Source organism: Pleurodeles waltl, chromosome 8 (genome assembly GCF_031143425.1).
Source record: "Pleurodeles waltl isolate 20211129_DDA chromosome 8, aPleWal1.hap1.20221129, whole genome shotgun sequence".
Taxonomy (NCBI): domain Eukaryota; kingdom Metazoa; phylum Chordata; class Amphibia; order Caudata; family Salamandridae; genus Pleurodeles; species Pleurodeles waltl.
This window is the reverse complement of record NC_090447.1, coordinates 294,154,636-294,226,724: the sequence shown is the minus strand read 5'-3', so window position 1 is coordinate 294,226,724 and position 72,089 is coordinate 294,154,636.

The window sequence follows — 72,089 nt, the reverse complement described above, 5'->3', positions numbered from 1 at the left end:
ACATATAAAATGATGCAACTACTTCTATTTTTATATTTACATTAATATTCTTTTTAGATTTTTCACTTTGTTTTGCAGCTTTTTATTTCGGGGAGTTGTATTGTGGAGCAAGTGCTTTCTCTACTATCAAGGAAAAAAGTGTCAGTTTCATTTAAATGCTTATTTGTTGGTAGCTTGCAGAGGTTCAGGTAATTAGATTTTTTTACTTACTATTGGGTTGAGTTTGGTTTTTGAAAGCTGTTTTTTTCGGGAGGGTTATTACTTTTCAATTTCCTAGTGGTTTTTTTTAGGAAGTACAGGTAACTAGTTCTTTGCTGTTTTACATTTTTAAATAAGTTTGAGATTTAGTTTAAATACAAGTTTTATTTAGTTGGTTAGGTAGTTGTTGAGATGTATATATTTCTTTTTTTAGGGTAGGGTCAGAAAGTTGTTTCCTCATCTTGCAGCAGTTGTAATATTTAGCGTGCCTTTTATAGTGTTAATGTAATTGTTTGTTTGATTTTATTGCTTAAAGTTTCCTATAATTTATTGATTTTATTTGTTTGTTTGCTTTTATTATTTTATTTTTTTCAGTTGTATCTTTCTTTGGTAAATGGCAATTTAGGTTTTATCTATAATGTTTGACATATTATTTTGATAGTTTTTAATATATATATATGTACATATATATATTTATATATATATATATATATATATATATATATATGTGCATTTATATAGTTTTTTTTCTGAGATTGTTGAGTAAAAGTTTTCAGTTAATGCAAATTATTTTGGAGTTATAATGTTATGAATTAGATTTAATTTATATTATGGTTTATGTTTTGACTGTCCCTGTCAGTCAGTCAGTCAAAGATCTTTATTCGGCAATTGCCATAAAAGTACAAATTAAAATCACATATCCAAGTAAACAAACAAACAAAAAAGGATTAAAACACAGCTCATAAGATCATATCTTACATGTATTAAAAAAAAAGAGGGCAAAGTAATCTAGTCCAAGTTCCTCTTTCGCAGATATTCCAATATTCTGATCAGAACATTAACTAATGTCATGCAAAATAAAACCAAAAACTTTTTAGCTACCCTAAAATATAGTAAAAGCCTTTCTCCCTATGGGAAGATCTATCCTATACCAAATATGAAGTCTAAAGTTTTAAAACAGAAATAAGTTTTAAAAGTCAGCATAAATAGATTAATAAATTGCAATAGCAATAGATGATCTAATAAAATGTAATACCAGAAAACAAATTTTGCCATTTGATAATTCCTGAAGATATATCGGATCGGTCTTAATGTACGTAAAATAGGTAAGATAAAAGCCTTCCTCGGGGTGGCGTAAAGGGAACAAAAAAGAAAAAAGTGGGAAGTACTTTGCTTTGAACTAGCATCACAGGGACAAGGTGGTAAGTCTTTTTGCCAGATACACTGATATGGAAAGGCCACCTTAAAATGAATCAATTTCAGTCTAAAAAAGGTTAACAGAGAGTATATTTTTGGGCATGAAAACCAGGTCAAATAGGGTTCTATATGTAAGGCCGTAAAAATCTGGGTATAAGAATCTAAAGATTTCAATTTCAAACAACTATGAAGTCTTATGTCAAAGGTATGCTCAGAGTGTTGTGATTTCAGCAGGGACCTAGCAGTTGTGGTTAGCAGTTGTGGTTCTTCAAACATGTACTTAAGCCCCAGCTTATCGAAAGATGATCGCAAATATGAGAGCCAGGGAATCCTGTTCGAGTTGGCCAACTGTATGCATTCAGTAATACATTCCTGTACAAGACTTGCCGCTGGATTAGTCCAACATCTAATCCACAACAAAAGAGGGGAGATAGAGACTGTGTCCTCTAAAAAGCATTGACCCACCTCCTCGTGGATAATGATGTTTGCTATACACTTGGGTACCATCAATAGTCTGCGCATAAATTTATTCTCAATACATCAGACAGTAGGTACTTTAATTTGGCCCCAGACACCAGCCCCGTATAGGGCTGCTGAGGCACACTTGGAGTTATATAGCGTCATAATCTGAGAGGACCGTCTATGACCAGGTTTACGGGCAAATCGAGAAATCGCTTCCATGTTCCTTGCCATTTGTTGGGTCTTAAATTTAAGATGGGTATTCCAAAGCATGGAAGAACTTAAATGCATACCTAGTTAGCAGAAATCTCTCACCTTATTAATATTATTGTCCCCCATAGTAAATTGTTTCAATTTTGTATTTCGGGGGCCACATATCATAACAAATGTCTTAGAATAGTTGTCAAATCAAGGTCCAACATGAAGTTCAAAAAGAGGTCCAAAGGCCTTGTAAACCATTTTCAGTGCGTGCAATAATTACAGCATCATCTGCATATAATAAAACTGGAAGCAATCTCTGACCCATCTTTGGCACATCCTTCCCATTTTTTATCAAAAAGTCATAGAACCCATTTATATACATAAAAAAAAGAAAGGGGGCCAAAACACATCCCTGTATTACTCCCTTAAAAGAGGGAATGGGGGCAGTTCTCTGTCCCGATGGGCCAAACTGAACTGAAACCTTTAAATCCATATGAAGGCGCTTTATAAGTTCCAATAGAGTCACGTCACATCCCAAGGTTTCCATGATTTGCCACAACTTCTCCCTATTTACCAAGTCAAATGCACTGGATAAGTCAATAAAAGCCGTATGAATTGACTCCCTTTTGGCAGTTACATATTTGCTAAGAATAAGATTCAAGTTTAATACTTGCTCAACTGTGCCCAAACCGGGTCTAAAACCAAATTGAATTGGAGATAAAATCTGTGTCTGTAGCACCCAATCCTCCAGGCAGGATAAAATCACACTGCCCAAAATCTTGGCCGTGGAATCAATCAAAGATATTGGTCTGTAACAGGAAGGATCTTGTCTATTGCCCTTTTTAAAAATAGGAATGATAATTGCCAGTTTCCAGGAAGGGGGTATGTTTCCTTTAACAACACTTCTCAGGACATTTGTAACTAAGGGGCCCCAAAGATTAGGCATAGATTAAAAAATATGGATGGGAACCCATCAGGGCCAGGAGCCTTCCCTTGTTTTGAACAATTAATGGCTCCCAGAAACTCATGTAGATGAAAAGAAATATCAAGGGCATTTATGTTGGGGTCTGTGCTGATCCTGTTGGTAATATTTTCCTCCCTAGTCAGAAAGTCATTATCTGGATCAAAAACTTCCCTAAAGTGGTTCACCCAAACTTCTTCTGTGATAAGGTAATCGTCAACCTTAGTGTTACTGTCCAAAAAATAAGAATGATTAACCACCTTCCAAAATTTTGAAGTATCCTTTAGATCGGACGCAACCTGTAGCTCTTCCCACGCCTTAGACCTTATCTCTGATTTCCTTTTTTCCAAGGTGGCCATATACTCAGCCCTAGCTGATTTAATTAAGTAACGGGAAGTAGGAACTGATTTAAGGGCATCTTTTAGTTTTTTATGAGCAGTTGAACACGCAGAATCAAACCATCTGTGTGTGGACAAACCCATAGTAGGCCTGTCCACCACAAGGGCATGCAAAATAGCATTACTTAATAGTTCAAACTCTTGAACTATATGTTCATGGTCAGACTGCTGAGATAAACATATGTTAATGGAGTCAAACCTAGATCTTATAAATTCTTGATTGAATGTCGTTGGGTTTATTTTGTCCCACTTCAAACGTAGGCCGGAGTTTATATGAAAAGTGATGTTTCTTCTCAATCCCTTATCCCTAGATACCTGATTTATATTTAAGTCTAGGTTAATACACAAGGGATTGTGGTCACTGGCACAGTGAGGAATTATCTTAAAATCACAGATTAAATGATAATCTGGGGAGCCAATAAGAACAAAATCAATGGTACTCCCCTTCGCATTCCCTGTGAAAGTTGGAACATTTAAAGAGTCTGGTGCCACTTTCTCCCTAACATGAACCAAATCAAAATTACATAGAAAGGAGTTCAGAGCTTCGCCTTCAGGTGAATGAGTAAAGTAGATTAACAACTCTCTACCTTCATTGGGAATAGCACACAATTCTAAGTTTTCCTGACAGCATAGGGATGTATTAAAATCACCGACCCATAACTGTCCCTGTCATTTTGTTGGGATCTAGTGCTCCTATTGAGGGGATCTACAGGGCTCCTACTGGGGAGCAGATACAAGACTCCAAACACCAGCCATAGTCTGTGACAAAATTAGGCTTCTTACACTGTTCCCTGACGAGGAGGGTGCTGCTACAGGGGATGCATGGAAGGCATAGCTGAGGGCACTGCAGAGCACTGAGTAGTGCGGAAAGGAGCGAGGCCACAAGGAGTGAGGCCGGTGAGGAGACATCAGCTTCAGTGAGAGACAAAACGCACAAAGAACTTCAGTGGGAATGGGAGACCCAGTGTCATAAGCCTTGTCGGAAGCCCTGAGTAGTGCGCCAGCTACCACAACTGTTTAGCGAAGTAGTGAGTGGTGGTGCAGTTTGTTGGCTCAGTTTGGTGGACCTGTTGTCACTCGCCATGGCATGCTGGACGAGCGCCGGAGCCTCAAGGAGCCTGAAGGAGCTGAGTGGCTTTTACTCCACCAGCAATAGGGGTCATGACAAGGAGGGTACAACATCCATACCTGCCGTATTTAGAGAAGATAAAGGCAAGGGCAGGGCTAAGACCATGGTAGCAAGAACCAGCATATGAGCCACTAAGTAAGCAGCAGTAAGTCAGAAAACCTGAGTCAGGGCAGTAAAACAAGTCCAAAGTGGGGTCCCACTACTACTGGCTATCATACTTTTTACCTAGTTGCCATTGGTTGCTTAGAATCACAACCACCTGCCCAGCCTGTCCAGTCTGCCCTATGGACCTGATTAGGTTTGGGGATTCAAGGGGAGATAAAGGAGTGAAACGTGAAGGGTGAAGCTGGCTGGGGTAAAAAGCCAGTCCCTCTTGCCGCCTGCATTCCTCTCCGTATCATTTGCTACCAGATTCCTGCCACCTGGAACCTGCTATCTGCTGTTGTGCTGACCTTTTAAACTTTTAAATTATCTCTTCTCTCAAAACATTTGTTTGCCTGGGCACTGACGACTGCTGCACAGGGTGATTCTGACAAGGTGCTTGCTATCTGAGGGTTCTTGCTGGAGGGTGCACTTTGTGTGCCTTCCTGCTTGTGAAGAAATCTCGAAGGGCTTGTCCAGAGCTTGCCTCCTGTTTTTTGCAGTCTCAGGTCCATCAAACACTTCTTCTGCCAGCCCCTGGACTCTCTTCTGAGATTCCTGCCCTGCCAAGTGGTGGCCTATCCAGTTCCTGGAACCTTGGAAGGTGAAGCTGGCAGACCAAGACTCAAAATCCACATACAGTCCGCTCTGTGGGGAAAATATTGCTGCACCTTCTGCTTCGCAGCAGAAATCGACACTCCACTGGCATCGTGGCTGGAGAATCGACACATGGAGCCCGAAGAAATACGTGCAACACTCGCTGAGGGAGGCTGTTAAAGTCGCAACCCACATTGTGCGGTTTTGCTGATACCGTGCAGCAGGATTTTTGACACAAACCTGGCTGGGCGAGGAAAAACAACACAACACCTGCCTGGACCCGAGTGCTGCCCGGAATTGCGCATTGCTCCCATGCGGGAGGAAAAACGATGCACGACGACCCGACCAGAGAAGGAGAAACAACGCACTGTCTTGCTTGCAGGTGAGAAATCGATGCACCACTTACCTTTTTTGTTGCACACTCGCCCATGTGTGTTAATTTGATGCCACCCAGGTACTTTTCAATGCTAACCGTGTTTTACCTGTTTTCTCAAGGATTTAAGACTCTTTTTGCTTTTTAGTTAATAACTGGACTTGTGTATGTTGGATTTTTGTCATTTTGTCTTGTTTTGTTTAGATAAATATTTTATATTTTTCTAAACCTGTGCTGTGTCATTTTGTAGTGTTTTCATTAAGTTACTGTGTGTGTTGGTACAAATACTTTACACCGAGCACTCTGAAGTTAAGCCTCCCTGCTCATGCCAAGCTACCAAGGGGGTGAGCGGGGGTTAGCTGAGGGTGATTCTCCTTTTGCCTGACTAGACTGAGGGTCCTTGCTTGGACAGGGGGTAACCTGACTGCAAACCAAAGACCCCATTTCTAACACTGGTGATCAGCCATTGGGATTGGACTTGTATTTGTACTTGACATACAGTGATTAAGTGTACCTTACTGTTTTCAGTTCAGACCAATACGTGACCACATACTACTTGTCTTGTGATTTTTGCTTTTTCTCTTGTGGACTTCTTTTTGTTCTACTTCCATGTTTTTGCTGATCCCTGGATTGACTTTTCTTTGAACTTCATAGGGAACTTGTTCTCTGCCTTTGGAACTTTGCACTTGTTCGTCATCATGTCTCAATCTGAAGATGCACCTGCTGGAGCTGTTTTTGAATTAAGGAAACTGGAAAATTAATCAGTTCCTCAGTTGAAACTGTTCTGTGAAGATCTTGCCTGTCCCATTCAGAGCTCCACCAGGAAGTGAGTGCTGCAAAAGGCACTGAGGGCCTGGGTGACAGCCAAGGAGGCGGGGGGCACATAGAGGAGGAGGATGTGGATAGGGAAGTGCAGAGGGTATATGGTGGTGTAGTGGAGGTACCTGTTACACCTGGGGGAGGGTCCCCAGGAGGGGTAGCAGGGTGCCATCCAAGGGTCTGACTCCTGAAGAGTTACAGGACAGACAGGCTGAGAGGGCTCACCAGTTGAAGGGAGAGGAGTTGAGGATGCAAATGGAGAAGGAAATATAAGAGATGAGGAGAGCCTTAGAGGTGAAAAAGATGATCTTAGCTTATGAGCTAAAACTGAAAGTCCTGGAAGTCATGAGGGCTGAGTCCAGCCAGAATGGTGGCAGCAACAATTCTGACCCGACTAGAGAAGGAGAAATCGATGCACTGCTTACCTTTTTCGATGCACACTCACCCATGTGTGTTATTTTGACGCTACCCAGGTACTTTTCAACGCTAACAATGTTTTACCTGTTTTCTCAAAGATTTAAGACTGTTTTGCTTTTTAGTTAATTACTGGAATTGTATATGTTGGATTTTTGTCGTTTTGGTCTTGTTTTGTTTAGATAAATATTTTATATTTTTCTAAACCTATGTTCTGTCATTTTGTAGTGTTTTCATTAAGTTAATGTGTGTGTTGGTACAAATACTTTACATCTAGCACTCTGAAGTTAGGCCTGCGTGCTCGTACCAAACTACCAAGGGGGTAAGCGGGGGGCTAGCTGAGGGTGATTTTCCTTCATCCTGACTAGAGCCAGGGTCCCTGCTTGGACAGGGGGTAACCTGACTGCCAACCATGACCCAATTTCTAACAGATTATAGCATCAGACTCCAAGGTCAATGATTCATCTTGTCTAAGCTTGATTGAAGATCATGTTTCTTTACAGATAGGAGTACTGGTTTAGAAACTACGTGGAGCCTCTTGAGGCAACACATATCATTAGGGGTTGCAACATCCCTGGTGATAGAAAATGGGTGATGATCAAAGGAATGAACATTTTAAAGAGCTGACATGATGAGGCTAAGAGGATTGTGATCCCTTTCTAATTGCTCCTCAACAAACATGTTCACAACCAATGACCAGAGTCTGTGGTACATAATCAATGCAGCTTGCATGTTACAGTCTGTTGTATGTATGAGCCCCTATAGCATCGGAATTGGTTCGACCATTAACTGCTTGAACCCCCGACACTGTAGAAAGGGCCTTGAGCTGCAATGCAGCCTGGGTCCACTTTTCAAAGGCGTGCTATGTCCAGTGAAGGAATCGCCCACCTCACATCCTCCTCATCGGTTAACCAAATGTCAGTCTGATCCAGAGGCTAGAAAGTATTATTCAAAGTCGCCTAAGAGGATTAGATGAGATTGGGTCACGCTTGTGTCAAGATGATCCTCAAGGAATTCAATGGTTTTAGAAGAATTACTTCTCTTTTCAGCACTAGCATAGATGCTGAAAACATCTACCCAGCTGACTTATCAAATGTGATAGTAATAGTTAAAATATCAGAGCAATCAATGCTTAATTGATGAAATTCATAATTTAGAGTGGCTTTTAGCCATATTGTCAATCCCCTAGATGGTCTCCCTACATGGTTGGAAATTGATGGAACATGGAAATGTGAACATCCAGCTTTAAAGATTGGTTCAATGCTCCCGGTTTCTTGGAGTATGCAGATCTCAAAATTGTCCATATACTCACATCAATGTGGCAGTGTTATTTTCAACTTGAGGCCAGCCACATTTCAGGGATGATTCTAGTCAGCAAGTGGTATGGTACTCTTATGTTCGTGGCAAAAGCGGTAGCCTGTAATCTCGGTGGTGTGCCAAGACTAGCTGGCACATCATTCATTGGTGGAAGCAGTACATCAAAAGGCTGAATATTAATGAAATGAGTAGCCCGGGTATGAATAGTTTCCACGTGGCACTTACGTGATTGGCGAGGACTTTGATCTGACCATTTTTCACTGGGAATAACAAGTGGAGAATTCAAGCATTGAGGACATAAAGAACTATTGAGAAGTGGTAGTCATTCCACCCCACGCACAGGAGATCTGAGTAGCATATGGTCAGAAGTGGGCATGAGATTAAAGTGGCACTCGGTTGGACGATGATCTTTTAGTTGTATATTTGTGGTATAAAGAAAGGAAGATCCCAAGTCAAGTGACACCAAATTGTCAACAAGATCTCTACTTCTCAATAGTAAGTCTATGATGTCAAAATTTTGATTTCTAAGTGTGTGTCTCTTTGCGTGAAGGATGTCGTCTCTGATGACTGCACGGCATCCTTTTGTGTGCCGAACCCCAAAACATTGCTTTATTTATCAATGAGTCCTCATCTTCAAACCGCTTGTAGGAAAAATGTTTTAGGAAGAACATGGATTAAGGAGGCATCTACCACTAAAGGTTGAGCCACTCAATTTGCTTACACTATATACTTGCTTACCTGAGTGCAAATTTCCTTGAGGAACTGAACTTTCAAAGTTAGCACCTTGATTAGATTATTGAATGGATCCTGAGAGTCTCAACCGCTTTTTCAATACAATGGGCTCGATCTGGTTGGGAACCCGGGACAGTCCGCGCTTGTGGGAACCATGGGCAACTTGAGAAGGGTCCAAATTGGAAAGAGTCAGCTCTACATCTAGCATACGTTTTGAAAGAAAATGTGCAGAGTTTTTCTGGATGTTGGCATCTTTTTGTGAAATAAATTGATTCAAAGCATTATTTAAGCAAGTTATCAGTTGTTTTAGAAAGCCTACCTCAGACTTCAATTCAATTATTTGTGCAATACTATTAAGAGAAGGTCTGCTGCCTGTACTCATTTACCTAGTTCCATGCTTTATTCAATTTTTTTCATTTTCATTGATTTCAGCATAACTGGCTTTTTAGTAGGGATGTATTATTTGAAAGTGTTGTTATTGCTTTCCTTGTACAACAGTTCACCTTGTTCCTCTGCCCAAGGCTGCCCATGGACTGTACATGATAATCTATCTAGTGTTGTCGCACCAGAATATGCAGCCAGGCCTGACACTCAGACTCATGATCACATCAGACTTGTTTCTCAGAACACTAAGGCCCTCATTATGACCCTGGTGGTCGGTGACCGCCAGGGCTATTGTGGCAATAGTACCGCCAACAGGCTGGCAGTACTGCCTGCCTCATTACGACAGTGGCGCTTCCACCACTGTAATACCGCCGGGCCGGTGGTATACCGCCATGGGGGTCCCAGCGGTCGTAATCTGCCAGGGCAGCGCTGCAAGCAGCACTGCCCTGGGAATTTCAACTCCCCTTACCGCCAGCCTGTCCATGGTGGAAACACCAACATGGAAAGGCTAGCGGTAAGGGGACTCGGGTGCCCCTGGGGGCCCCTGCACTGCCCTTGCACTTGGCTTGGGCAGTGCAGGGGACCCTGGGCACAGCCCCATCACGCATTTCACTGCCTGAATTTCTGGCAGTGAAATGTGCGACAGGAGCTACTGCACCCGCTGCACATCAGCATTGCCACCGGCTCCATTACGAGTCGGCAGCAATGTTGATGTGACTTTTCCGCTGGGCCAGCGGACGGTAACACTGTTACCATCCGCTGGCCCAGCCGAAAAGTCATAATAGGGAGCCAGAACTGCCGCCAGCACTGGCGGTATTCTGGCGCCCACAGCCTCGGTGGTCTTCTTTGAAGACGTCTGAGGTTTTACTGAGGGCCTAAATGTTTTATTGTAAAAAAATCAAACAGGCCAAAGAAGGTTAGAGAGGTCATTCCAGCAGAGGATCCATCCCATGCTGTGTTCCTTTTATTGTCACTTTGCTGACCTCAGCCCTGTCTCTACAGCCAACCGAAGAACCAGCGGGCAGACGCTACTTTTCAGGTACAGTGGAGGGTGTTCCTTCCCTGGACTAAGTGAGGGCAGAGAGAAAGGATAATGCTGACATGCTCTTGCATAGAGTTAGGAAGTGTGGGAAGGAATTTTTAAGCACACATGCTGGGAGTGTTTATCTGCTTTTCACTCTTGGTAACAATTCTGATTGTGCTATGTTTCATCTTTCTAGTAATCATAGCTCATGCATTTTATCATAGATTGCAGACTTTTCAAGAAATGCATTGAAAACTGTCCTTCTTCTCTCTGTTGGCCATTGTGTGTGTGAGACCTGTGCTTATGAGAGCATAGAGCAGGATCTGTCAACCACAACTTCTCTGAGGAGTCACAGTGTCTTGTGTCACAAATCACCTTTATGTCTAGGTTTTAGTGAGGTGCTGCTAGCCAGTCCAATGGGTTAGGCCAACAGCTACCTGATAGTGATGGATTGACTAAGTATGCCACACATGGTGAAAAATGGTTGCTAAACTGTCTGTTGGCTATAAAGGGCAGGGAAGAGGATTGCAGGACAACATCATGCTCACTCGTTTTGGTAGTAGCTGCTTTCATAGGTATGGGAGGAGCCTTGGGTGCTTTTTTCCTTAAAACTTGGCCTTTAAAATAGATGGGAACAGTACGGGTGTTTTTGATAGCACCTGATGTAGCTTCTTGAGGCTCCGAATTACCCACTATGATGGTCTCTACCTCTTCAGTGAGAGGAACAATCTAATTCAAAATGCAATTGTTTGGAGGTTTGAAAGCTTTAATGTGCTTTGCTAGCCTTTGCACAGGGTCAGAGGCCTTACATTTACCCATAATGATACCAAGATCTAAAGTAGTCATAATGGAAAACATAAAAATGACACAACAATAACCGATGTAATACTGCAAATGAAACAATACACTAACACAAGCATGGAAAACATATACTAAATGATTGACCCATCATCCCCCTACAGCCAAATGCAAAAATCCTTAGACTAGCCCAGGCCTTAGCAGCAAAGGTGCATTCAACAAGCGGCCACAAAGAAGTCAGGAATTGTTGTCATGCACAAGTTACAGCTGGAGGCAAAGTATGGTGCTAAAACAATTGAGAGGTGTTGATAATGGCAGAAGGGATTGAATAACAGTACCGGTAACAGTGAAATACAAAGCAGTCAAGGGAGATGGTACAGCTCAGGCCTGCCCCCTCCAGTCATTGATGGGTGCAAGACAGGCCTGTCATTGGCCCAGACTTCACTCAGGCGTGGTCCGCACATATCCCATGCTACAGGATTGCACAGTACTTTTGGAGCTCATCCGTCTCCTTGAAATAAAAGCTGCACATGTGCCTCCTAGTGCAATGTTGGAGGGGGGAATGAGTCACCTGATATCTCTTGGGTCCATAGGGGCAGTGTACCCCCAAAAGAATTCTTACACATCCTGTGCTGTGGGGTTACAGAGTGATTTTTGAGCTGGTGTTGGGAGGCCCTGCCCCCCTGAAACAAAGGCTGCACCTGTACCTCCTGACATGGTGTTGGAGGGGGGAGTGAGATCCCTGAGGTTTCCTGGGTCCAGAGGGGAACTGTACCCCGAAACGTACTCTTAACACGTCCCACAATGCGGGATTGCAGAGCTCTAGTTTAGCCGTCGTTGGGAGGCCCTGCCCCCTTGAAACAAAGGCTGCACCTGGGCCTCACAACATGATGTTGGATGGGGGAATGAGTATCCTGAGTACTCCTAGATCCATAGAGGCAGTGTAGCCCCAAAGGAACTATTATTTTTGTCTCAGCAAACGATTTACTGATAAAATCACAACATTGCCTTTTTGCAAACTATTTTATTGATCTTCAAAAAGTCAACTGGCATATGTTTTCTCCTGCAAAAAGATTGATATGATTTTTTACAAGGTCTTAGACTGTGGTTCTTATAGTTTGACTTGACAGGATTCATGTCCAACTTTTCCAGTAGACACCAGATTAGCTGATGTTAAGTACAAACAACACAACCTTTTTTACAATCTTAACCCTTTATTACAAATATGGCCACGATCTTGCCTCATCTTACTTTTTACCACCTATCTTTATGTACACGTCTACCTTCCTCTATACACTGTACATTATAGATGTAAATTTCTAAATACTCCAATATGACTTTTGGAATTGCCCTTGAAACTTCCAATTCCCTATAAGTAAACATCAACATAGGATACAGTTGTTTCCAGTTGTACTAATTTTATCTGAAAATTCCATGTTATTTCCATTGCTAGATGATTTGGAGCTCATTCAGAAAGGCATGTAAGAGTACTCTCATAGGAGTCATTAGTACTTACTGATTTCAACGCAGGGCAGGCAGCATCACAGGCCCAATAGACACCTATGGAGAGAGAAGAAAATTTAGAACAGAGAAAGCAGAAAGAGACATGCAAGTAGGTTGAGAGCGGGAGTCACAGAAGCAAAAAATGACAAGAGGAGAGGAAAGTAAAGGAAGGAATAATGGAACCCCCAAAAGGAAAGGAGGAGTCGGTCTGGGAATCTGCCACTGTCCCTATGGTGGTAGCGCAGGAGAACTGATGAGCGACCTCAGGCGGAAGAATGCACAAAACAGAAGGAGAATGCAGAGACCATCCAAGAAGATCAGGAGGAGAAGTAGACCAAGGACTAGTGGTTGCCTGCTTCACTATTGGGGCTTGAATTCCTGACAGTGCAGTGTTGGGCTGTGGCTTGCTCAGGTGAGTCTCAGGAATCAGCCTTGGGAGTGGGGTGAACAAGCTTGCTACATTGAAGAGTGAGGAAGAGGTGACAGTGGGTTGGATTGCCCAGCTGGGACCACAGGAAATAACCATGGCAAGAGGGTGGGAGTATTACAAATGAAACACTCCACCCCAATTGCCCCTGTGATGCAAAATAAAAGAAATCACCTAAAAGGGAGCTTAGAAATATATTTCTTACATAAAATATGAGTCTGAGGTCAGAGAAAATGAAAATACATGATTGATACTTGTTTCTTTTCTTGTTTAAACATCTTCATATAATGACTTACCTGCTGCTTTTTGGAGTGACATCTGAGAAGCCACTGTGGAAGCCAGGATGCAAAACCCTACCAATCATCCAGGAACTAAAACAATTTAATGAATTAGATTATGGCAATATCCTAAATGTTGTTACATCATCATAGAAATCTTACCTGAAGCCCTCTTATTTGATGAACCCAGAACCTACCCACATAACAATTACATAAAGGAGTACTAAAGGCATACTACTTTACATATTCCAAAGCAGACGCCAGTGACACATCACTCCTACATCCCCATGTATCAGGTTCTGATTCTCAATGCTTTCTCTAATGCTTCTCTCCACTGGATTGAATTATATTAGTGAACCAAGTCCTGGTGTTCTTCCTGCTGCTGCCTTTCAAAGCTGGTGGACCGATATGGGCAAAGGACCCATAAAAATATGACAAAAATAAATAGTTATGAGCCGGCACTCCAAACAACCACGATGTTTATTCAGAGCTTAAATCAACTTTCACTAGGATGACTTGTAATGGTGACGTGTTTCAACCCTGATGGTCTTCTTCTTTGGCCCAAGTCATTACAGAGGCCTCCCCCCATGTGTTAAATACCATTCGTCATCATAAACATAAAAGAAATCTTCAGAAAATGTTGACGGTAAATTTGAGCTACCCCAATTTTGCATAATTCAGCAAACACATTTTAAATACATGTACAGAAAATTCCATCTTCAATCTTTTAAAAAATGAGGACAATTATGCCCAACTAAGAAACAATTAATATTAACCAATAATAATCAGTTATTGCTGTTGTTTGGAGTGCCGGCTCAGAATTGTATTTATTTTTGTCATATATATATATACATATTGATAATTTGTTAAGAGAGAAAGCCTGTGGTTAGACAAGAAATGTTAGGGGAGTATGTAAGGCACAAACTGAGTTTCAGTCACAAGGGAGTAATAAGGGTCTGATTTAGGGCCTGATTTAGATGTTGGCGGTAACTGTCCCAACATCGACTTTTCTACTGAAAACCTGTCTACCACTTCAATGTCCACCTGCTGTACTTAGATGTTGGCGGTCCCACAGATGACAGCCTGCATTTGAACCTCCATCGCTGTCAAGAAAGACTGCCTGCATCAATGCTGCAACAGAGTAAAGTGGCTGACAGAGGAACCCCACACAATCTTCCCACCATGCAGATTTGGATGTGCCTTACCACCAAGAAAAAAGTGGGGTCCGACCTCCATGATTGAGTTGGCAAGTTGGACAACACCTACCATCATTGCTGCCACCGACCCATGGAGAAAACACAACCCCTTGTTGCCAGACTCCAAAGTAGGGATGCTGCATTGCCAAGGTATGTCGGGTGGGCGCTGCCCAGAAGGTCGGGCCTCTACAGACTATACATGCTCAATCATTTTTTTAAATTACTGTGACATGCATATGTGGGGTACGCAGTGGTATCACACATGGCTGGGGACACACTGGCACAACACATATATTGCACACATACACAACTGTCATTGTGGCAACATCTTTCATTGCAAAATAAATGCTTGCACCACAATGACAGTACACTCACACTAGACAATGTTGTCCACATGTTCATATTGATAGAGGACCTTCAGGGGTAGATTTGTTCTATATTTTGGGTCTATGAGTCAGTATGTGTGCGTGCATGTGTGTGTGAGTGTGTGTGTGTGTGTGTGTGTGTGGACTGGCTGTTTGAGATAGAGTGAGCTGGAGGGGGTGGTGTGGTTGTGTCTGTAGGTGTGTCACTTGCATGTGGGACTGATGTTGTTGTGTATGTTGAGTTGCCTTGGGACACATTCAGGTGAGTGTTGGTGTGTGGCTGTTGGTAGTTTGGCTTGTGAGTGAATGTTTTTGGGTACCTAAGTGCGTAGTTGTATTATTTGTTTTGGTTATGTAATGTTTGGTGTGTAGTGTAAATGATGTGTGTCTTGTTGTGTCATGGATGTATGTCAATGTTTGTTTTCGCATGTACGGGTTGTGTCGTTTTGGAATGGCAATGGGTAATTGTGTGTATATTGAGTGTGACGTAGTGTGTAGTGCAGGGGTACATGCATGGTTAAGGGACAGTATGTGTGTTTGTCTCTTAACCACGCTCCCATAGCCCCTGTAATTGTATGAAGTCCATTGGGTTCCACAGCCGTCTCCTTCCTTCAGCAATCCATCACCATTCAATACGCTTTCAGAACTGTAACATCTAAAGACGGTGGGCAGAGCACAGTTGGCTAGATGCTCTTTTTGGATCTGCCTTTGGCACAGCTAGGTGGTGCTACCGCCAAGATGTAAATCAGGCCCTTAGATTATGGTGGTCGCCAAGTCGTGTCTTTGGCGGGCCCAGATGTGGGTCCCGTGCTCACTGTGCCATTGGATTCAAGTCAGCCTGGCTGATGAGAGGTGATACCCCAAAACCGGTCCCAAGATGCTTGTTTCCAGTCCAGGGTGGACCTGGCCAGGCAGTTCAGGCTGAACTGCTCACATGGGAACCACGGTCAAGACTGATTTCATATGAGTGGGTCCAAACTGGGTTGGCATGGTGAGCAAGAAAATGATTGATTAAACCTAGATCAGGGACTGGGAGTGAATGTTTACATTTATCAGCATTCCGTCCATCGTCTGTTCTCTTTACATATTTATCAACAACTGTCACATTCCCAGTGAGATTATCCTAGGATGCTCTTCTCTGCAGATGCAGCAGTTGGACTTCTCCTTCTTGGATAGACAGTTCCTGCAAAGCAAGTTTGTTTTTTCCTCTCCTCTCCCCTCTGAGCAGGTTGGCAGACTCTATGATAGACAGATTCAGACCTCAGTACTATGATGTACAAACTTCAGATGATGGCCAGTAACTTCCAGAAGGCTGACTGTAAGCAGTACAAACACTTCTTCAAGTGGAGTACCCCGCCCTTGGTCAGTGAAGAAGCTTAGAATGCAAACGAAGTGTAAAAGCTTGAGTAACATGAGCACAATAAAGGTGAAGTTTTGCACCTGATTGTCATCAGCCTTCCTGTATGAGCCATTCAAGGAGAAGATAAAAGGATCAGGTTCTGGCAAAAAACTTCACTCCAGTTAACAATTGACTATACTGACTTACCCCTATGCCTGTACCATCAACCAAATGACAGTGATCAGGAAGTGCTATGCAACAACCTATTGCAAAGAAAGTTACTGAAGAATTTCTGAAGTTAACTCTGCATCAATCCCTCCACACGTCAGTGTCTATAGCTACACCTTCCATCTCAGAAATGAAGGAAATGCGCTTCCACTGCCTGTGGAAACTCCATCAAAACCTCCATGTGCATCATATCAATGTGTCATGTCAAAATGGGTGCAATGGAAAATGCGTTCAGCAGTCACACATTTGCAAACAACATGTAGTTCTGCTAGCATTTAACATACATACACACCCACTTGACATAAATGCTGAAATGTCAGCATAGGCTTGTAGGAGGTTTTTTCTCACTTTGAAAAGGTAAAAATAGAACTGAAAAATAATATGCTACAAATTACATATGGCACACAAAAATAGACGCTTCTTCTGACCTCAGAATCAGGGTCTTAGGCTCTAGTTAATTCTGGGCCAAGACCTCAACAGATATGCAGGAAATTGTATGTGCTGGGGCCAATAAAAAATCAAGAAAACAGTTTGACATGCAGTTGGATCACTCAAGGTAGTAGTGCATGTCAGTTTATAAAAGCCGGTGACATTGCTGTCCCTATAATTCTTTTTAGATAAAAATTCATCCTTTTCTTGATGTTTGAAAGCTTATAGTTTTTGGTAGTTTTTAATGCTATTCTCCACCGTTTTCAGTTTATGAGCATAATAAGAAAGGTAGTGTTAGAATGTGGATTATTATCTAGGGTGGGTGACTGCCCACCTCAAGGAATAATAACACTTCTCCTCAGGGTAAACCCTCAAAGTCACTAAATGAACCTGAGCTCAACCTTTGGTACCTATGAGACAGATCAAACAGGTGCAACTTAGAGCACTATGTAAAGTATTTTTGCAGTGCCAATGCAGTACTAAAGTCAAAACACTGAGCAGTGAAAATCCCAAATGGATCTAGGAATATAAAGTAACATTTTGTAAACAAAATGATATATAAACTTCAAAAATCCAGTTTGGAGAGACATAAGCATTAAAAGTTTTAAGTGATATAAATAAATTAGGAAAAAAGCATAAAACACCACTTTTAGTCAATGTTCAGGTGAGACAAGGTCCTAGGTGTGATTTGAAGCTGACTGATGCAGCATGGATCAGATATTCCAAGGGGATTGGTCCCTATGATTTGACACATGCTTTATTCAATCAGTCGATCATCAAAGCGAATATACAATAGTGATAGAAAAATAAAACCAGTAAAAATAATAGTAATTATAATAATATATAACATTTAAAACATAAATACCTGAAAACATGATTCAGTTAAAATTCTCAGTACTCATAATACGACTGCGACCCCCCTCCTGCAATTCTTGTAAGGAGTAAAAATGTAGGGCACTTAGTTAAAACACAGTCCTAGCAATGGAATTGCGTATATGCCATGCTACTAATAAATATTTACTAACAACATGTATTAAAACCGTGGAGTGGTGGCTTTTTACAATCCTCAAAGCAGAGGCACAATCTCTTATCCCCATTTCGCGACAGATGTTACGGATCCACTTAGACCTGGGAAGGGAGTAAGCAGGGCAAAAGAACATAAAATGTTCGTCTGTTTCGGATTTTGCACCATAAGCTGGACATGTATCTGTATCTGTTTTTGTACCCCATCTACACACCAGTGACTTCAGCGGCAACGACCCAAAACGGAATCTGGCGTATAAGCTTTTGCCTAGAATGTCAGGAATATTGTCTAGGTATGGTTCGAATTGTGGATACCACTTAAAATCTGTAAAGTGATTTGTTATGGTGCCGTATGTTCTGTGGGTGATATAATCGTTGCATACATAAGACCAGTATATACGTTTCAGTACGTTGGAGTGAGCCTTTTCTAGTTTATGTGGTTTCTCCCAAAAATGGCCGAGGCCTAATTTATTGAACCATCTGGATACATGTTTAACCCAGGGAATAGTGGTTGAGTTGGGACACTTTAACAGGTCTCCACATGGGGAGATCCACACCTGTGCACCGAGTCATTTGCCATATTTATTATATCGTTTGAGAGGGGATAGGTAACAGGTGTGTTGTTAATAGGGTTGCGCCACTGTTGGTCGAAACTGGATCCAAACCTTGATCCTTTGTCCTTTTCCTAAAGTAATCTTGTATCTTCCCAGGGTGAGCTAGAGCATTTTTTGCGAGGGAGGCACCGTTGTGATTTGGTGAACAATTTAGTATCGCCTCAACCTCTTCAAACAACAGGTCTATCTCCTCGAAAGGTTTTTTAGGCTTAGTGACCAATTTAGCAGTGTGCTTCCTCTGCTTTTTACGGTCGGACAAAGGGTCTAGAGGATGGGCAGCTTTCCTTTTCCCCATGGAGTCGGTAGCGTAAGGTTGTAAAATGCCGATAAATTATATAGGTTAAGGCTTACTTGGTGTTTTAGACAGCAAGTGGAAGAGAGTAGGCCCAGCCTCATCCGGACGAAGACGGGCCCGTCTTCGCCCGGTCTTCGCGGGACGTGCGCGCACCCGCGCACGTCCCGCGATGGGCGCGCCTTTTATAGTTAGCTGGAAGCAGGTGTGGCCAATGAGGGGGAAGCGTCCCTGTCCCCCGGCAATCGAGTCTCTCAGCGTCCCATGAGGGGCGCGCCTTTTATAGTTATCTGGAAGCAGGTGTGGCCAATGAGGGGGAAGCGTCCCAGTCCCCCGGCAACCGAGTCTGGTCCCTGTAAAAGCCTTGATGTTGCAAAGTTTGAAAAAGTTTCTACATACTACATAAGGAAGGGACATTGTCATTTTCTTGAAGAAAACATGAAAATGTCCCTACAGAATGGAACTTTCTCACTTTGTGAGCAGAAAAATCCTACCCACATGGAACACTGCTGCATTTGTAGTCACCTCCGGGCAATACCTTAAGCAGGCTGGTCCACTGGAGCTCTTGAACTTTAGAGTGTTTTTGCTAATACTTTTCTAAGTATTAACATAAATTGGGACTTTGCCAATTTTTGGAGATGAATTCCAATCTAACACTGTGGAACTGCAGTCACATACTTTTATCACCGGAATGCACTGAATCTCTGGTATTCTGTAGGAAATGTTTTTTACTGGTGCCCAAGCAACCATATACATGCCCTTTTAAGCCCCCCAGGACTTGAGTTGAAGATATATAGAGACTCCAGGGTGCTAAGCAGATGCCAACAGTCTAGGTCCAGTTGTGTGGTACTTTAAATTTCGGAACCACACTGGAGGCATGGCCCTATCATGCCGATTTTAGTATCAGAGAGCCGCAAATTGCAAATACGATACGTACAAGTGTTTTTATCGCGTTTCATCAATGGAATGACCTTGTATATGATACTGCATATTGATCCCATTTTAGAACGATAGCCATTTATGTGGTTGCCCTCACATAGGCTGCACTAAGGCCATGCTCATGCTTTAGGACACGTACAGTTTCTTATGACTTCTTCGTGACCTGTGCAAAGTGACTCCGCTGCCCGAGGTCAATCCTGTCCCACCAGTTCCTTTTACTACGGCCACACGGGATTAGCATCAGGGCCTGACACACCATAAAGTCATTCATCCCACGCAAACCCTGACTAATCTCTTTCACACCTGACTCTGTTTCCTGCTTTATGGCTTGCTTTACGAGGAGGAGGCGCCCGGTTTTATTGGGGTCTGCTGATATCTGAACCCTCGTGGGTAAATAATTGGAGGCTGTCCTAGCTGAAGTGTGGGAACATCATCATGGCTCTGTTTTTGTCATTTGTAGTGAAATATGTGAATGGTCAACTGTAATCCTGTTAAAACCCCAAAGGCTACTCACATGTTGCCTCTCTAGCTTTTCTCATTTGTTTAGGAATGTGACTGGTACAGCCCCTTGCATGCCTAGGGCATAATAAATGATATAAAAGGTCTGAGCTAAGACCATTTCGAGAGACTGCCTCTTTCAGTTGCTATAGGTCAGCTTCTGGGAGACGTAGTCTCACTCATTTGAGTTTAATAAAGATGTCTTTTCATATTTCAGCTTCTTTGCCAAGTTCTTTGTTATATTACCCTGAGAATGAAAATCTCTAGTACTTCATATGGCGCAGCCAACGCGGGGCTCATCAGAGAAGTGACTTTCTGTGGGAGTGATCTTGTCAGGAGACTGAAATCTACTGAGGAGGACAGAACAGGATTCTACCAAGAAGGTACTCTGTGCGCAGGGATTCTGGAGATTCTTTGATTATGCAACCCAGTATATTTCTGATCTTCCTGATTTTCATCCTCCACATGATGTCACTCCTGACTGAGAACCTTTTTGGCGTAAGTAAAAAAAAAAAAAAGACTGTTAGGTCATTTAGAACTCGGCAATTAGAATTTGGACAACTATTTGTTTGGTACAGCTTTGATAGGTTTGTATAGGTTTGTATACGCAAATTGCAATTTGTGTCGGCAGGTAATGAAGAGACTTTTTCTCCATCTGCTTTAGTTGAAGTATAAGTGGGTCGCTCCCAGTCCTTAGTTCTTTGGTCCTTTGGTTCTTAGTTTTTGGTTCTTGGTTCTTAGTATTGGTCCTTAGTTTTATTTGAAGATTGCAATTTTCAAAAACCGAGGGTCTCGTACATTTGCGAGTGTATCGATAGAGATAGCCCCTTGAAGTTTGATGCTCGGTTAGTGAGCGAAGATGCCTAATCATGGCAAATTTGGTACTTGGTTTGGTTTTTGGTGGCAACAGGGATTCCCGATTGGAGGATTCATGTCTGATACCTCCGATTGGAACTCCAACTTATGAGTTCTGTTTTAAACACGGCGTGGGCCCCATCACGTTTAATAAAGTATGGGTCCGCTATTCTTGGAAATAAATGTCTGTGAGGCTGTTTTTGCAGTTTTTTGGAACACTATTGAGAAAAGTTTTCTTTTCTCTTGTAAATATGACTTACAACTAGGATCTGCAAACGGTTCTGTAAGTAAATTGCGACTGCGCTATTTATGAAAAATGGCTAAAGCGCGCTGTATTGTGTGTCCTAAGTGTTTTCTGTTTATATCTGAAATGAGCTCAATGTGTGTTTGTGGGTCTTCTTGATGTTTTCAGTTTGTTAAGTAAAATGTTGGTTAATTAATATTAAGTAGAAACTTAGAAAAAATCCAGAAATGAACCATGTAATGTGCTAACATAGCTATATGTTGCTCTTTAATTTATAGAATGAGCAATTGTTCACATATACAAAACTGCCGTTAAATGCTTAATAAATTAGAAAACACATTCAATAGATATAAATAGGGCCCCCCAAAAAAACCCGAAATGATCTATTTTTGAAAAAAAATAATAATAATTTACAGCATTTTTCTTAGATGCATTGTATTAGATGTTCACAGGCAAACTTTTCAGCTGCAGTATATTTGATAGGAATGTTCAATTCAGCCAGCACTTTCCCAGTTAAACACGGGTGGCATTTTGCATAACCTTCCTTTTAAATGAAAGTGGCGCAAAAATGTGACGCATTTCAAGTTAGGCTTATGCGCTTAGGCTTGTGAGTTAATGTATCCCAAATAATAGGCAAGGGATGCAGCTTGCTTTTATATGTGGAATTATCACAAAAAAAAGAATAATTATTTTTTTTTTTTAAAGAAAATTATTAATTATGGAAAAATTATTAAAAAAAATAAGTGCCTTTCAAAATCGTTTTTTTATATTTATAAAGCTTAATACCTATACTATGACCTCCTAGCATTAAAATTTAATTTAAGTTATGTTGCACTGCTAAAATGACATTTGTATGTGCAATTTTCCCTTGGCGCAGGAGCAAACAAGCTCATTTCTATAAAGTATAAGTTAATATTTTCAATGGCTGACTCATGGATTGTGTAATAGACATTCTGGTAATGCATATTATGCAAGAAAATTGTAGGATATAGATTTTTTAATGCCTAAAATATCAAAGTAGATTTTGGGCAAAAGCACTGTTTAAACTGCATTTTCTTTCATTCAGAGTACTTTTTAAAGTGTCTCAGGCTTCAGTAAATGCATACATTTAGGTTTGATATATATTTGCAGGTTGTGCCTTCTTATGATTCAATGAGTCAATGTGCCAGTACAAAGGCTTGTTTTAATATCAAGGTTGAAGGTTCTAACTTCAGCTGGGCCTACTGAGACGTTCATTCATTCGAGGTTGATGAAATATGTACCATTGCATGGGATTGCAACAAGCATTTATTCTAACAACTGGTATGTGTGTTATTAAGGTTTGTGAATTATTCACAGTAAATGTACAGTAGTTTAATAATCTGGAAATAGGGATAATTTTTTTTAGCGCCTAAAAAGGAAAATTTATTTTTTTAAATAGAGTGAATTATTGCAGGTTAGAAGGAAAATAGGAAGGCCTACTGTCTTTGACAGATTCAGAGTGGCAGAAGCTAGGAGAGCTACAGAGGCTGGCTCAAGTCACGCTGCTGAGATGCTATCTTTAGTTTTCCCATAAACAATGGAGGAGGCTGTCATGTTGACACTTGTGACCTTTTAAATTAGGGCCTTGTCTCTGTGAAATGCAGAATGACCCTATGGGCCTCTAAAAGTGGGATTTCTGGTTTCTCCAGAAGAACATCAATACAATTAAAGAACTTAATTCCAAAGGGAGAATATAAAAAAAGGGGTTTCTTCGAAGGTCCCAACATCATGTTAAATTCTCTGCAGAACTGATACATTTGTGTCTCCACTCTAAAAAAATAAAATGATGCCTGCTAGTTGCTTTTATTTGACAGAAAACGAAGTGTTGCATTAAGTCTTAGACAGAAAATAAGATGCAGCCCTTTTTCTAAAATTTTGAAGGCTACATGCCTTAATGAGAACGATTTGCCAATTAAGACTTATTTTTCACAGTGGAAATTGTAGGTGCCAAATTAATATGGAGTGTCAGTGTAACAATTTTTACTTTTAGAAAGGTAAAACTAAGGTGGCTTAATGTTGCGAAGTAACTGACAAGAGGGTAACAGTTAAGTAATGGAAATTTATTTTCGTGTATTTGGTCCTATCATGAATTGTTCTTGCTGGTCCTGTATGTTAGAAGAGAAACAGTAAAGTTATATTTGACAGCAGATTTCCATTGCCTGGTGATCTACTGTCAAAAGGAGGGTAAGGATTTTAAACCTGACAAATTAAACAGGCCCAAATATTGGGTTTTGGGCTGCAGGTTTACAGTGCATAAAGTACATGACATGGTGTTGTGTGTCACCGCTTATTCACACATGCTATTGTTTTGTCTATGCTTTTTGTGCTTGATACACAGCAAGTATATCTGATGGCTTGACGTTTTGTGCGTTTTTATTATTTTTTATTTGTTTTTTGCATGTTTGTTGCTGCTTTTGATACTATTACAAGCTCCCCTGTGTTGTGAGGGGATGGTTATGACGATGCCCATCGCTACGCAACAGTTGGTTGAACTTGTTCTGGTTACTAAATTCCACAGATAATGATATTTCATGCTGTGAACATAAGAGACAACACTTCACCAGTGCATGTCTATTTGGCTATAATGGTATTGAAGGAAAATAAAAAGAGATATACAGGATCAAAGTGTGTCACCTGCAGTTAGTCACGTTACTGCCCCTTCCCTTAAAGGAACAGGCAGCCCTACATTTATGTAGCCTTGATTGGACCTAAGGATGAAATTATAGATCTGTGACTCAAGGTGGCCTAATTTCTATATTACATTATTTAATGATGTTCTGTTTCCTAAGTAGCATATGGCTTTTGTTCCTTAAAAGAAAACCAGGTTTTCATTTTTTCCTGAAGAAGGAACTGAAACATTAGCTAGGAGTACCGTATATGGTGTAGTCGCCAACGGTAGAGTTAAAATTTGTGTAACTTTGGCCTTTGTGTATCACCCGTGCTCTCGGTGTTGTGTCACATGCCTGACTATCACCCAAATAATTTTTTGTTCTTCCTATAGATTTTTTTTCTTTTGTTACTTCCCCTGACCAATGTCGCATCATGCTTAGTTATTGAGATTTTAGCTATGTCCTAGTCCCATTTCTCTTGTTCGAATTCCTTTCACCAGTCAGCCCTTTTATTATTATTGATGTATTGTTCAGGTTCACATTTCCAGACTGCAGTGATGTACCAGGGACCCCCATGTTATGTATAATTCCCTTTGGTATGACCAGACTGGTTTTCAAGAATTTGCCTTAGGCCTGCTTCAATGTTTTCCAGACTGACTGTCAGGGTAGCGATAGACTGGTTAACTGACTCAATATTATAGTAAGACAAGTTTTCCATCTCAATAGGAGATATCTTATGTTTACCTTTTTGAACATGACAAATTTTCAATGTCTATTTTAATTTGGTTTTCGGTTCCCTTCTGTTCCTGTTACTTTAATTGTTGGTGGGATCAGATGTGTCCTAATCATGCAAATGTCAGGACCCTCTAGTTCTTGTCTTTTTGTTTGCACATTTGACTATTAGCCTGTGTATTGCATAGTGCACCTGATGCACAGTTTTTAAAGGAAGGTTTCTACATGTCCCTGATAATCGGTATCATGTGATTTCTCTATTGAGATGTTCTAAGATAAGGATTAACACCTAGACTTAATCATTGAGGAAAATATGTGTTTACCCCATTAGACAATGCCACTGTGTGAGGAAATCCATTCAGATAGAATTCTCATGTAGCTATAGATGGCAGAGAATAATGGAAAGAACCCAATTAAAGATGCTAGAGACCCTGTTTTGCCATTCTGCCTTTGTCTTTGTATTTTATGCCCATGGTGTATGGCTACTCCTTTGAAGATTGCAGACCACCTGCTTGCAGTCCCCTTGTTAAAAACCATGAACTGTTTTTGTACTAAATTGAAGGAAACTAACAACTGTGGCACATTTCCTACGTCACTAGATTATGCGGGTATCAAGTCATAATAACCTGCAGGACATTGATTTAAGCCTAATTCCCATCAGTGACAGCTACAGATGAAAGACGGACGTCTTGGCCCTACAGTCTCAGCACCCAGAAAGTAGCAAAGCTGGACAGCGATCGCCAGCGCATGGTATCGTACTTGCTCCATCAGACGGCGTTGGACATCACAAAACCAAAGTTTCAGTGTAAAAGAGCTAAAGAGAAGGATTCCTGTTGTTGATGGCAGAGCTGTTTTGAGGTTTCATTTCTCTACCTGTCATGTGCTGCTAACCTCTGACAGTGTGCAATCCCTTGAGCCCCTTGGCCTGAGTTTTGGCCACACCCCCCCTTTTCTTTGCTCCAACGGAAGAAGGGCAGTGCACCGGAGATTTCAAATTTGGAAAAAGGCAGTATATTGTGGTGCCCATGAAAGAGCAGCTTGAGCGTCCTCTGACACTAAATAATGAGTGTTGGAGTCTGAAAGTGCTGCTGAGCTTGAGCTATTTCCCAATTAATGGTGCTTGGGTCTGCACGAGATGATTTGTGCCCTTGATCAATGAAGAGCACATTGTTTGTAGTGTCTGCCACAGAGGAGAGACACTGGTGCATTGCTTTAAGACATTGGGACTTTCGAGTGAGCTGTGGGTGTTTGCCAGGAGGGCACTCCAACTAAGCAGTACTTTTCTCACGAAGAGGCCTGAATTGAGAGGCCCATGCGAAAGAAAACAACAAAAGAAAATTTGATGGACAATAGAAGCCTGCCAGAGAGGTTTTTTTGAACGGACTCTGGGCATAGTTGGTTTCACAAGAGGTTTCCGTGTGATTGTATAGACTAGGTGTTAGGAGACTGATTGTTTTGCTGGCATTGTTTTAAAGTACTATTCTGTTTAGTAAACGCAGAATAAAGTCCATTTTCTGTGGAAAGAGTACCCCCTTTTCACCTTAGAGCATTGATGAGAGTCACCACTGTTCCACCTGAACATACAAAAATTACTGAAATGCAGAGGAGCCCTAAAAATGTTACTAGATAATTTTAGGATTTGCTTTTTGGTTAGGGTTGTGAAAAATTATTAATTCATTTGTAATAGTGGTCACTACTTTTTCCCGTTGTCTATATGTTCTTAATAACGTGTTTTCTAGTGTCTTTTAAACATGACGTTGTCATTTATGGGTGGGATTGTTTTTCTCTACTCAATTGACTTCTGCACCCACTTCCCAACCTATGTCTTTTCCTACTATTGTTTCTTTGCACTCTTTTCACCCTTTTCCTGAACATGAGCAGGTTAGAAGATCAGAATTCGTAAGCAATTCTTTTGTACAGCTTCTGCATCAACACTAGTTAGTAGTTAACATCACTAATTGTTGGGTGTGTGATCTTATGCCACCTACTGCAGATAGAGGTATTCCTTATTTTGTCCTGCCATATGTGGCCTTTTGTGCTACTTCATGTTCGAGGAGACCTGTCCAGAGAGAGTTACCAAGTACTAGAATTTTGCTCCAGCAACATCTCCATGGCCTTATGAATATAGACCCGGACTCAGATTAGTATGAGTATAGTTGTTGCCTATGTAAGGGCAAAAGGAGGGTCTGTGGTACTTTAAATTTCGGAACCACACTGGAGGCATGGCCCTATCATGCCGATTTTAGTATCAGAGAGCCGCAAATGGCAAATACGATATGTACGAGTGTTTTTATCGCGTTTCATCAATGGAATGACCTTGTATATGATACTGCATATTGATCCCATTTTAGAACGATAGCCATTTATGTGGTTGCCCTCACATAGGCTGCACTAAGGCCATGCTCATGCTTTAGGACACGTACAGTTTCTTATGACTTCTTCGTGACCTGTGCAAAGTGACTCCGCTGCCCGAGGTCAATCCTGTCCCACCAGTTCCTTTTACTACGGCCACACGGGATTAGCATCAGGGCCTGACACACCATAAAGTCATTCATCCCACGCAAACCCTGACTAATCTCTTTCACACCTGACTCTGTTTCCTGCTTTATGGCTTGCTTTACGAGGAGGAGGCGCCCGGTTTTATTGGGGTCTGCTGATATCTGAACCCTCGTGGGTAAATAATTGGAGGCTGTCCTAGCTGAAGTGTGGGAACATCATCATGGCTCTGTTTTTGTGTTTGTAGTGAAATATGTGAATGGTCAACTGTAATCCTGTTAAAACCCCAAAGGCTACTCACATGTTGCCTCTCTAGCTTTTCTCATTTGTTTAGGAATGTGACTGGTACAGCCCCTTGCATGCCTAGGGCATAATAAATGATATAAAAGGTCTGAGCTAAGACCATTTCGAGAGACTGCCTCTTTCAGTTGCTATAGGTCAGCTTCTGGGAGACGTAGTCTCACTCATATGAGTTTAATAAAGATGTCTTTTCATATTTCAGCTTCTTTGCCATGTTCTTTGTTATATTACCCTGAGAATGAAAATCTCTAGTACTTCAGTTGCCACTGGTCTTTTTTACATTTCATGAAAAAGGCATGTTACAGCTTGTTATGTTCCTGTAGCCACACAAGAGGTCAGCTTTATAAACCTTGACATCCACTTCTTTTTCCTAGGTACAAGAGGGAGTGTGCTCAGTCATTCAGGGTTCCTCTCAGGTCAAAGATAACATGTGAAGTCGTCTTCTGATCTTGTGCAGGTTCAGTCACTGTTTTGAGAATGGTTTCTGTGAGTACCACAATTATGGTTGGCAGTGGCAAGTGGATGACAGTGACCTCTGGCCTACCTGTGTTTCCAGAAATGCCTGTTTGCCTTACTGTAAGCAGGCCCAAATGCCATGTGTCAGGACATTTCTGAGATGAGCAAAATATTCAACCATAGGCACAAAAGTGTAACTAGTGTTGTGCCAACAAGACAGATGGCAGCCCCCACCACGAATCTCCAGCTGAGCTCTGAGGAGTTGTTCTTGATTATTCACGTTAAACTTTCAATCAGAGAGGTCTATAATGTGAGTGTGGAAGGAATTTCACACTTCATTAAAGGCTAAGTACATGCTGGGTAACTGCTGGATAGCTGAAACAAATTAGCATCCAGGAGTTTCAGGCATAGTAACGGCACCTTTTGAAAGGTTATTTTTCCCTAATACTAATTACAATCTAACTTCACAATTGAATTTCATTTTTAAAACTATTAAAAAAAGCAGTTTTATTTTTTTTCAAGCTGGCCCCAACACTGAGATAGCAACATTAAGGATTTAGGTCCAGATGTATCAAGCAATTTTGCATTCGCAAACGGTGCAAATCACAAAATGTGGCCGTTTACGAATGCAAAAATGCCTTTCAAGATGTATGAAAGGCATTCGCAGTGTAATTTTAGGGAATCGCAAAATAGCAATGGCTCAAAAACCATGGTGGAAGGCTGCGCCGGTGACAGGGAATTCCTTTCCTGCCACCGGTAGGTGGCTCCCCCACCTCCAACACTCACTTGATGCCCCCTCCATCCAAACACATCCCCCACCCACCCGATACACATACTAACCCCTCTCTGATCCACTCATTCACCACCCATACATGCACATACCACACAACTGACCCCAACCCCACAGCCACACACGCGCACATCACCTTCCTCTCCCGCCTCAGTACAGTCACAGCGCACCTCACCCCAAACCCCCCTCCGCATACACGCACACAGACACCCACACGCACCAGGCATAGACCCATTCACTTACACTGACATACACGCATTCATTCACACTTACTTCCAGACATGCTCACACACATTGTTACAAACAATCATACTGACATGCAGACACACACTCACTTCACCATTCTTACACGCATTCACTTACATGCATACACCCATGCAAACAACACACATAGACGTATTCACAAACACAATCTGACATTCATGCACTCTCTCAGACACACCACACAACACCCTTCAACATCCCACCCCTGTCAGAAGCCCGACTTACCTTGGGTGAGGAGGTCTTAAGGCACGGAACGGGAAGGGGCACTGCTACCACCAGCAGAACACCGCCAGGCCCAATTACTTGTCATAATACATCTGGCAGCGTTCTACTGGTGTGGTGGTGCTGGTGTTAGCAGCGCCATCTTACCACTGTCCATCACCATGAGCACTACCCGATTTCTGTCCTTATTGTGGATGGAAGTCAGGCAGTACTCATAATATGGTGGACAGATGGTAGCCGCGGTGGCAGTATGTTGATGGCCATCACCGCAATGGTAGGCAGTATGTACTGTTGATGTTAAAATTAGGGCAATAGTGTCTTTCTCGGAGATGTGTATACTGTCCAGAAAATGTGACAGGTCTGCTGAAAATGAGAAGTTTTGGGACTTTCCATCAAAGCAATAGGATTCATCTTGCAAAGCTTGATATTGTCCATGAAAAACAGCAGTTGCCCACATAAATTAAAAGTGATGGGGTGGGCGGAGGGGGTCTGGGAGGAGCGTGGGGGGCACAGGTGGGGGAACATGAGGGGGGAGCATGGAAGGTTGATGAAAAAACCACTTACCTGGTGCTGTGAGCTACCTCACGCTCCTCTGATTCCTGGTCTCAGCATCAAAGACTCCCCGTGCAATACCTGTGCTGCTCTCAGGCTAGTACCTAGCCTGAGAGCAGCACAGGAATTGACTTGAGCAGGCTGATTTGCTGCTCACTCAGGCACACAGAGCCTTTGCTGTTTCTCCAACCTGGCTGTCAAATACAGCTGGATTGGAAAAACCTAACTGTGCATGTCTGTTTGGCTGGCCTAGAACAGCCAGCCAGACAGCACACTCCACTCCCTCCTCCTCCCTCCCCGCTTCTATGGCCTGGCCCCTCCCTGCACAGTCTGGCTCAGCCAGCAGCAGCATAATAAAACAATATGGATATATTGTTTATTTTTTCTGCTGCTGGCTCTGAGCGAGCAGGGCGATACTCCTCCACCATTGCAGAGGAGCCACTGCTGATGAAAAATATGGCATTGCTGCTTAGAAGTGCCTCACTCTCATTGTATAGCAATTGTAGTGTAAAATGCCTATAATGTCCCATAAAAAGCATTGGAGACATGCTGGAATGTGTTCGTAGGTCACAATATGAGTATTATCAGAGCCATGACTAAATTGAGCATGCAAGGTTTAGCAGCTCCTCTGAAAAATGTTTGCCTGTCCTAATTAAGGTTTGGTATGCCTCAATGAAATATGATGCTTATAATATTGGCACTCTTTTACTGTTAAGGCCTCTAATTCTGTGAACCAGGTGCATGATATATAACAATGCATAACAAAATAAACAAACAAACAAATAAATACATACATAAATAAATAAATAAATAAATACAATTTGCAATGACACAATAGCTTGCTAAGGTAAATTTCCTCTACAAAGTCATTCACAAGGCAAATGCAAACATGTTACATCCTCAACCAAATAGCTACTCATGTTCTCCTGTTCTTCTGCCCTCTGTTGGTGATGGTGAGTCTCAAGACTGATTTTCATTACTGGCAGAACTGTGTCATAATGAAACTTGTGGGGCCCCCATGCAGAGTACATCAGGGGCCCTATCTGACCTAGTCAGGAGCTCTCAGGCAGGAGCCTACCACCTGTGCACAGTTTAATGTGCTGAGGGGCCCCTTGTAGTTCAGGGACCACTTCGTACCACAGGGATTTCTGGGGGCTATTGTTACGTCATTGTAGCAGAAAATGTAATGCCTGCAATTCATCATTTGTCCCGCATTTTTCCAAACTGTCTTGTCAGAGAAACCCTAAAGCCTATCTCTACTTTGTGCTGTTTCCTTCACCAATGTTACTGTCCCAGTATCTTTAGAAACACACCAAGCACCCTTATTTGTAAAGTGAACATTTGAGGAGACCATATGTTATTTTGTCAAACTATATCAAGTTTTCATCAATGTTGCACCCCTTACATGCCTTAAAAGCAAGATTTGCAAAGAATTGCACAGGCATTCTATGTGAGAGAATCCCCACAATCCCTACAAACTCTGTCTAGTTTTATCACTATGCCAGTCCCAATGTGCTTTGAACTGCATGACACTGACATCCTGGGTGGCTACAGGAGTTAACACAAAAGCTTTCTCTAGTACTGGAGACAATTGGGACTTGTTACCTTTTTGCACCTAATGAAGACTTGACGATGAGGCTTGCACAGTGTGGGTGCACTCAAGACAGTGAAAAAAATTAAAATGCTCTGAGCCAGTGGTTCCCAACCTGTGGTCCGGGGACCCCTGGGGGTCCGCACAGCCTCCTCAGGGGGTCCGCGAGGATTAACAGATTAGGTCCCCAGCTCTCAGTAATCACTCAGTGGGGGGTTACTGTATTCCAATGAAGATTCAGTGGGAGTCCTTGGGCTCCATGATTGTTAAAGTGGGGGTGCACAGAACTCAAAAGGCTGGGAACCACTGCTCTGAGCTTTTTCCTACCCTGAAAAGGGGTCCAGATGAGCCTCATGTTGAAGGAATAGTACCTCTTGCATCTATGTAAGGTTGCAACCTCCTGACTTGCCCTGTGGAGGATTTAGAAAACCAAAAAAAGGTTAAATCTTGCTATGGGATAAGGCAGCAAATTCATCTCAGTGACAAAGCAACCTTGGCAGCAAGGAAATCCAGCTTTGTCCCACTTAGAACTTTTGGTGCCAAAGCCAAGGCTTTAGTGGGAGCACAGTTCGAATGTAATAATGATGCACCCAGCATGCAAGAATACCCACTTGTTAAAGCCTTAGATTTTGCTTCAATGGAGACATTTACTTCAGAAAAATAGGCTAAGGACCTTATTTAGAGTGCTGGCAGATATTCCGTCCTCTGTATTACAAGAGCAATGTGCTATAATGCAAATGTGGTAAAGCGGGAGAGAGATCAGCCATGTTTGTGATGAAGTATCCTATCTGGCAAACTCTAAGTAGGACAACTGTTAGTGAGAGGTAAACACTTTGACAACCTGCTTGGTGTATCCAACCTCCATTGAATCATGACTTGTCTGAATTCATGTCTAGGTGGTTTTACTTTTTCTAGACAGACTTTGCCTCAAAATTAAAAATAATTATATCTCCATTTATACTTAAGTTCTTTTAACCGTGTTGACATTTTTTGCTCAGTACAGTTTACTTGCTTTTTCTCAATTGATTCTTGACTTACTGTTGTTGATACTGCTTGAACTTCTTAACCCACATTACTCTGAGAGATTACTTGCTGCATGTGTCAAAGCTAGCACTGGGTAAGAAGAGTTTCACTGAGACAGCCATTGAGACTTAAAAAGGGCAACAGTTTATTGAATTGTAAATACCCCCCCACCCCACTTCTTTCCAAAAGAGTAGCTCACTTTCTGGCATATAGGATATTTTCTTTGAGTAGTGAGAGACTTTCAAATTGTTTCCAATTAATAGATTGTTCTAAGTCCACCACACACTATGGAGATCAGTCACCCTAAACTGGGTATCTACTGTCCCACCTTGGCCTATTAGATGACAGAAATGAAAGAATCTCTGCAAGCAGCATGTGGGCTCCTACTTGCCTTAACTAATTACAACACAGTGAGATATCCAAATATTTTTGCAGAACGTGGATTATACCATCCTCAGGTATCACAAGCCAATCTATCAATTTTGCGGTGAGACATATAAAGCTATTCATGAAAGGTTCTGAGGGGACGAAATCTGGCTAAAGGTTAGAGTGTGTATATTTTCTCTCCCTGGCGTGTTCGGTGATTAAATGTATCAGTTGTACTGCGAAAGCCCTCACCCACGAAATGGATGGCAGGACTCATAATAGGGCTCCTCCAAACATTGGTCATGTTGTGCACCAATGTTGGCTACTACCCTCCTGAAATAGGAGTTCTTTCTGTCCCTATGTGTGTATATTCCAATGCTAAAGTGTCAAATGGAGGAAAACAAAGGTGAGAAGAGAAGTGATTAAGACCATCTACTGGTTGACAAATGACGTTCATGTGTTATTGGTATGTAGAGTATAAAAAGTGCAGTGGAATTGTTCAATCCTATTTAAGAGACTGCATGTTTCAGTCCTGTGTCAACTTCCCCTATTTACTTCAAAGGCTCTGTAGCGTGTAAAAGACCTTTTAGAGAAAGCTAGAAGTGGATTGAAGAAACACTGTTGTGAAAGAAAATATCACTTCAGTGCCTAGAGCGTTCCATTGCCACAAGCAAATGACTTGAATAACTGCATTCATAATCGATATCTCACAGTAACATACCTGGTGAATCTCATTTAAACATATGGCTGTCACAAAGAGACATTAGCATGAACATCAGATTCTAATTCCAGTTATTCACTGCTATGACAGCGCAACAGTAGAAGACAAAAAAGGGTCCACATTATTGATACATCATAATAGTAAGTGATTGTTTTCTCCTTAGTCCCTAGAGACTGAGTAAGGTGGTGGTCCCACCCACATGCTTTTGTCTACCTCTCAGGTCTCTAAGGTCTCCACAACTGTTAGAAGGTGGAAGAATATAGGACACATATTAAACCTGGTGTCTCGCCAGACACCACTACCACACACTGGATGCCCCTTCTTCCCACTAAATTATTTTTTATTAACTTCTTATGGAATATGTAAAACATGGATAATTTTCAACACATCGTAGTTGAGGGAAAGAACTATCTTACATGAACATCATGACCAACCCAATTTGTCTTACCTGGACTGAAAAAAAATCAACAAGTCATTTGAGAGAAATAAACTTTAAAATGACCCCTTGGAAAAAGATTTTGTGCAAACATAGTTTACTAATGTCTGTACACCATAATATTTTCAACCATGTTTTTGCATAACACATTCTATAAAATTTAGTATGAAAAAAAAGTGCAATATTACAGTACAGTACCATGTTGAGCACATGGTATATCTCCTACCCACATTTATTCCTTCTATTCATTCTGCCAACAATCTGCCAGGAATATGACAAATATTGTTTAAAGCATCTCCAGGGCCGATATCATAGATCCTCCAGAGCACAGGTGTTACAGTAGCTTCTGTAGCCCCCCACAGTGTGGGGGGCCACCAGGCTCCAAAGGGGGCTCTCAGCACGGTAAACTGTGCATGGTTGGTGGGCCCCTACCTAAGAACTATTGCATGGATCGGGGTGGCTCAATGTACTTTGCAGGGGTGCCCCCTAAAATGTCATTACATTACTGCTCCAGAGCCGAAGGTCTTTGTCTTCATCCATGTTTTTGCCAGCGTGCTTTTAAGATTCACCCAAATTATCAATGAAATACATAGCTAACACAAAATTATCACTTGCTGACCAGACTAGATTTGAAGGATGCTTCTCACTTTTTGCCTTAAAGGTTTGCATCATATTAATAATGGAAATATGATTCTGCTAGCAGAACAAAATTAAACATATTATTACAGGTGTAACTAGTAGATGTCATTCTTGAGCACCTCCGAAATGCAGTAGCTTCACCATACTTCATAAACATTCTGTTGATGCATTTGTATACCAGGTCTGTGCGAGTCTGATTTAAAATTAGCAAACTGCGCTTGATCAAACCAAACCAGTCAATCAGGTTTATTAGCCTGATTCCAAACAATGACAAGATATTTATGTGCTAATTAAATAGCTGTCAGAATTTACTGTACTGATGAAACAGCCTGGTTCTGAAGGGTGCTTTAATAACTGTGTTTTAGAATTTTTGCTTCATTAAACTGTGTGGAACATCACATGCACACCTCACTTTGCAAAAGAGGCAACTGAGGCAGCTGGTAGAGTTCCTTCTGATTGCTTACAATTTGGAATTACCTTTTCATACAGTGTTACTGCAAGAGATCAGTAGTCTTAATGTTATCATTTATTTAGTTTATATTCAAGACTCCATTGACTCCAATCCATAGTTTTCTATCTGGGCATTTACTTTGTCTCTAAATGACTTGAGATGACGGATGAAGCGTCTCATGTGTAGAGGACAGTGAATCTGCATAGTTAACATGCAGTGAGGGCATGCTACTGGAAAACCTGTCTGCGCCTCTGTGTGCTAGGCAAATACTGCATGCTAGGAATTTTGCCCTACCTAACCTCAGAGTGTGGCTGCCACCAATCTAAAGTGATGGGGAGAGGGTTGTTAGGGGGATAATAATAGAAGCAAAAAAAAAAAAATGGACATGCTGCTCCTGGTCCCACTGCTCCCAGTGCTCCTCTCCTTCCAACAGTCACTGAGGCACAAACGGACAGGCTCCCAATGCAGACATGGCTCTCATGCTATACCAACAGGAGTACAACACTGGAATGTGCCTGAGTGGGGTGCTGTGATGCTTGCTCAAGCATAGGGAGCCTGTGCCATTTCTCCACCCAGCTGTGTAACACAGCTGAGGTTGAGAAATGTAAGTGGGCATGTCGGTTTGGCCGTCCTAAGATGGCCTTTGGAACCGACATGTGCACTTTATAGTGCCCACCACTTCTCCTCCCTTCTATGGCCTGACTCCTCCCTAGATTCCATGGCTCAGATAGTGATAAATAAAATGATAATGAAATTGTTTTATTATTATTTTATTTTTCAGTGCCTGACTCAGAGCAGGGGGTCGACACTCCTCCGCTATTACGGGGGAGCTGCCCCTACTCAACTTGCACTTTTTACATAGATCAACAGCCACTTCAATATACCACAATGAACTTTTAAATTATTTTGGTATAAGCATGCACTCCTCAATAGCACAACTTACTCTCTGCAATATAAACATTGTACTACCAACAGCCACACTGCACATGGAAATGACAATGTCTCATTCAGGTCCATGACCAGCCAAAACTTGAGTGAGTCATGCTTTGGAATAAAAATTTATAAATAGTAGATGATTTTGACCTCATATCTCATAGAAACTTGGAACGGCAAACAATTAAACTTTTTAAACACAGTTATTGTGAGAAAAGGACTCTTTTGTCATGGTTAGCTCAACATTTTGCCTGGTATTTGATGTACGCTCAAAGTTGTTACTGCCAAGGGCCCCTGCTAACGATGTTCCCTGGGCCAGATCTCTTTCCCTAAAACTGTTGCGATGCATTGGCACAAGTGGAAACACATTTGACTGCTACTATAAGTCCCTATTAAATGGTAGGTGGGTAACCAGGGCATGGGGTACTAAGGGTAGCAGCACAGATTGTGCAACCCTCTAGGGCCATGCATCCAGAAGCACCCAGCACTGCCATTGCAGGCTGGGTGTTCTGATGCAATCCTAAAATGCAAATTCGACATGGCACACAGCCTGTGTGCCCCGTTCACCACCCTCTGCATGTCATATAGGTATGTCACTCCTCTGGCAGGCCTTCAAGCCCAAAGGTACTATACTGTATGTTTGGGCACAGATGCATGAGCAATATGCCCCTACTGTGTCCCTGACAAACCTGGGACACGTAAGTAAACAGAGCAGCCATTTTAAAAGTGTGCTGGACACTAGTCACTACAACTTTCACAGCTACATGATGGATACTCTATACCCTTGGTTGTTTGGTATCAAACATCTCTGAATGATAAATCCAAGCTGGGACCAGTCTTGGATTTATCCCAAAAGGTACCCAGGGGTCACCTTAGAGGTGGCCCCGCAAAAGATAACTACCTGGCCTTGTTGCTGGACAGTCACAACCAGCCTGCTACCACCCTAGGGTGAGTGATCTGCTCTCTGGATCCCAGAACAAAGTCCTTCCTGAGCAGAGGTGCCATCACTCCTCGCCGCAGGAATGAACACTGCCCTTCTAGCGAGCTTCAAAACAACTTACTGCCCTTGAAACTCAACCCCCAAAACTGCTGCTAGCAGCAGATGGCCTCCCCCATTGAAACCCCCCCCTTTTGGCAGAAGCAGCGGATGGAAAACACACAAAGCACAGGAGGAGTGGTCAGCCCCAACTTGCACCACGCCTAAGGTGCTGCATGCAAGGTGACCCCTCTATTTCATTTTCCTCCATCTTGCATTGAAGGGAAATAGCCCATCAGGTTTATGGAAGTGACCGCTGCCCACAGGAAGTGGTCAATTAGGGGGTGTAGCTACCCCAAGGTAGATGACCGATTGGTCACTACTAGGTACTCCCCTAAATACAAACTAAGTACAGTATTTAGAGGTCCCCCTAGATCAGAGAATCAGGTTTCAAGGGCAAAAGAAGACCAGCAACAAAGAAGATGCAAGGCACACAAATTGAAGTTCTGTTGCAGCAAGGAAAAGGCACCAAACACTGCCTGCTGCACCCAGGACTTAACCATCACCGCTGAGGGGTTGCTTGGACATTAGACAGAATCTGTAATCCCCCAGATGACCTCCAGACTTCGAAATTCGCTGAAGATCTCCCTCCAGAGTGACAGCATCATTCTCTTGCAACAAAGATCAAAGACCTAGTGAAGTCCACTTCACTGACTGGCTGCTGACCAAAGATCCGGATGCCACAGTCAGACCAAACTCCACTCAACCAACCATGAGGAAAACCCTGCAAGTGTGTCAAGTTTTGTGGCACTCAGCCCTCCAGCGGCTGAACCGCACCATTGCCTCAGGTAGTGGTCATCTAACTTCAGACACCCAGAAGGACAGCTCATTCTGGACTGTAAAAGGACCAGGCGGAATCCCCAGCCAAGGGACTTCAGGAACCACCAGGGCCTCCCACCAGAGTGCCCCTGCTGACCTGCAAGCAACCCTCAAAGTGACCTACCTCCTGCTCCAAGGGCACCTTTGCACACAGTTCCCGGCTCACAAATTTGCTCTGCACTCAGCATCCCTGTGTCCTGCACCAAAGATCCATATGCACCCTAAAGGTTCCCCACCCCCTGCAACCTCAACACTCTAAGGGGACCCACCAGACTTATCTTTAAGTCCACCTGTGCAATGCTTTTCCAAGTGGTCCCCCGCAGTGGCATGGCTCCAGTTCAAAACATTTCTGCAGCTGCTCGTAAGGAACTGGGAACTGCCCAAACGTTTTGAGCTGGTCCATAGTGCCCACTGACAACCTCAACATACCTGCAAAAGGAGACATTGGTAAACACATTGCCTGATTTTATTTGTTTTATTAAAGTATTTCTCAATTGATTCCCATGGTGCGTAATTAAGCACAAAGACTTTATTTGCTAAAATTCGTAACTTAAAAAGTGCTTACCTGATATTGATGATCTTGGTCTTAAAAATTTCATAAACATCTGAAGTATTTTTGTAAATTGTTCTTGAGTTATTCTTTTGAGTGTGTGTCTTGCTTTATTGATACTGTTAATACAACAAATGCTTTGCACTTCTCCAAGATTGGCTGCACTGCTCGAACAAGCTACCACAAAAATTAGAGCATAATGTGGTCTAGTTTTTATCCCTGTAAACCAATAGGTGGTTGCGTGGACCCTGTACACAGTGTTCCTAGTTTTGCACACTACATAGTGGGCCAGCCTCCTACAGTTCTATAACAAAGTATACATTTTAAAGAGTGTAAAATCCATTAATATTGCTTTACAGCCTGATGTAGCGGGCTATACTGGTCATTAAAGGCCCTCTTCAGTATTAAAGGCTTGAGCTGAAGGCAAGGACCTTTAATTTGGAAATAGCCCTTTATTGACCAGTGTAGCAGAACTGACATCTTATTAAAAAAAAATCACTGTGAGGAAAAGGGTAGGTCTTCATGGAGAAAGCTTACTAAGAGGCACTTTGCCCTCACAAACCCATTCCCCACCAGACTCTCCCATTCAAGAAAAAAAAACAACAATAACAAAAACCATAAAGGGTTGCTGAGGATGTTGTCATTGTCCTGTGGTGTTTTCACACCCCTTAATTGACAACGGTTACTCAGAACTACCAAACAACAAGCTGGAAAGGCACTTTGTATAGTGGTTTCCAGCTCTTTTTTTTTGCCACTTTGTGGTTTCAGATCCTCACCGGATGACTGTGTGACAGGAGCTCAAACTGTGAGACACACTGTGGAGCCGTGTGAATTGGCAGGTCGATTGTAGCTCAGCTACTGCAAGCTAGAAAAGGCTAAATTCTGCCTCATGAAAGCCAGACTATATAAAGAGTTATTCCCATCTAACTCTAAAGTGAAAAAGGCAGAATACTGTAGGGATTGATTCAAATAATGTATTCAGAGAGCACAATTAAACAGTTTCCAATCGGCATAGTTTTTAATAAACCATATACTTTTTTCTATTTGTTATATACAGCCTGACTCTGTAGCTGCCAACATTCTGACTTACGACAATTTAAATAAATAAATAAATACATAAAAGTAAGAAAAACTACCATATATTTCAATAGCACCTTTGGTTAACATGACTCATTGTCCATCTCCTTAAATAGGGTGGTTATGGGATAAGTGCAAAGTTCAATTCACCTGAAGAAAGTTATACCACCTCAAGAGTCCTGGGCACAAAACCCTTTTGTTTGCGCCTTAGATTAAATTAATTAAATAATGATGCATTCAGGAGCGGCTTGGGGTAAAAACTAGGGGTGAGGCGGAGCACGCGTGGGTGTGGGAGTGGGGGGAATTAATAATAAAAAAATAACTCACCTGAATCGTCGCTGCCGCCATTACAAGGCTGTGCACTCCCCCTCACTGTTCATCACACCCGTGGCCCCGGCTCTTTACCAGAAAATGATAATAAACTCAGTTTATTATCATTTTCTGGTAAAGGTTTTGCAGGTGTTGCTGCTGGCAGGGGGATGATGCACCTCCACCCTAGCGGAGGAGCCGCGTCTGGATGCATGTAATGAAATGCCTCCGGTTGGGGCATTTCAGCTATTCCCATGTAAGGCTCTGTTGGGACTAATGGAGATGAGATGTGCAAACTTGAGCCTAGAAGTAAGAATGAACATAGACACATTCCTGAAAAAGTCTGCTTACAAAGACTCTGGGGGACCTATTTATGAAAAAATCATGCAGTGCAGCTCAGCAAGTAACTGTGCTGCACTGTGTGAGACGGAAAGGGCAGGAATGTGCTGTATTTAAGGCAATACAATGCATTCCTGTCTCTTTCTATTCACTGGCCACCTTTTGACAACCTTGTGCCAATGCAGGCACCTTTTCACCATTGTGCAAGGGTGCCTGCTTTCCATGTAGAACTGTTTTTGTGCTGGAAGGTACACCTTCCTGCAAACATACATGCAGCGCACATAGAAAGAGGAACAATTAGAGATACTTCTAATCATTATGTCTCTGCTGGAAAAGTTGATCTTTTTGGCACATTTCCAGGTTTACCAGTTCTGATAAATCCCGGAATGCATAAAAACCATGGGAGTTGTGGTGAACTCCCACCCAATGCCTATGGAACGCACTTTCAGGGCAGAGTAAGGCAATGTAGCAATTTGCGCTGTGTTGCTTTGCTCCAGATTTATGGAGCCACTTAGGGTCAAGCAAAGTGGTCTTGCATGGCGTTATAAACCTTACTTAAGGTTTTTGTCCCTCTTGCACCATGTTGTGTCCTTCAAGAATGATGCATACCAGTTTGCAATCGTAAATAGGCCCCTATGTTTATAAACAAGGTGTATAATCAGAGACCAATGGTGTAATAAGTTAAGACCATTTAGTTGGCATCCACCATCACCTGGTGAGATTCAAAAAACCAATGGTGCTGCTACTGGTATTGGGTCGTCAGACATGCGCAGAGATCAGAAGCAAGAAATTATTCTGTACTTCATGTAACTGTGAATTGCATATGATACTGGACCATTGAGATACAAACCCATGAGTGAGCTTACTCATAATGAAGAAATGGATACACTGGCCAACTGGTACTGAATACAGTACCTCCACCACATGGTGATAGTAAGGCTAACCTGCAAACTGAACGCGTCATGCCAGAAAGGATGACTCTACCAAAGTACAGGAGGTTAACCTAATTGCAAAAAAAGCCTTTCTTTCTGCTGGTCCGAAAATGTCCTTCACTGTAAATTCTGGCCAAAAGTAATGGAAATACAAATTAAATGGTCAAAGCCTCTGTGAACTGCTCCCTACAGAACCAAACCTGAGGAACATTACCATATTGATTCAAAATCAATGAATGTCTAAAAAATATGTAACCATGTAACTTGTAACAAGAATGAATCAATGTCTCAGGAGATATAAATGTGAACCTGCTCTTCACATTACTAGAAGTTAAACTGAGGCATGTATACCTTACCATGGGTACCGGCAGAAAACCTGGTCTCTTGGTGGACTGTTTGTTAGATGACAGCATGAACATTTATAAAAACTGCTAGGTGATCAGGGCATCTCAATGATGCGTGCCTTGTCCATCATCTGAAATGCATGCTGGGACTTGAGGGAAACACGTGGTACTGCATGAGCATGTGACCTCCATCTTAAAATGGCCCCAAGAGGGCAGAATGTTCTAATTGAGAAAACAAAGGCATTGGAGTCTGAGAGGGTTGAAATCTTCCATCACTCTGAAGCCTTTGTTTCCTAGCTCCTGCTGTCAAGGATCAACTGTCAACAGCCACACGCAGGGCCTCTTCTCTTAACTGTTGATTATTTGCAGCTTTAGGTGTGAAAGAGACTGCCACTAATCAGCCCCAGGTTATCCCTAGCTCAGCTGAACTTCTTTCAATGGTCGATACAAGCCAAGGAGATTTGTAACAGCATACACCCCTTCCCTCCTTCTGAAGCCGCAGTGACACTAAGCTATATGATGAATGAAAGGTCAAAGGGCAATTTGTCTTGCTGCACAGCTGCTGCTTTTCACTTTTCCTTGCCAAATCCATATATTCGTGAAAGGCAAGGGAAAGAAAAAGGCAGAGGATATAAGGATATTGAAATGTTGAAAGAAGCATGCCTATCTCAGTTTACAAAGGCTGCTTCTTCTTCACTGTCTTCAATGGAGCACTCAACATTACAATGCTCTAAGATAAATTACATTTATGAACTGTATTGAGGGACCATCTCTCTCACCTCAGTCTCACTCTCTTAATATCAAATAATTGTTATAGCCCAATGCCTTCTTCAATTTAATTCTGGGTAATCAGTCACCTGATCCTAAACTTGCAGTACTTACATCATAAGTAAGGTGTATTTGAGGATACTTTGGGGGTCATTACCACCCTGGCGGACGGTGTTAAAGCTGCGGTAATACCGCAAACAGGCCGGCGGTCAAAAAAAGGGAATTATGACCGTGGCGGACACCGCCAACATAGACAGCCATTTTAACATTCCGACCGCCACGGCGGTACAGGCAAGCAGCACGGCGGTCACCGCCAAGAGACAGGCGGAAGACAATGTACCGCCCACAGTATCACAACCCGCCAATCCGCCACCTTTTCCGGGGCGGAAAATGGGAAAACTTACAATGGGAAAACGCTCACCTCAACACACTCCACGAGGAAGGAGGCCACCATGGAGCCGGAACTACAAATACTCCCTGCGCTTGTCTTCCTGCTCCTCTACGAACACCAGCAACGTAGGCGCTGAAGACAACGGTGATTATTGCACCTACTACATAGGGGAGGGGGAGGCAAAAGTCAGCAGGAAACACACGCAACACCCCCACCCCCAACCCGACCCTCACCCACTACAACACACACACCAATGCATTTCCAAACAGCACAGTAACAACCCCCAAACCCCCCAGAAGAATGCAAAGACAAAAGGAAATGAGTGCAACCATTGTAATGCATCAAAATACAGTAACCAAATATATACATATATATATAAACAATCGAAAAATCATACATCACGATTAGTACTGCAGGTATGCACATATCAATGTCCGTGGACCACTGGGCCCACAATGCATGGGCGAGGCCCACACTAGATACCTGTCCACAAACGGAGAGAACACTGCAGGGGCATCAGATAGAAATACAACAGGCACCTCAGGGGGAAGGGAAGGGGGGGGCCCTCAGCCGGATTACAGCACCACGCCAGATCCACGACGGGGCTCCATGCCCATTGATGTATCCTGGGGAGTGCAAAGCCACAGTCTCTCAAGTCACTCCAGTGGGTGGGTTTGCCCACTGCTTTATCCTGGGGAGTGCAAAGCCACAGTCTCTCAAGTCACTCCAGTGGGTGGGTTGCCCACTGTACCATCCTGGGGAGTGCAAAGCCACAGTCTCTCAAGTCACTCCACTGGGTGGGTTGCCCACTGCGTTATCCTGGGGAGTGCAAAGCCACAGTCTCTCAAGTCACTCCAGTGGGTGGGTTGCCCACTGCTTTATCCTGGGGAGTGCAAAGCCACAGTCTCTCAAGTCACTCCAGTGGGTGGGTTGCCCACTGCTTTATCCTGGGGAGTGCAAAGCCACAGTCTCTCAAGTCACTCCAGTGGGTGGGTTGCCCACTGTACCATCCTGGGGAGTGCAAAGCCACAGTCTCTCAAGTGAATAACAGTCTCCACTGGTTCTGGAGGGGGAATGGTGCCCAGAGTGCATCACGCTCCCCGTGGCGCTCCCAGTTCTGTCACTGTCCCAGCTGCACATGGGCTAACAATGCTTGATTTGGCGGTCTTTGCCCTGTTCAGCGGTCTTCACCATGGCGGTCCTTGCCCTGTTCAGTGGTGCTTGCCTTTGCTGTCTTTGACCTGTTCAGCTGTGCTTTGCCCTGTTCAGCAGTCTTCACCATGGCAGTCCTTGCCCTGTTCAGCGGTGCTTGCCTTTGCTGTCTCTGACCTGTTCAGCGGTGCTTTGCCCTGTTCAGCGGTCTTCACCATGGCGGTCCTTGCCCTGTTCAGCGGTGCTTGCCTTTGCTGTCTCTGACCTGTTCAGCGGTGCTTTGCCATGGCGGTCTTTGCCCTGTTCAGCGGTGCTTTGCCCTGTTCAGCGGTCTTCACCATGGCGGTCCTTGCCCTGTTCAGCGGTGCTTGCCTTTTCTGTCTTTGCCCTCTTCAGCGGTGCTTTGCCCTGTTCAGCGGTCTTCACCATGGCGGTCCTTGCCCTTTTCAGCGGTGCTTGCCTTTGCTGTCTCTGACCTGTGCAGCAGTGTGTCACATGACGGTCCCTCAGTGCCCAGCGGGGCTGTGGCTGCCGGGGCCCTCCAGGGCACTGACGCTGGTGGTGGTTTCCGGACCAGTGACGATACTGCTGCCCTCCAGGGCACTGACTCTGGCGGTGGTCTCCGGACCAGTGACAATACTGCTGCCCTCCAGGGCACTGACTCTGGCGGTGGTCTCCGGACCAGTGACGATACTGCTGGCGGTGGCGTCCCGGCCGGTGGGGAGGATGGCGCCCTTCTCCGCCGTGCTGCTCTTACCAGACTTTGGAGACTTATTCTGCCCCTTCACCACCTTGGGAGGAGTCACAGCTGACTCTGCACTCCCCCCGGGACCCTTGTGAGCTGTTTTGCCGGCAGGAGTCTTCACCCTCTCCCGTCGGGCACTTTCCAACTTAAGGTGCTTTACAGGGGGTGGACTGGCAGTGCTTTGGCTCCGTGTCACACTGGCTGCCCTGGTGGCCAGTGCACTCCACAGACCTTTAACACGCACCACTAGTACTGGACTTTTTTTGGCTGAGGTGCTACTACGGGACCTGTGAATTGGAGGGGTGGGGGTGTGGGGAAAGAGGTCAACGTTGCTGAGGAAGAGTTTCTGACGAACACTGGGATGGGTAGCTGGAGGGGGTCTGGGAGTGGAGGAAGAGGAGTTGGTTGTAGGAGGTGTAACTTTAGGTGATTTGGTTGCAGGTGCAGGTACCGGATGCTGTCGTGAGGTGGATGGATGTTGGGTGTGTGGGTGCCCGCGTTTGTGTACTTTGGAAGGGGGCGTCACAGACACACTGGGAGTGGACACAGGGGAGGTGTAAATGGTAGTGGGGGTGGTGAGTGCAGGTGAGCGGGGTGTGGTGCTGGGTGTTCTGCTGTGAGTCCTAGTGCCTGTAGATGTAGTGCATGCAGGTGAGAGTGTATACAAGACTGGGAGGGAGGAGGGAGACGATGAGGAGGGGGACACAGTGGAGGCATTGGATGTTGCTGTGTCTGTATGTGTGTGATGCTTGTGTGAGTGCCTGTGGGATGTGAGGTGCCTATGTTTGCCTGAGCTACTTTTGTGTGTTGAGGTGTGTGCATGCTTGTCTGATGGTGTGGTTGGGATAGGCTGAGGTACAGGGGATTGGGTCTGGGTGGAGGAAGTTGGAGGGGGGAGGCTAGACACAGGGACAATGGCTGCCATCAGTGCTGAGACCAGAGATTGCAGGGTTCGATGATGGGCAGCCTGACCAGAATGAATGCCCTCCAGGAATGCATTAGTGTGTTGCAACTCCCTTTCTACACCCTGGATGGCATTCACAATGGTAGACTGCCCAACAGTGAGTGACCTGAGGAGGTCAATGGCCTCCTCACTGAGGGCAGCAGGGGTGACTGGGGCAGGGGCTGAGGTGCCTGATGCGAAGGTGATGCCCACCCTCCTGGGTGAGCGGGCACGGAGCGAAGGCTGAGGGGTTGCTGGGAGGGCGGTGCTGGTAGGGGGGTGGCGGCTGTACCTGTAGAAGTGGGGGGCACAGATGGTGCCGCCACCACAAGGGAGCTCCCATCGGCGGACAACTCCGTGTTGCTGTTTGCTGATCCGGTGACCGTTGTGAAGCTCCCCTCGCCCTCCGTCCCACTAGTGTATTCAGAGTCTGTGGTGTGGCCCTCCATGGCCATGTGGGATGCAGCTCCCTCGTGCTCAGGTGCCACTGTACCTCCGCCTGATGATGCTGATGCACAGAAGAACAGGGAGAGCACAAAAAGGGTGGGGGATGACAGAAGAAAGACAGGTTGAGTGCATGGCTTACCGCTACCGTTGGCAGACAATACAGACAAAGCAGCCCCCTGCACTACGCCGTGCTCTTGGCCTCTACAGATGCAATTCCTGGGATATGGCCTACATGGCTATGAGTGTCATCTGTCCTCATAGATGACACAGGGGCATGTATACCTGTACTTGGCACTCTACAGAGGTGGGGTTGGGGGCCACAGGGCCATGCCTTACGAAGGGGCCTAGCCTACGTAACTCACGCTGGCCTAGGGAAACCCACAGCCCTCCTCCCCCACCCAGACACCTCCACTGCGCGTAAAGTCCGCAGAATGAGAGTGTACTCACTCTCTTGTGTCTGCTGTGATGCCCTCAAGCGCCCATCCAACTCAGGGTAGGCCACCGCCAGGATCCGGAACATCAGGGGAGTCATGGTGCGACGGGCACCCCTCCCACGTTGGGAGGCCATCCCCAGCTGAGCCTCCGCCGTCTTCTTGCTCCAGCGGCGAATGTCCTCCCATCTTTTCCAGCAGTGGGTGCCCCGTCTCTGGTGGACCCCCAGGGTCCAGACGTCCTTGGCGATGGCACGCCAAATGTCCTTCTTCTGGTGGGCGCTGACCTACATGACATGTACAGGGGAAGAAGAGAAGTAATTACCAACTGCACCATCGAAGTGAGTGGCCCCCATCCCTACCCTTGCCATGTGGCACATGCATTCACACTCCTTCATGGTGGCAGACCTGTGCCCCCTTCCTACTGACATCCAGCCCTCTCCACCCAGCATAGCCCATACAACGTGCTCCCTGTGTACTTACCTGTTGGTCTGGAGGACCGTAGAGTAGCGTGTACTGCGGGAGGACCCCGTCCACGAGCTTCTCCAACTCCTGAGCAGTGAAGGCAGGCGCCCTTTCCCCAGACGCAGCAGCCATTGTCTCTTCCAGACCGAGGTCACAGCAGCACTTGCAGTTTAGGTCCTCTCCTGTTGAAGATCAGGTATCGAGTGATTGAACAGATAGAAAATGGCGGTCACGTCCGCGGCGGTGACGTCAGCGGTGGTGCGTATCATCACCGCCAGCGCACTTCATCATTAGCTCCTGGGACCCATAGGGTCCAATGTTAACCAATGCAGCATTGCGCCGCGGTCTACGACCGCCTACCGCGACAGTGTACAACGCCAGCGCAGATACCTCACATCCCATTGTCCCAGGTTAGAGGTTAGACAGCAGCCATTTCAGGGGCCCACATGGCTTCATTTACTACTGCGTCACACATACCTAGGCCTACACTCAACACACATACAGGAAGAGTTTTGTATTTGGTGTCGTGTTCTGTGTAGCTGTGGGTACATACCTGAGAATTTGATTACTCTGTGGTCGCTGTTGTCCTTCTTAGGCACCGTCAGCTGGGACATTTGAGGAGATGGCAGAATCCTCCGGAGTACCGACCGCTGGTGGACCTGTTGACAATGGAGGAGCGACATTTGATCATCACCTACAGGTTTGACCGTGCCACAATCCAGGAACTGTGTACCCAGTTGGAGCCAGACCTGATCTCACCAATCCGCCATCCCACAGGAATCCCCCCTGAAGTGCAGGTGCTATCAGTGCTCCATTTCCTTTCAAGTGGGTCATTTCAAACAACAGTGGCCATAACATCAGGGATTCCCCAGCCTATGTTTTCCAACGTGTTGTCCAGAGTGTTGTCTGCCCTGCTGAAACACATGAGGAGCTACATCGTTTTCCCTCAGGTTGAGGATTTGGCTACAGTAAAAGGTGACTTCTATGCCCTGGGAAACATCCCCAACATCATAGGTGCTATTGATGGGACCCATGTAGCTCGGGCCCCCCCGCAGGAGTGAACAGGTGTACAGGAACCGGAAGAGTTATCATTTGATGAATGTACAGATGGTATGTTTGGCAGACCAGTACATCTCCCTGGTAAATGCTATGTTCCCTGGCTCTGTGCATGACGCCTACATCCTGCAGAATAGCAGCATCCCGTCTGTGATGGGTCAACTCCAGAGGCACCGTGTGTGGCTATTAGGGGACTCTGGTTACGCCAACCTGTCATGGCTACTGACCCCAGTGAGGAATCCCAGGACCAGGGCAGAGAACCGCTACAATGAGGCCCATGGGCGGACTAGGAGGGTGATCGAACGCACCTTCGGCCTCCTGAAGGCCAGGTTCAGGTGCCTCCATATGACAGGTGGTTCCCTATTCTACTCACCAAGGAAGGTGTGCCAGATCATCATCGCCTGCTCAATGCTTCACAATCTTGCTTTGCGACGCCAGGTGCCTTTTCTGCAGGAGGATGGTCCAGATGACAGTGTTGTGGCAGCTGTGGAGCCTGTGGACAGTGATGAGGAGGAAGCTGAGGAAGAAGACATAGACAACAGGGAGTCAGTCATACAGCAATATTTCCAGTGACACACAGGTGAGAACAATTTTTTTACTATTACATTCACTTTCACACTTCTACCTCTATCCTGTCCGTCAATTAGAAGCAGTACTTGGTAACTGAGTTCGACATTTCCATTACAATTTCACAGGTGTGGTTACCAATGTGTGTCATCTGCTTGCATCCTTCATGGACTTGTGATGTGTGACATAGGTATGTTGGCATTACATTTGAAAACGGATTTTGTCACTGTCATTGCTAATACACAATTTAAAAATCACAGACTGACTCCAGATTGTTTTTTGGTTCAAGGGTGTTTATTGAAGTGCTAATTATTGGAGGGGGTGGTAAAATGGTGATGGGTGATGGTGGAGGACTGTCCATGGCAGAGTCCAGTCTATTAGTATCACAGGTGCACTGCCCATATGGGCATAGGAAGTGGAGCAGGGGAAGTTCCAATCTGGACAGGGTAACAAAGTGGGACAGTGGGATGACAATCAGGGTGGTCTCATTTCCTGGCGGGGGTCTTGCCATCTTGCTCTGTCCTGTTCCTGGATCTCAGGGACCGCTTGCGGGGTGGTTCTCCGTCTGCAGGGGGTGGGGTGCTGGTGTGGTGGTCCTGTGGCGGGGCGTCCTGTCCACTAGCGCCGGCGGAGGTGGTGGGCAGTTCATCGTCCAGACCAGTGTCAGGGGCCACTTGGAGTACTACGGTGTCCCTCATGGTCTTTTGTATGTCCTTCAGCACCCCTACGATGGTGCCCAGGGCGGAGCTGATGGTTCTGAGCTCCTCCCTGAACCACAAATACTGTTCGTCCTGCATGCGCTGGGTCTCCTGAAACTTGGCCAAGACCGTAGCCATCGTCTCCTGGGAGTGGTGGTATGCTCCCATGATGGAGGAGAGGGCTTCGTGGAGAGTGGGTTCCCTTGGCCTGTCCGCCCCCTGTCGCACAGCAGCCCTCCCAGTTCCCCTCTATTCCTGTGCCTCCGTCCCCTGGACCGTGTGCACACTACCACTGCCCTCAGGTCCCTGTTGTTGTTGGGGTGGTGGGTTATCCTGGGTTCCCTGTAGTGGTGGACACACAGCTGATTGACGTGTCCTGGGTACGGAGGTATGGGCCCGCTGGGTGGGTGCTGTGCTGGTGTTACCAGAGGGTGGAAGGTCAGTGTTGGGCTGTGCCTGTGCAAGGGGAACCGACTGTCCCGAGGCCCACGATGGTCCGGGCTGGTCATCTGGATCCAATTGGCCAGAGCTGCTGTCGTCACTGTGGGCCTCTTCTGTGGGTGGAGTGGAGATGTCTGGACCCTCCTGTGTGGTGACGTTACGTAGTGGTCCTGCAGGGGTATAAGAGCATGATTATTGCATGTGTGTGTGTCATGGTGTGCAATGGGTGGGTGTGCGTGTACCCCAGTGCAAGCATTCCTGTGTGGGGGCTTGTGTGATAATGGTTGGGGGGGTGTTATGGGTATGTGCAGTGAGCATGCTTTAGTGCTGGATGTCCATGCTGAGTTGTGTCATGCAGGGCTTGGTGTTGGGATGTGTGGTTTGTGTTATTAGTACATTAGTGAGGAGTTGGAGTGATAGGGGAGGGGGTGAGGGTGGGGATGTGTGATAGCATGCAGGTAGGGTGGGGGATATGATAGTTAAGATTTGACTTACCAGTGTCCATTCCTCCACCGACTCCTCCGAGGCCCTCTGGGTGCATGATGGTCAAGACTTGCTCCTCCCATATTGTTAGTTGTGGGGGAGGAGGTGGGGGTCCGCCGCCAGTCCGCTGAATCGCAATGTTGTGCCTGGAGACCACTGAACGCACCTTCCCCCGAAGGTCGTTCCACCTCTTCCTGATGTCCTCCCGATTTCTTGGATGCTGTCCCACAGCGTTGACCCTGTCGACGATTCTTCGCCATAGCTCCATCTTCCTGGCTATGGAGGTGTGCTGCACCTGTGATCCAAATAGCTGTGGCTCTACCCGGACGATTTCCTCCACCATGACCCTGAGCTCCTCCTCGGAAAACCTGGGGTGTCTTTGGCGTGACATGGGGTGGTGTAGGTGATGTGTGGGGTGGTGTATGTGTTGATGAGTGTGGTGATGTGTGGTGGTGTGGGGTGTTTTGAGCGTGGATGTTGTATGGGTGATAGTGTTGTGTGCCTCTGTGTGGTGGGGTTGTCTATTGCTGTGGTCTCTGTCTGTCGCCTTCGTCTCTGATTTTGGCTCGTAGGGGTTTGTGGGTGATGTGGGTGTGTGTTTTATATTGTGTTGGGTGTGGGAGTGGTGTTTGTACTGTATGTGTATCAGGTGTGTGTATTTTGAATTGTCCAATGTGGCGGTGTTTTGGAGATGTGTGTGTATTTTGAGCGCGGCGGTGTGTACCGCCAATGGAATACCGCAGTTGAAAGACCGCCGCGTGGATTCATGTGTCGTGATAACATGGGCGTGTTTCTGTTGGCGTGACGGTGGAGGAATTGTTTTCGCCAGTTTATCACTGACCTTTGTTGTGGCGGACTTGTGTAGGTGTCTGAATTTCGGCGGATTCCGTGATGTGGGTCATAATAGCTGTGGCGGAATTCTGCGGCCGTGTATTGGTGGTCTTCTGCACGGCGGTAAGCGGCTTTTACAGCCAATGTTGTAATGACCCCCTTTGTCTAGTAACTATGTTATGACACTTAGGGCTTCATTTATATGTTGGCAGTAAGTATCTCCATTGCAATCGCAATAATATCCTTACCATCAATATAATGTTCTGCCTGCCATATTTAAATGGGGCAGGTCATCATTTGGTCACAGCGGACTCTACTCTGTCTCCTCCGTGGCAAACCTTCTCCACCAGCCAACAGAATAGGGGTCACCAGAGAAATGGCTATATGTCCACAAGCAGAATCTAGACAAGTGGACACATAACCATTTTTTACTGCTCATCAGGAAAACTCTGGTGGTAAGGAACACTAAAAAACTAAACATGTTCCCCCTCACCATGTCAGATGACTCAAATGGTGATGGAGGGGTATTGTTTTTTTTTATTTTGGAAAAGAAAAACTCACTTTGGGATTTTCTTTTTAAATATATAAACAAAATAAGTTTGAAGGACAGCTCTGTCATGTTGATGGAGTTGTGCATCAAACTTAAAAAAAGCATTGACAGAACTTGCTGTGTGTGTTTCATCAAATGCTTTTTAAATGATTGCCAATTTAGCAGTCATTCCTAAATTTAGTGGACGAAGACTCCGTCAGGGCAACAGAGTAATATACTCTGTTTCCGTAATGGATTTAACCTCATCCCTCTAAAACGTAAACAGGGCCACTAGTATCTTTAACAAATAGCCATTTGTAGTCCAGTCTCAAATAATTTTACAGGTCCTTTTGCTTGAATCCATCCACTGTGGGTTTGTATCAATTAACATCAGGTTCTCATGTTTAGTTCCTATATCTATACTAAAGTAAACAGCTCCTGTTATTGAGAACATGACCCCATGCATTAATGAAAGTCCCAAAACATGAATACTATAGGCACCATGATGAATAAAGATCAGCTACTGATTCCCCGGAAGACCCCTTAAGTCACTAACTTAATGCTATTTTTTTAAATCAGTTAAGCCACACCTGCTCTAGACATTCTACTTCCTGTAAACATATTAGCAAAGCTCAAAAAGCTCCCTAGAAGCAATTCAAAGAGGATCTGTCAGATTTTTAATACCTGTTATGGGAAATTAGCCGGACCTAAGGGTAGGCTAGCTTAAAAATGTTTTACGTTAGGCAGGTTTGAGTCAAAATAAATGATTTTGACCAGATTAGCATCATTTGTTGACGCTAAGGGGTATATTTATACTCTGTTTGCACTGAATTAGCATAATTTGTTTTTTACTCTAATTCAGTGCAAAACTAACTCCATATTTATACTTTGGTGCTAGACCCGTCTAAAGCCAAATTTATGGAGTTAAAGTCATTTTTTTGGAAGTGGAAATCTATTTTGCCTTAATGAGATGCAAGGCGTTCCCGTGCAAAAAATGTCTCTATGGCCATAACGTCATATTTATACTCCCATGCAAAAATGGTGCAAGGGAGGGAGTAGGGGTCAAAAAATGGGGCAATGCTTGCTTTGCCCCATTTTTTAAAGCCTGGGTCTGGGTAGGCGTTAGGGGACCTGTAGGCCTATTTCCATAGTGGAACACCATGGAATAAGCCCACAGGTGCCCTCCCCAGGCCCCAGGAGCACACCCACCCACACCAGAGGGACTGCAGAGGATGGGGGACCCCATCCCAGGTAAGTACAAGTAAGATTGCATTTTATTTTTGAAAGTGCCATAGGGGGCCCTGAAATGGGCCCCCATACATGGCACAGGGTGCAATGGCCATGCCCAGGGGACCCCTGTCCTCTGTGCTGGCCATTGGGGTGGTGGGCATGATGACGTTAATCTGGTTAGAGTCATTTTTTTTTTACTCTAACCTGCCTAAAGTAATTTTTGGTGCTAAACCCTCTTCTTCTATACTGCCAGCCCCACCCGACAAAAGTCATTTTTTTTATTTTTTTTACTCTAGCCTACCTTTTGCACCGGCTTGCACCATTCCATAAATATGGTACCCGGCTGGTGCACAGAAATGGTGCAAGCTGGTGCTAAACTTTTTGGTGCAAAACTGAGTTACTGCAGTTTTGCAGCAAAAAGTATAAATAAGAGCCAATATTTTGTAAGTTTGCGCCACTTTTGCATTAAAAAATGACGTTAATGCGGCACAAAAAAAGTATCAATCAGGTCCTTGGTGCTAGATGGGTCAAGCACCATAGTATAAATATGGAGTTAGATTTGCACTGAATTGGAGTTAAAAAAATGACGCTAATTTGGTGCAAACAGAGTATAAATATGTTGCAGAGTATAAATATGCCCCTAAATATGGCGTTAATGCCATACAGTCATTTTTTGCACGGGAACGCCTACCTTGCATATCATTAAGGCAAGGTAGGTCTCCACTTTCAATAAATGACTTTAACTCCATACATTTGGCGATAGAGGGGTCTAGCACCAAAGTATAAATATGGAGTTAGTTTTGCAACGAATTAGAGGAAATAAAAATTACACTAATTTGGTGCAAACAGAGTATAAATATGCCCCTAAACGTTTTGTTTTGAAGGCTGAGAGAAATAACTAGTCAGTTTCAAATCCACTCCTTCAAATATCACTCAAGACTTAATTACATTTGCTTTATTAGTTTGGCTTGTTAACTGTCAGATAATTTGGTCAGCTATTTTATTATGACAGTTACTAGTATCAGATCAGGTATTGTCACATAACAGATTGCACTCATTGGTCTGTGAAAAACACTCTTGCTCAGTGGAGTCCCATCACCAAATTCACCCTTACAAGTAATGAGACATTCTAGACCAGTCATAAATTGTAAAGTTTCTGGTTTTGCATTGCACTTTTTAAAAGTTCCATGCCACACGACAACCAACATGAGCTACACAGAGGCATCTTTACAAATAGTTCACACAATGCGGAAATGGAAGTCAAGTTGCTGTGCTGTATTGCACGGACAGGAGAGAGTTGAGCAGTGCCTTATTTATCAATATGTTCAATTCCCTCCATGCACTGGCATACTTGTGACTGACTTAAGCTAATGCAGGCATCCTTGTGCCATGGTGCAATGGTGCCTGCATTGTTTGCAGGATTGTTTTTGTACATGAAGGGATACATTTCTGCACAGTAATAATCCATAGAAACAGATCCTTCTTTCTATGGAAAGAGGAAGTAAGGAAGAGTCAAGAAGATATTTCTATTTGTTATGCCTCTGTCTGATAGTCACACCATTTTGGAACAAACCTAAGTTTACATGCCTTTTTAAATTTGTGTTTGCATCAAAATACATTGGTAGTCCATGCTCCACCAATGTAGCATCTACTCAATGTACAGTAATGCAAGGCAGCACTATGCACTGTGTTGCGTTACTAAGGGCCACATGTAGGTAGAAACCAATTTGCGAGTTGCAAAGACCCACCTCATAAATATTTATGAGGTGGGTCGCAGTTTGCGACATCATAGCGAGTCTAGGCACTCACGGGGATGGTGGCCTGCTGGAGACAGCAGACCACCATGTCCGTGACTGCTTTTAAATAAAGCAGTTTTTTTTCTCTTTGCAGCCCGTTTTCCTTAAAGGAAAACGAGCTGCAAATAGAAAAAAATACCGAAACCTTTTTGTTTCGTTTTTTTTCTGAGTAGGCAGTGGTCCATAGGACCACTGCCTGCTCTGAAAAAACATTATTGTGAGCATTCACAAAGGCAAAGGGGTCCCATGGGGACCCCTTCCCGTTTGCAAATGAGTTACCATCCACTTGAAGTGGATGGTAACTGCAGGTTGATTTGCGACCTCTTTCGCGGTCACAAATCAACCCTACATCGTGGTGCGACTCGCAAATAGGTAAGGAACGCCCCTTCTTATTTGCGAGTCTGAAACACATTTTGTGAGTCGGTACCGACTCGCAATATGTGTTTCAGCATCGCGTGAGGGCATTAGCACCTCACAAACGGCGTTTTTCGCTGTTTGCGAGGCGCTAATGCCTTCCTACATCTGGCCCTTAGTATTTAATGAATTACGCAAACCATGCATATCAACTTTGAGAAGCTAAGTAAATGCCAACATGAACTTGCATCAGGCTGTGCCAAAAAAGTGAAACAACCCACATACAAATTCTTAGTAAATCTGGACCTGAGTGTACTTCACTGTTCCCTAAACATAGGTGCCTCTAAGCATTTACAAGCAAACCATAATGAAAGTGTTACTGATGTATCTCCTCCTGCAACCTCTGTCTCCCATGTTATTTTCCACATTTCTCAGGTACGCTACTCATCCAATTTACTGTAGGTTGTGGTTATTCAATAGATCCAGACCTTTCTAAAGCAGAATAACATTGAACACCTTGCTAATCACAAATATATTGTTTTGGGTGCCTTTTGCCCTGAAGTAACTTTAGAAGGTCAGTTTGTGAACATCAATAGGCTTACTGTTGTTTTCTGCATGGGTGCATGTCCCTCCCTAAACCCCTCTCTAATGCACTCTAACCCCCTCTTTACTTCTCCCTAAACCTCCCACATTTATTAGTAAGTATGCCTGCCCCTTTTTTCGGCCACTCTGCTTGTCCCTCCCACATTTATTATTATGGAGTATACTTACATATTTGAGGCTCTCCCTATATAAAGGATAGGATGGGAAAAGGTGGAGATTTGAACTCATAGGATCTGAATAGCATTTTGTAGTACTTTAGTAGTACAGCTGTAGCACTACTAAGTGTACTACAAAGTTCAGTCTGTGTATAGGCTCCATTGCTGCTAATGTACTGAAAATCTCTGCTGGAAGGCCTGATACACATTAATCCTCTGACGGGATATCAGAATCAGAGCAGTGACAGAGAGCTATGAGGAGAGTTAACAAGGAAGTTGTGTGTTATTGAGGTATGAAAAATAGAAACACGTGTAGATCTTCCAAAATGCAATGTGATGTGTGGCTACATTTGTGGGTATTATGTATGTATGGTACGTTTATAGCGTGAACATAGATAATAGGCAGCTAGTGCAGTACATGATCAAAGACAAATCAATGGGTAATAGTAGCAGAAGCTTGTTTCTGGATGGTTAATGCATTGTTCTTTGAAGAGGCAAGTCTTTAACTCTTTACTGAACTAGACCAGCATTAGGGTGAACTTGATAGATATGGGGATGTTGTTCCAGATCCTGGGTGCAGGGATAGAAAAAATGTCTGTTGTCTTGTTTAAAACATTTCTTTTTACACTTCTTAGTCTGCAGTCTGATAGTGTCCTGGCTCCAGGTTTACCAACATCCAGCAGATATGATGAGTAGGATTGGTTGGAGTTCACGTAGTTGCACTACATGGAGCTATACGAAGTGGCAAAAAAACTCTGCTTCGCTACGCGGAGTTTCTTTCTACACCCGTTCCTGTGACATATAACATCACAGGAAAAGCGAAATACGTTCTGGTACGAACAGCACCATGCGATTTCCCTGGGTGCGGCCTTCTTGATTTTTACATTGCTATGGTGTTGGGGTTCACTTTTATCCCTTTTCAGTCTCTTCAATCCTACACTTTTAAAACATATCATCCCCTCATTTTTATTTATTTTCTCACCTTGTCTCTTTGTGTTTTTATACTTTATGTTTTTTCATATTTTGTGTGTCTTTTTCCCGACTTTTGTACTTTTTAAGTTTTTTGCTTTACTTTCCTATTTGTTTTCCTTCCTTCCTTTGTCCTTTCTTCGTTCTTGCCCTCAAGTACCCAGCACCATGGCTGAGCAGGGTAGCGGCAGCACTATCCCCCCAAACCATCATCGGCAGTCACCTTCCTTGCGGGTGGTGCCACCGTGAAGGGATGCAGCCTGTGACATTTCTGAGGTGGAGATAGCACCATTAGTTTTTTTATGTGCAGCATCACCTCCCCTCTACCCTGGCAGTAGGCAGAAGGCCCAGGACTGGATACGGCTCCGGAAGCATCAACAGCACTGGGAGAGATTACACCAGGATCTGCACCGCAGCTCTGGGGTCCGGTGTACCCAACAACAGTCTACCCACTAGTGGGCTGACATCGTCTATCGGGAGATGGATCTGCTGGGCCTGCTAGGCATTGTGGTTGCAGAGCTCTGTGAGTAATAATTAATTATTAGTTGTGTTCTATGCTAGTATTTTTTCTCAAATACCAAGCATGCTGCTCATGGGCAGATAAGTTTACTTTATGTTACAAATATTCTGTGATCATCATCTAGAAAGGTGGTAGATGCTAACTAATTGTAGTCATTGTTGCCAATCGCCATGGCTGATTATTTAAGAGGAAATGCAGAGACTCCTCCTGTGTCCTGTCGCTAAGATGGTGATAGTTATAAGTATTAGTAAGTTATCAGTTGCACCTTCTCTCACTTCGTGGTGCCTTTATTTTTTTGTAGTTTGTAAATTGCCAAGCAATTTTCCAGTGATAGGTAGATATGCATGTGTGGATCCATCTATGCATGAAAACATGCAGACTGAGTTGGCCCGTCAAAAGGTGTTGAGAGATTGAGAATGAAATGAGAAACAAAAAATCATTCATTTCAATTTATAAGTAACTCCAATATGTAGCTTAGGAAATTTGGAATTTGGAATAGGATGGTCCATGATACTTGGATTATACAGGCACTCTAATTTAGAAAAGTTCAATATTACTGCATTTGTCTTTTCAGAGATTATTATTAACCATACCTAACCTTTTAAAAACTTTTTTCTTTCTTTCTTACATCATTCAGCATCTATGGGCAAGAAGAGGGCTGGTCAGGTGGGCGAGGGAGTTGGAGGTGTCCCATCCACCAGTGCCGAGGCAGATCGCTCTTCTGGCCCCAGCAAATCCTCTTGTTGTTAATATTAATATTTAATTCCCCACCTTTTACAGCTCCACACTTAGAATTATTATTTTTTAACCTTTTTACTGTGCATGTCTCCTAATTCTTCCTAAATTCTTCTGATTCCTGCATTATCCTATTTACTTATTTTTTATATTTCAAGTTTCTGTATTTTACTTCAAACTGTCTGTCTATACTAGACTGTCTGTACTAGAGTCCTTTCTTCTGCTTGGTCAGTAAACATTCCCTCTCCCCTTGTATATCTTGTGAACTGGTGGTACAGTAAGGTTCAGAGGACGCATGAACTCTACTGTGAAGATTGCATGCCCAAGTATGGTAATCCATGCATGTTTGTTGAGAAGACTTTCTTTTTCTTGCTCCAGCTCAATCAGCGTGTTTTGACATGGGCATGTAATTGGACCCTTCAATGTTTTGTATGTATTATATTATGACAATAGTGTACCAGCAGTTGATGACCGTGCACTAGGGTTGGAAGTATGAGGAGGACAGCTTCATTGCATCTGTCAACTAATACCATATGTCCTTCATTGACCAATTCTTGCACCCTTTCATTTCTCTTCTAAAACTCAGATTCATCAATAGTTCTGCCCCTCCATTAAAAATGTTTTTGTTTTGCTTCAATACCTGGCTTTTCAAAAATTGCCAACCAACAAAATGCCCACCTGATATTTTGATAGAAGATAAATCTGTAACTGAATTCTAACAATGTATGATGGTTATTTTGCTGTAAAAAAAAGAGGGGGAGGTGTATCGGGCATCTAAAATGGGAAATTATGTTTCTAGTCATACCGACCATCAATCCTGAGGCCAGCAGCACCAGCACAGACGCAGCAGCAGTCAAAGGTGGTGTCTTGGCTGCAGCAGTGGAGGGTGGTGGTACGTCATATTGCTCGCTTATTGACAATGCAAGGGTGTACAAGTGTTGTTGACTTCCTCGTGAACACCCTGCTTTAGCAGCTACAGCAGGAGTTAAGTATTATTGGTCTCTTCCATCTGCAACTCAGCAGACAAAGGTTCATGATAAACTTTAACTATGACAGGTTTATGGAAAATTGAAAGAAAGATGGAAGGAGAAAGAATGGGTGAAATATAACATGAGTGAAATGATATGTGGGCGAAAGGGTGCATAATAATCATATAGGTGGATGAAAGAATGCATGGGTGGGTGTGAAGGACGGATGAAAGGGTATACAGGTGAAAGAATGTCTGCCTAGGTGGGTGAAAGGGTGTGAGTGAAAGGATGCCTGTCTGGATGGGTGAAAGGAATCCTCAGGTGGGTTAGATCTTTGATGTGTGAATGGGTGAAAGGATGCATGGGTAGGTATTGGGTAAACTGATGTTGGTGAAAGGTTAATTGAGAGCCATGTTTGGATAGTTTTCAATGGTGAAAGACTGGATGAGAGAATGCAAAGCTTAAAATGATGTGTATCACATCCAAGGGCGAAGAATAAGAATACTAGAAGAACAATGCAATGCAGAATGGATAAATACTTGGAAAAAAGAAGCAAGGGAGGTCTTCTGGACAGGGGTGTTCTTCTCACCTACTTTATTTGCTTCGAATGGTTTTATCAAAGCTTTGATTAAAATGGTTGGGGTGTTATTTCTGACTATTATCTTGACTCACAGTATTTTTCAAGAGAGGCAGATAAATTGCATTCCATCATCATAAACCATCTCCTCCCTCCCTACCAATGGCATTTCATCAGTGCCACCCATGATGACCTAACAACTGTTTGGTTCAATTTGGCAGAATTGGCACTGCCATATTGGCTGCACAATGTGTGTCTGCTTAAGACAATTTAATGTGTCATTTATGCTCAAAGTTTTCAATGCATGGCAATGCAAAAAAAAGGTGTGTTTTCCTTCCTTTCCAGTGCCCATTCACCCAGTCACTTCCCAGTACTTCACTCCTTTAATCTTTCTTAAGTTTTGTCCCAGTCTATCAAAAAAAATTGAAAAATCCATCCTTTGCTTGCGCCACATTTTTGTAGCCCAGTGATATATTTCATTATGGCTTCCATAACAGATTTACGCCTGTTAAAATTTTTCCCTTTCAGCATTTGCCAACCGCACACCACAGTGACTCACACTGCTAGCCAAATCTTCGGCACATGATGGTGAATTGATCAGTAAAGAGTCTACTCTACCTACCCAGCGTAATCCCCATCTACTTATGGCAGACAGAATGTCTGCATGTTTGATTGTATTATAGTACGTTGCGTGTATCATTCTTAGTATTTATCTGCCTTGTAGTCAGGGTAAAATTGAAAGGTATTTTGGAGAAAAGCAGGTCCAATAGAATAAGATAATTGTCTATTACAGCTGCCTCAGCCGCAGTCAGTATTGAGCGTGACTAGGGCGCCAGCTGAGCTTGCATGCTTCCATTACTTTAGCACAGCAGGAGAAAGAAGAATACTTGTACTCCATAGTGAATAATGCCTGTGACTCTATCACATCAAAATCAGATGGCCTGAGGTGACCAGCAAATGTACTTCTACTGTATCACTACATGGTTTTTAAAAAGTGTTTTGCACAGATCATTGTTTATAATTTCTCTTTTTTCTTTTTTAAAATAGCTATTCCTGCTGGACCACCATCACAGCTGGAAATAGCAGCCTGGCTGTGGTGCCAGAAGCTGGAGGCCATCAGGGTTGCATATCAGCAGGTGGTGGTCCTTGGAGAGGAGGAGGAGGCAGCAGCAACCACTGCCAATGCCCAGGGCCCCAGCCAGCCCCTAGCACCTCCAGCATCTAATTTTCAACACTGGATCAGCAGTTTGCTGGCACACACCCACCCCCATTCCATCACTGCTGCCCTCCCCCCCCCCCTAGACACCGCTTTTCATTGCTGTGTCCTTCGAAGGCTAGCACAAATACCAGCCAGGCAGGTACGCATGGAGGGGCTCCTCAAACAACTTCTGGACTGCCGTTAGTGCCCTCTTCTTCCTCCTTTTTAACATTTGTTTAGGTGGGTGGTACTTGTTGTGGGTGTAGAGGGTGGGAATGGGTTTTTGACACCTGGTCCAGCACTGTTGGACTTTGTTTTCTTTTATTCATGGACTGTAGAGTTTTTTTGGACATCGGTTGGGGACAGGGAGATTTGCTTGGAGAGAGGGGTGGAGCCAGTTCTGGGTGGAAGGAATACGTTTATATTCCTCTTGTTAGGGTTAATAAATATTTATTTAATGTTATTTATGCCTCAAATCTTTTTTAGGGTGTTTTACTTTGCACTGCTGCATTTTAGCACAGTATGTTTTTAAAAATCTGCTGATAGTATATAACAATGAATTATGTGGTTAGGTAACCTTGTCCTACTACTCTCCTAGTTTTTGCACTTTAGTCTACAACTATATTTGACCCATTAGGAGTGGGAGGGGATATTTGCCATTGCCTACTATAATGCCTAAAAGGACAACAATACTCCATACTTCTTTTAGCTGAATAGATGAAGCCAGGGGTGCATGGTTTCCCAAGGTGCCATGGTGCTGGTAGTAACAGCATGCCAGCAAACTAACAGTGAAGGCATTGGAAGTGAAAGGGAAAGGTGTGCCAAAGGACACACATAATATCCATCTAGACAATAATCAGCAGCCTGTTGTGGGAGGAATAGAAATGAATGAGAGTGACACGGTTAACTTAAATGGATTGCAAACATTTTGTCAGCCCCAGAGAGACCCAAATTATTATAATATATTTCTAAATGTATCAAGAATTGCACCACTTTGTAAATTTGGTGGTTGTGATTTCGGCATCGTTCAGTCACATTAGCATAAAAACAATTATGCTGATGTGGAACAAGGAGGCGCTAGGGGCTCTTAAATATGCCCCTAAATATTCTAAATGCATTGGTTTATTAATGCTTGAAATATGTTAACTTTACCATAAAATTCTTTGACTGGTATAAATTATATAAAGCAATATGCCCTCATATGCTCAGTCTCAGTCACAATCATATGCCGTGGATGAGAAATGTGTCTTCATTAGAAGTGACCTACGAGGTTGACCAATTTATTCTGTACATTGCAAATTTGTGTAATTGTTTGGGCCTTTTGATGTCTTCCACATAACTCTGCATATTTCACTCTGCATTTATTGTGTGCTATGTGCTAATGAAGTACAGGGCAATTTAGATGAAGAAGTCCTGAATTCATTGCTCCACAGTTGATTTAAAGAATGTTTTGACACCTTCCATTCTAACAGAAGAAAGTGTTACTAATTTTTTTTAATTATTTTACAGTTTGTTAGCAACCTGCTTTAGCAGTGTATTTCTACCTTAATAGACTACATTTCTAAACAGGCCAACTGAAGTTCATACTGTGTAAACTTTGGCACTGCTTTATGCAAGTTTTAGCCGTATTGCTGATAAAGGAGTGAAGTTCCTCTCATTCATACTCTTGCTCCTCAACTTGTCTTCTGTTTTATCTGGTCACCCCTTCTCTCTTCTAAGCTATCCTTTGGGAGGTTATGACAAAAACAGAATGATTTATTCAGAGTAGGTTGCAATGAGTTGGGACATAATACTACCTTCAAAATGAAAATTAAAACAATGCTCCAATTATAGTTCATCAGACACCCAATCTTCCCAAATGGCATACATTTCCGATTATTGTATAATTATACCTCACATAATGATTTGTACATGGGTAAAGGGATTAGTTGGGGAACTATTTAAATTGTGGCAGACAAGGGACTCATCACCCTCATTTAGGAGTTGCCAGGGGTCTCAGCTATGGCCCTTGGGTTTCCATTGCTACTCCTGGCACTGCCTTTGTGACTCCTTGCCTTAGAGGTGGCAATATCAGTGCCATAAACACAGGGGCATCTCATTCTTAGAGACGTTGGTTGAGGTTCCTCTTCCTTGTTTACTGTCAATTTTTTTATTACATTAATAGTAAATAATATTATATTAACTCCAGGTCCCTCCTGTCCTAATTCCATTCATTACTAGTGAGATAACCCTATCTAGTTAGCAGAAACAAAAGAACAAGGAATGCATGGAACCCTACCCTTCCAACCCCTCCCACCGGGAGTACATAAGGCTTACTTACCCTGCATTCCTCCTCTTCTTTTATATGTGTGCCAACAGGATGTTCTGCACAAGGAAGGAGGGTGGCTCATGCAGGGCTCAGGCTCCTCCTGGATTATGTGTCTTGTCCCCGGCCGGCATCCCAGCTGGCTGGATTCCCACCTCCCTCCCTGTGTGGCTTGGGGGGAGTGGTGGTGCTATGAGTGGCCTGCTATCCTTGCAGTTGCTGGTGGTGTCAGGGCATTGGATCATCAGTGGTCAAGTGCTGCTGCTTACCTGTGGTGAGTTTTACTGGTGACTCTGCTTGTTGGAGTGAAGTGGGACCTGGGCTTTGGTGTGCTGTGTTGCGTACCTGGTGAAGGTTGTGGCTTTCACCAGAGGGACGGGGTTGTTGCAATTTTTCCTGTGTGTGTCCTTGCTCTGTGCTTGTTGGGATGAGAGGGACATGAGGCCCTGGTGTGCTGTAGGTGCACATGGCCTGGCGGCTTTACCTGCCTGGCTTAATGGGTAGCCTATGGCGTTTTGTGGCTGGCCCTGTTTCTACCATGCTGTTCTGGCATTGACTGGTCCTGGTTCTACTGTGCTGTTCTGGTGTGGGCAGGTCCTGCCTCATTGCCATTTTTTTCAGCCACCTGGTCCTGCTGGTTGTTGGGCTGTGTGTGGCTGCATTGCACACAGCACTGCGGCCTAGGAGTCACTCCGATCCCCACCATTCCCCGGGTTCAGCTCCTCAAGGACCGAATGGGTTTCAGCACCCCGGCTGTGGTGCGGCTTTTTTGGGGGCAAGGATGCATTTATGCTTGCTTTTCGGCAGGACCTGCACTTTGCGGCCTCCTGTCCACCTTGAAGTCAGGCAGTGTGTTCTTCTGTTTTGCACTGCCTCTAATGGTTCGGTCATGGTACTGCTGCTACCTAGCCACCCTGCATCCCACGGTCATGTGGGTTTCATTCGATGTCTGATGGGGCTCCGCAAGTGGTCAGTTCCATCCTCCCAACTGGTGTCTGCATCATTTTGCACTACATTATGCCTGTGCAAGTCATAATGTATGCAAAGGGGGCATTACCTCATTATGTGGGCCTTGTCGGGCATTTGACAAATGGGTGTTTCCGTCCACCAAACTCTTAATCAGCCCCTTAGTCTTTGAAATGGAAGTCAGAATCCTCAGCATGGCAAAACAGCAGACTGCGTACAAGATGACTTTCATGAGGTTGAATAGCAATTGAATGAAGTCCCAGTGAGGCTGCTGACTTTTGGCGGGAAAGCTCAGAGCAAGAGAAATTCAAAATTCTCTTGAAGATTTCTACCTTCAGATTTGGTCACTCTTCTGGAGCTCCATATTCTCCAAGTAGGCTCATCACAAGGCCAAATACCTTCACTGCGATGTCCCTCTGAAACAGATTTGCTGCCTGTTAGAAATGGGGCCTCAGGTTGGCAGTCAGTTTTAACTATGTCCAAGCATGAATTAAGTCAGAGTAAGGGAGTTACACTCCTAAGACAACCCCCGCTCACCCCTTGGTAGCTTGGCACAATCAGTCAGGCTTATCTCAAAGGCAATGTGAAAAGTATTTGTACAAACACACACAGTAATATAGCGAAAACACTACAAAACAGACACCACACCAGTTTAGAAAAATAGTCAATGTTTATCTGAATAAAACAAGACCAAAACGACAAAAATCCAACATACACAAATCAAAGTAAAAAGAGTCTTACTCCATAGAAAACAATGGAAATTTTAAATAAAGTACATGGTTTGCGTCAAAATAAGGCGAACGTGCTTCAGAAAAGTCAGCGATGCATCGATTCTTTACTCCCAAGTGTGATGTGTGTCATTTCTTCTCCGGTCTGGTAGGCAATGTGTCGTTTTTCTCACCCGCAAGAGAGAAGAATGTCGATTTCTGGACAGGGCATGTCAAATCCGCAAAGGTTCACAATGACTTTGAGGCCATGTTACGATGCGTGAAATCTGGTTGCGTGGTGTTGGAAAACCACGCTGCGTGGGGGTTGTGGCATTTTCAGCAGCCGCAAGTGGGTGTTGCGTTGTTTCTCCACCATGATGAAGGTGAAGCATTGAAAACAACCGCGAGGCGGGTAGTGCGTCATTTTTCAGCCGCATTGCAGGTGGTGCATCAAAACTTTCCCTGCACGCCTTCCTGTGCATGGATTTCCATCCATTTTCTACCAGCTTTAACTTTCATGGGCCGAAGGACTGGATAGGGCACCACTTGGCAGGGGAGGAGACTCATCAGAGAGTCCAGGTGCTGGCATAGGAAGACTTTGATGGCCCTGAGACTTCATAACAGGAGGCAAGCTTAGCCCAATCCCTTGGAGATTCTTCACAAGCAGGAATATAGCACAAAGTCCAGTCTTTGTCCCCTTTCACAGACAGAAGCAGCAACTACAGGATAGCCCAACAAAGCACAGTCACAGGAAGGGGCAGCAATTCCCCTTGGCAGAGGTTCCTCTTGTTTCAATAAGCAAATCTAAAAATCCTGAGTTTGGATTCCACTATTTATACACCTTTCTATTTATACACCTTTCTGCCTTTGAAGTAGGCAAACTTCAAGGGAAAGTCTCTGTTTTTCAAAGGATCCTGCCTTGCCTAGGCCTGGCCCCAGTCACATACCAGGGGGGTGGAGACTGCATTGTGTGAAGGCAGGCACAGCCCATTCAGGTATAGGTGACCACTCCTCCCTCTACTCTAGCTCAGATGGCTCACCAGGATATGCAGGCTACACCCCAGCTCTCTCTGTGTCACTGTCTAGAGGAGATTCACAAACAGCCCAAATGTCAGTCTAATCCAGACAGGTAATACACAAGCAGTCACAGAATTATTTAAGCAAGAAAATGCCCACTTTCTGAAAGTGGCCATTTCAAACTAACAATCTAAAAACCACCTTCACTAAAAGACATATTTTCAAATTGTGAGTTCCGAGACCCCAAAACTCCATATTTCCATCTGCACTCAAAGGTAAAGTGCTCTTTAAGGATACTTAAAGGCAGCCCCCATATCAACCAATGAGAGAGATAGGTCTTCTAACAGTGAAGACCGATTTTAGCAGTATTTCACTGTTAGGACGTGTAAAACACATCAGTACATGTTCCGCTTTAACATACAGAGCATCCTGCACATGGGGCTACTAGGGCCTACCCTATGGATGCCTTACATGCTTAAAAAGGGAAGGTTTAGGCCTGGCAAGTGGGTATACTTGTCATGTGGAATTGGCAGTTTAAATGTGCACACAAAGACACTGCAGTGGTAGGTCTGAGCCATGTTTACAGGGCAGATCTTGTGGGTAGCACAACCAGTACTGCAGGTCCACTTGTAGTATTTGATTTACAGGCCCTAGGGACCTCGAGTGTACTCTACTAGGGACTTACTAGTAAATCAAATATTTCAATAATAGAAAAGCCAACTTCCCATACAATTTACACAGAAGCACTTGCACTTTAGCACTGGTCAGCAGTGGTAAATTGCCCAGAGTACCAAAAACAGCAAAGACGGAGACCAGCACACAGTCAAAAAATGGGAAGCAGAGACAAAAAAAGACAGGGGAGACTACGCCAAGGATGCCAGGTCTAACACTGCTACAGAAAAACTGAGTGGGAGCAGTCTGATATTTGGCCGATTGGTAATCCACCCTTTCGCGTAACTATAACCCACACCCCAAGGTAATTATAATTCGTGCCCTTGACATGAACAGTTTTCTTATCATTAATTTTATTGCAAATGTTGCATTGATAATAACAAAGATGCCATACAAGATCTCATCAATTATATACTATGTGGAGCAATTAGCTGTGCTTGGTGAAGGCGTGAGTTATAGTTACTTAAAATAACTCTAACTATAACTGCTCAATATCTAGCATTTTGTATGAGTAAATTCAGAACCAAACTATACTGTCCTTGCAATCTTTCTTTTTTTCAGTAAATTTCTCTGCTTTTTCTAACGCAAAGTAACTTTAATTACTGTATGTTATTCCTACCCCTGCGGTGCACAACCTTCATCCATGCGCGGCGGGATTGGTTGCATGGCTTTGTATGCAGCCAGGCCTTGCAGCCAAGCCCTTATAGCACCCAACCTCATGCCATACATGACCTTGGCTGGGCGCAGCGCATGTTGGCCACAGGGCCTGTCTCTCTCAGTGGATCGGTGACTGAGTGTGTGAGTGTCTCAATGGGTGTGTGAGTCTATGAGTAGATCTGAGTGGGTGCATGAGTGTCTAAGTGGGTGTGTTAGTAGGCACATGAGTATCTAAGTACATCTCTGAGGGAATTAATTTGTGTATGAATGAGTCAGTGTTTTTTCTTACAATTTTTTTCACATTTGCAAATATTTTGTGAACAATTTGGGAAAATTCATGAATTTTCACAAATAGGGCGCTTGGTGACACAAAATTATTTTAAACCCATATTTTGCCCCTGTAACACACTTATATCACACACCTCAGGTCAGGATACCTTCACCCAGATCCTATATGCCACTTTCAAATAGGATTTATACTCCTGGGAACCATGTCCCATGGAATAAAATTGTGGCAGCAACTTTCAAGTCAAGTTAAGGTCAGCCAATCACAGCACTTCTTTTCACACGCGCATTCACGAAAACTTGTGAATTTTCCGCTAAATATTCGCAAAATATTTGAGAAGTCGCCATGACCAGAGATACACAAATTTGGATTTACCTAAATTTATCATAAACTACTAAATGGATTTACACCAAATATGAGAGAGCGCAATCTGCGTACCAACAGCTATCTGCCAAATTTGGTGTAATTCTGTACAGTGGTTTGGGCTGTAGACGTGTCTAAAAGTCTTATGGAATTAACAAGGGAAATGCAATTTTTTTCACCCCCCTTTTTCTTGGTCCCCGCCTGACAGATCATCCCAAAACTTTCTGTGCAGTACAAGTATCACCGCAACACTTTTTTTGGAAACATTCATTATGAGTCATCAAATGGCGCTAAAGATATAGGTAAGTCAAAAAACACTTTTTTTTAAACATGGTCCTAACTACAACTTCCTAGTGACCTCTAAAACATATACAATGAATATGCCTTGACCATTCATGCCCTTAAAACGAAATTCGTTGTAAAGGCATGCTTGGTAAAGCCATATTCATTGCAAAGGCAAGGGTGGTATTGGCATAATTGGTAGTGTCGCATGTGTGGCTAAGCCATCGTTGTGGAGGCATGTGGGAATCTGGCTTTGAGATAAAGTCTGTTTCCCGTTCAAGAGTAATTTATATAAAAGGAAAATGCAGCACATACATATTCATCAAGCCATTTGCACACATGCATGTATAAATAGCTGCATTTTCAACTGCAGTTTCAAAGTTGTTATTAAACTAAATGAATATGCATTTGTAAATGGATATATACAATCTAAAATCACATGATCATACCATGATTTTTCATGTGACTAAGGGGGTCATTACAACCCTGGTGGACGGTGTTAAAGCGGCGGTAAAAATTTTGCAATTACGTCCGTGGCGGAAACCGCCAACAAAGACAGCCACTTTAACACTCCGACCGCCACAGCGGTACAGACAAACAGCGCGGCGGTCACCACCAACAGACAGACGGGAGACAATGTACCGCCCACACTATTATGACAGGCCAATCTGCCACCTTTTCTGGCGCGGATTCACCACGGATAAAAACACGGCAGAAACAGGCATTTCGAATGAAAAACGCTCACCTCTACACACTCCACGAGGAAGGAGGACAGCATGGAGCCGGAACTTCATATTCTCCCAGCGCTAGTGTTCCTGCTCTTCTACGAGGAGCACCAACGCCGGCGGCGAAGACCACGGTGAGTACTGCACCTATGACATAGGGGAGGGGGAGGCAAAAACCAGGGACACACACACTCAACACCCCAACCCCCACCCGACCCTCACCCACTACAACACACACACCAATGCTTATCTATACATTACAGTAACACCCCCCAACCCCACCGGAAGAATGCAAAGACAAAAGGAAATGAGTGTAACTATTGTAATATATCAAAATTCAGTAAGCAAAAATATACATATTATATATACACTATAAACAAAATATACACCACGATTAGTAGTCCATGTCTGGCACCATTCATAGTCCGTGGAGCACTGAGCCCAAAATGCATAGGTGAGGCCCACACAAGATACCCGAACATGATGGAGAGAACACTGCAGGGGCATAAGGGGGGACACCTCAGCCGGATGAGTGCACAACGCCAGATCCACAAGGGGGCACCATGCCCACTGTACCATCCTGGGGAGTGCAAAGCCACAGTCTCTCGAGTCTCTACAGTGGGTGGATTGCCCACTGTACCATCCTGGGGAGTGCAAAGCCACAGTCTCTCAAGTCTCTACAGTGGGTGGTTTGCCCACTGTACCATCCTGGGGAGTGCAAAGCCACAGTCTCTCAAGTCTCTACAGTGGGTGGTTTGCTCACTGTACCATCCTGGGGAGTGCAAAGCCACAGTCTCTCAAGTCTCTACAGTGGGTGGATTGCCCACTGTTCAATCCTGGGGAGTGCAAAGCCACAGTCTCTCAAGTCTCTACAGTGGGTGGTTTGCCCACTGTACCATCCTGGGGAGTGCAAAGCCACAGTCTCTCAAGTCTCTACAGTGGGTGGTTTGCCCACTGTACCATCCTGGGGAGTGCAAAGCCACAGTCTCTCAAGTCTCTACAGTGGGTGGTTTGCCCACTGTACCATCCTGGGGAGTGCAAAGCCACAGTCTCTCAAGTCTCTACAGTGGGTGGATTGCCCACTGTACCATCCTGGGGAGTGCAAAGCCACAGTCTCTCAAGTGGATGCATGTCTCCACTGGTTCTGGAGGGGGACTGGTGCCCAGAGTGCTTCATCTTGTGCAGGACAGACGGAGTGGATGCTGTTCTCCACTGGCTCTGGAGGGGAACTGGTGCCCAGAGTGCTTCATCCTGTGCAGGACAGACGGAGTGGATGCTGTTCTCCACTGGTTCTGGAGGAGGACTGGTGACCAGAGTGCTTCATCCTGTGCAGGACAGACAGAGTGGATGCTGTTCTCCACTGGTTCTGGTACCCAGAGTGCTTCATCCTGCGCAGGACAGACGGAGTGGATGCTGTTCTCCACTGGTTCTGGAGGGGCACTGGTGCCCAGAGTGCAGCACTCACCCCGTGACGGTTCCAGTTGCGTCACTGCCCCTACCGCTAATGGGGTAGAGGTGCTCACCTTGGTGGTCTTTGCCCTGTTCGACGGTCCTTGCCCTGTACAGCAGTGCTTGCCATGGCGGTCTTTGCCCTGTTCAGCGGTGCTTGAGTTGGCAGTTTCTGACCTGTTCAGCGGTGCTTGCCCTGTACAGCGGTGCTTGCCATGGCGGTCTTTGCCCTGTTCAGCTGTGCTTGAGTTGGCAGTTTCTGACCTGTTCAGCGGTGCTTGCCCTGTACAGCGGTGCTTGCCATGGCGGTCTTTGCCCTGTTCAGCGGTGCTTGAGTTGGCAGTTTCTGACGTGTTCAGCGGTGCTTGCCCTGTTCAGCGGTCCTTGCCATGGCGGTCTTTGCCCTGTTCAGCGGTGCTTGAGTTGGCAGTTTCTGACCTGTTCAGCGGTGCTTGCCCTGTTCAGCGGTCCTTGCCATGGCGGTCTTTGCCCTGTTCAGCGGTGCTTGGCCTGTGCAGCGGTGCTTGCCCTGTTCAGTGGTGCTTGAGTTGGCGGTCTCTGACCTATTCAGCGGTGCTTGCCCTGTTCAGCGGTCCTTGCCCTGGTGGTCCGTCATTGCCCAGCTGGGGTGTGGCTGGCGGTCATTCATGGGTCAGCTGGGCTGTGGCTTGCGGGGCTCTCCTGGGCAGCTGGGCTGTGGCTTGCGGGCCCTCCTGGGCAGCTGGCCTGTGGCTTGTGGGGCCGTCCTGGGCAGCTGGGCAGTGGCTTGCGGGGCCCTCCTGGGCAGCTGGGCTGTGGCTTGCGGGGCCCTCCTGGGCAGCTGGGCTGTGGCTTGCGGGGCCCTCCTGAGCAGCTGGGCTGTGGCTTGCGGGGCCCTCCTGGGCAGCGACGATGGGGCTGGCAGTGGCCTCCTGGACAGCAACGATGGGGCTGGCGGTGGCCTCCTGGACAGTGACTATGGGGCTGGCGGGGCTCTCCTGGCCAGCCGGGTTGATGGCAGGCTTCTCCATGTGCTGTTCCTCCCAGACTTTGCAGGTTTCTTCTGATCCTTCCCCACCTTGGGAGGAGTCACAGCTGAGTCCACACTCCCCCTGGGACACCTGTGAGTGGCTTGGCTGGCTGGAGTCTTCCCCCACTCCCGCCGTGCACTGTCCAACTTCTGGTGCTTCACAGGGGGGGGACTGGCTGTGCTGTGACTCCGTGCCACACTGTCTGGCCTGGTGGCCGGTGCACTCCACATACCTGTAACAACAGGCACCACTGGTCCCGGAGATTTTTTGGCGGAGGTGCTAGTACGGGGCCTATGAGTTGGATGGGGAGGGGGTGGTGGGAAATAGGTTAAGGGGGGGACAGGAAAAGTTGTTTGGACACACCGGGACGGGTATCTGGAGGGGGTTTGGGAGTGGAGGAAGAGGTGGTGGTTGTAGGAGGTGTAACTTTTGTGGATTTGGGTGCAGGTGCATGTGCTGGAGGCTGTCGTGAGGTGGATGTCTGTTGGGTGGGTGTGTGCCTCACAGGGGACACAGGGGACGTGTAAATGGTAGTGGAGGTGGTGAGTGCACATGAGCGGGGTGTGGTGGTGGGTGTGCTGGTGCGGGACGTAGTGGCTGTAGTGGTAGTGCATGCAGGTGTGAGTGTAGATGAGACTGGGAGGGAGGAGGGAGACGAGGAGGAGGGGGACACAGTGGAGGCAGTGGATGTTGGTGTGTCTGTATGTGTGTGATGCTTGCGTGAGTGCCTGTGGGATGTGTGGTGCTTATGTTTGCCTGAGCTTCCCTTGTGTGGTGAGGTGTGTGCAGGTGGTCTGATGGTGTGCTTGGGATAGGCAGAGGTACAGGGGATTGGGTCTGGGTGGAGGAAGTTGGAGGTAAAGGCTAGACATAGGGACAATGGCTGCCATCAGTGCTGAGGCCAGAGTTTGAAGGGTTTGATGAAGGGCAGCCTGACCAGAATGAATGCCCTCCAGGAATGCATTTGTGTATTGCAACTCCCTTTCTACACCCTGGATGGCATTCAAAATGGTAGACTGCCCAACAGTGAGTGACCTGAGGAGGTCAATGGCCTCCTCACTGAGGGCAGCAGAGGTGACAGGGGCAGGGGCTGAGGTGCCTGGGGCGAAGGTGATGCCCCCCCTCCTGGGTGAGTGGGCACGGGGCGAAGGCTAAGGGGCTGCCGGGAGGGCGGTGCTGGTAGGGGCGGGTGGCGGCTGCACAGATGTTGCCGCCACC